Source organism: Carassius auratus, unplaced genomic scaffold, assembly GCF_003368295.1.
Source record: "Carassius auratus strain Wakin unplaced genomic scaffold, ASM336829v1 scaf_tig00002643, whole genome shotgun sequence".
Lineage (NCBI taxonomy): Eukaryota > Metazoa > Chordata > Actinopteri > Cypriniformes > Cyprinidae > Carassius > Carassius auratus.
Genome location: NW_020523469.1, coordinates 1 through 72,089, shown reverse-complemented (window position 1 = coordinate 72,089; position 72,089 = coordinate 1). Strand labels below are relative to the sequence as shown.

General features: G+C 38.2%; 2 protein-coding genes and 1 pseudogene across 2 annotated transcripts; 2 read left to right on the top strand and 1 right to left on the bottom strand.

The window, feature by feature from the left end:
• The first annotated feature begins 4,513 nt into the window (after positions 1–4,513).
• LOC113069987 (homeobox protein XHOX-3-like) lies at positions 4,514–7,077 on the top strand. Its single transcript, XM_026243131.1, has 3 exons — positions 4,514–4,940; positions 5,592–5,824; positions 6,134–7,077. The coding sequence occupies exons 1-3, from the start codon at positions 4,574–4,576 to the stop codon at positions 6,668–6,670; spliced, it is 1,137 nt and encodes a 378-aa protein (XP_026098916.1). The 5' UTR covers positions 4,514–4,573; the 3' UTR covers positions 6,671–7,077.
• Positions 7,078–33,577: 26,500 nt separating this feature from the next.
• Positions 33,578–54,077, bottom strand: LOC113069990 (3-hydroxyisobutyrate dehydrogenase, mitochondrial). Its single transcript, XM_026243133.1, has 8 exons — positions 53,964–54,077; positions 53,063–53,223; positions 52,828–52,937; positions 49,952–50,073; positions 39,761–39,894; positions 38,530–38,606; positions 34,409–34,565; positions 33,578–34,318 (listed from the first exon to the last, which is right to left on the bottom strand). Exons 1-8 carry the CDS (start codon positions 54,031–54,033, stop codon positions 34,160–34,162), a joined length of 990 nt encoding a protein of 329 aa, XP_026098918.1. The 5' UTR covers positions 54,034–54,077; the 3' UTR covers positions 33,578–34,159.
• Positions 54,078–54,851: 774 nt separating this feature from the next.
• Positions 54,852–68,839, top strand: LOC113069986 (tax1-binding protein 1 homolog A-like; annotated as a pseudogene).
• The last annotated feature ends 3,250 nt before the right edge of the window (positions 68,840–72,089 follow it).

Below are 72,089 nucleotides of genomic sequence, written 5' to 3'. Positions count from 1 at the left end.
CCAGGTGAATTTTGATGGGGAAATATATATATATATATATATATATATATATATATATATATATATATATATACTCTCACATTTTAATACTGTTGTCAGTAATGAAGCCCTTTGAAGAAGGAAGGCCTTGAAAATAAGGTAGGCTATCTCTCCCTCTCATTTTTGATCAGCTGTTTAAATAGACACTTCCTTAAAACTCATTCTATTCGTCTTTTATTTATCCAAATACATTAATAAAACACAAAATTTAACATCTGAGTTAAATACAAATTCGAAGCATTCGTTAAATACAAAGTTCATAACATTATGAGCTGCATTTAAGACAGTGGAATCCTTAAAATGAATTGAATAAATGATTAATTAAAATGAATTTCACGCGCATAACTGGGCAAGTGAGATTTCCGAGATTGGTTTAAATTTGCGCTGCCTCTCAAATTAAAAAGCATATTATGATAAATGGTTGCTAAACTGCAACTATTCTGACTTCCGGCTCTTTTAAGTAAGATAAGCGTCCTGTAGTTGGCCACTGGATCACTGCAGACGAGTAAGGTGTTTTTTTTAACAGAATGTACTTTTTGTGCAATAGTTCTGCTTAGAGCATTAAATTACTATACGTTTTTGCTAACACTGGCCACATACAAAATCGCCCTCTGAAACTTATAAAATAGGAAAGTGGAGTTGAAGTGGAGTCGACAAGTGTCACACTTTAAAAACTGGGTCAAAACAACCCAATAGATGGGTTTGTCCATATTTCACCCAGCTTTGGGTTGTATTTAACCGAGGATGTTTTTTAGAGTGAGCATGGTCAAGTTCAAGTTGGGCACAGCGTTTAAACCTCTAGCGGAAGTTTGGCACTGTAGGCGGATTTGGTGCAATCAACGCGCGACGTGTCCTAAAATTCCCCTCTGATCTGCACTCTCACCCGAATTATGGAAACTGCAACATCTTGTGTTATTTAATCCTACTAAACCTGACAAGGAAAAGGACTTGTCAATAAGAAACCACAATCATGTTTATTTAAGTGATTCCATTATACAAAGAAATTATTCCATAAATCAACCCAGCTCAACCAAAGAAAGCAAACACGCATGTTGCATGGTGATGCATCGTGGCCAGGGAGTCATGACACTGGAAGTGAAATCATTTGTATCTTCAACAACATGATGCTTGTCTACACCACAAAATGCATGACTTACTGATTAGGCCCACAGGTGACAGTACATCCTGTTCACTTGTGTAGCTGTAAGTGAATGCAAATGACAAAACATGAATATTGCTATTCATGTGGGACAAATATAAATTGGCATACACTACAAAGTAAAATGGTAAACGTACATAAATTTACTAAGATACTATTCGCAAAAGAGAATGAAAAATACATTATTGTTTAAAGTACAAGGACGCCTGCAAGGACCGCCCATAAAAAGGTTTATTGGCGGTAAAGGAATGTATACAATACAAGACAAGGAATGTGAATCAGGGACGATGTTTGTGAGCTATAGTGAGCCCAAACATATTGATGCAGTAAAGGAAAATAAAATAGCTTTATTAACAATTTTACGTATAGGCTTAGGTTCACCTTTTTTCTTTTATTACCTTGAGGATTGGAGGACAAGTTGTGCCCACACTCTGAACATTACAGAAAAAGCTTCATTTTCTGACAAATTCTACAAAACACAGGGATACAGTGAATGCTTAAACTGATATGCTGCACATCTGACGACCTTTGTTGTGAGAAAATAGTGAAACACAAGCACTTATGTGTAATATTATGTGTCTGTCTGCCACAATAAATGAGTCTGTCTCCATTAATCATGCTCATTACAATGCAATTATTCTTTTTAAGTTTGTCTTTCTATAAGAATCTACTTAGTATTACCTGTGCATTGAACATTTCTTATTTACATTATTCTTTAATTACTTGTGCAATTAATATTTCTTAGTTAAATCATTATTTCTAACCCTATATGAGCTACAGGAAAGCAGCCGCAGTTTACTCTGCACTGTTTCTCATTTTATTTTACATTTTATGCACTAATCATATTTTATTCGTTAACATTTATGATATCTCACAGGTTCTCGTCAGAGTAACACAAATGTACAGTTTTTCCTTGTCAATAAAGAACACCAAAATTGACCATTGAGAGAGAGAGAGAAAGAGAGAGAGAGAGAGAGAGAGAGAGAGAGAGAGAGAGAGAGAGAGTTCTTATTTTTTCCAACAGGCGAGGGCGCACGAGGACAGCTTTGACGATTGTGTCACAAGGCCACACAAATAGAACGTCTGACGTCACTCTCTAACATGCGTGTCCCATCCTCTCCGGGGTGCGTTTCCCCAAAGCATCATTAGCTAACTATGGTAGTTAGTTACATTGAAATCTATTGGATTTCCTATACGCTAAACAAACAGGGGTGAGCATGGATGACTGATGAGAAATTAGAAGATGGGGATGTTAATCTGCATATAAAATAATAATCACCGTTCTCAACAAAGCCATTGAAACGAAAAGCTTCAATATTCCGAATAAGTTCTAACCCCACTAATCAAGTCTTACACTGACTGCTTGCTCTCTGGCCACTTGCTCGCTGCAGAAAAAAAAAAAACGGGTGCATTTTAATTAACTATTTTAATTAACATAATTAAAACAAGAAATAATGTATTTTAATGAAAACATCAGGGAATATTTTTGTAAAACGTCTCTTGATTTTCAGAGAGAGTGTGGTTTGCGTGCAATAAAGATAAAGAAGTCGAAGTAATTACATCCCAGTGGCTTATGATCCTACTCCTGTCTCTGTGGTGCATCATTGGTGTTGTTAAGTGCGGTTATAAGGAATAGCCACACAGTTGTAGCGCGCTTTATTACGCCACCAAAAACGATGAAAGCGATTTGGGTTGAGAAGTAATATCAAGTTAAAACCTCCCAAAGCTATATTCTTTAACGCCATTGAACTTCATCACAGCTTGTAGTGAATTTTTACTGCCTGAACTCCGACATCAAAGCGGAGGAGGGAGCGGCCTCCTCCCTGAAAGCAAGCAGTGCGCTAGATTATCTTTGCATACGTTACAATACTCGTCTCCTGGAGCCCGAAACTCATAATTCTTACTATCATTAAAGTGTTGGTTTTGTCAATGACCAAGAATCAGAAGAGGATTTTGAACTTTGTCCATTTCAGTCTGCTACCAAGCTTTTAACTATGTAAGACATGAAGATAAAACTCAATGTAATCAACTATGAAATAAAACAAGACAATGATACATAAACTAAATGTACGTTTTTATAAAGAAAATGGTTTGAAGAATAGCATAAATACATAAAAACAACTCATTTTCACTTTGTAATGAATGGTAGGATCTGAAGACCAGAATGTTATCTGTTCCTTATTAATTATCGAATTGTGTTTCATTTGATATGGACATAAATTAAATAAATATTCTATTAAGTGTTTAATAAATGTGATTATAGACTAATCATTTGAATCCTGGAAAGTTCAGTTCAGATTGAAACATATTTCAGAAAATGAATCTGGACAGCTGCCTCCCGCCAGTAGGCGGTGAGGATATATGCATTGTTGGCGCGGCTCAAACAAATCTAATTAAATGTCAAATAGCCTGTTATTCTTACTCTTGGTCATGAGGACCTGACCTTTTTGCACTTTACTTGACACCACTTTGGAAGATCGAGTTAGGGCGGGAGACAGAGCGAAGGGAAGAGAGCGTGACTGAGTCTGTGCGCTGGAAGAAGAAACGATGGAACTTGTACACTTCAAATTACGCTGCTGGCGGAGAGACAGCCCTCCTCATCTGATCCCTCATATTCCCATTCAGTCTGACGTCTTCCAACGCGCACTGACTGTGTTGATCGGAGAAGAACATGTGCTAATATATTCCGAAAGACTGCCATATCCAAGAGGGCTCAGGACAGGGAGATAATAGATAGGGTTTGGCCATATCTGCATTCTATCACATTACTGAAACCCTTGACTGTCCGTTATGGACATTTGTTTTTTTTTTCAGCCATCAAAAAAGCGCTCAATCACTTTTTCACTCATGTGAGAAGATTAATTAGCTAACCAAATCATCTGAGTTCAGTAAAGCAAAAATGGTTATCAAATTGCCCCAATATCCGTAAAAAAACTGTAAATGCACTATATATAGTCAAATACTTGACTATCTGACTTACAATCAAAAAAGTGAGACTATCTTGTAACTTAAACGTGTAAAACGACAAGCACACACAAAGTTTAAGTTGGTGCATCTTTCATGCCTTTTGTATTTAGCTGTTGGTGATGTTTTGTGCTATAGGCTTGAATTCACCTTTAGGTTCTGCTAGACTCTCCCCGGTCTGTTTATTCACACTAAATCGACGTGTGGCGTCACTGCGCCCTCTGTTATGACGACTGCCCTATTAAGAATGACAGCGCGTGAGGAGAGAGAGGGCAATGGTGATCCCTCCCAGAGTTCGCGTAGCACTCCAGGCGCTCGCATCGCACAGCTTCTCATCTGCTTTTGCCGCTCCAAACTGTTTTACCAAGCTCCGGAAGATCAGGTAGCCTACTTTGCTCTCGTCTAACGGTTATGGACAGCGCCAAAGACATGCTGATGCGCGCCGAGGGTAGTCAGGTTGGCACACTGTCTGCCAAAAATGGCTCTAATTTGACTGAGGCTACTGGAGACCCCATGCGCAAGCTACCGGACAAACCGATTAACCAGAACAGACTAAGCCCCGTGCCTTATTCTCAAATCCTAGTGGAGGATGCGACAATAGGACAACGTAGCGCAAAGTACGGAGATGTGACACTTGCTAGCAAGCCATCTGCGCCGGAGAGAACCCTGTCAGACATCCCTAACAAAGATGCCAGCAGCTCAGATGCGGAATCAGACCTATATGAGGAAATAGATGTCAGTTGTACCCCAGAGAGCATGGATTACCCGAACGGACAAGGTAAAAACTGCAGCTCATTGTATTCTTGTTTATTTGTATTTATTTATTCTCCATTTCTTCCCCTGTTTCTAAACTGAGTGAATTGATTGAGTATACAATATATATATTGTGGGGAGAATTGCTGCTGGCTTGCTATTACAAAAACAATGTTTATGAATGTCCATTGTCTGTTCATACCTTTATGTTTTATTTTTTTTTAGAATTAAACGTATTTAGAATTAAACGCCTTATTTGGAGTAAAGAATGAAGAATATGGCTATTTTTAAGAATGCATAAATCAACAAAGGAATGATTCTAATAAATTCCCTCGGACGTGCAAATTCAGTTGAATGTATTATCAGTGCAGGTTATTAATTTAGTTTATATTTTTGGAAATAACCATAATATGTTCAGAGATTGAGACGGCATGTTTTGTTAGCTTTTCTTCACTGGACACTGATTTTTTATTTTATTTTTTATTTTATTTTTTTGGCTGTTTGTCCGAAATATCAGTAATAGGCCTATTAATATATAGCATATATATATATATATAGATATATATAGTTACATATATATCGCAAGCAATGCAGTATGAACGCTATATTAATATATCGGTAATCCGGTGACCTTGCAATGTATGTCCTAAAATGAGTAATGTTTATTTTCTGTAAGGACTGGCAATGGGCTCGCCGACCCACGGTAAAGAAATCGGTGTGGACAACAAGATGAGCTCAGGCCACGGTGCTCTCAACTATGGTTCTGACCAGATGCGAAGGTACAGAACAGCATTCACAAGGGAGCAGATAGCACGACTGGAGAAAGAGTTTTACCGGGAGAATTACGTCTCTAGACCACGTAGGTGCGAGTTGGCAGCTGCCTTAAATTTACCGGAAACAACAATAAAGGTATGTAAGCTACATCCCCAATCTATTTATTTTGATAAAGGTGACCTGGTAGATTACCAACGAGTTATGAGTGTAAAAAATAACCCTGCCAAGATTGCACCATCAATATGAGCAGGCTCATCAATCGATTTAAAAAAAGTACAATAAAACAATTCTACAAAATATGTCTGACCTCTTATTATTTGATTAATTATGGGACCATTTCTCTTGGTTTATTGCTAATAGAAACGGGCTTTGCCTACATGTAGCTATATAGGCCTCAGCCATTGCAATATTACTTTATGACTACTTTGCCACTTTTGGTTACAGGTTTGGTTTCAGAACCGTCGCATGAAGGACAAGAGACAGAGGCTGGCAATGACTTGGCCTCATCCTGCCGACCCCGCCTTTTACACCTATATGATGAGCCATGCTGCAGCTACGGGAAGCCTGCCCTATCCGTTTCAGTCTCACCTTCCTCTACCTTACTATTCTCCACTCAGCGGTGTGACTGCAGGTTCAGCCTCTGCCACAGGAGGTCCATTCTCCAATCCTCTGCGCTCGCTGGACAGTTTTCGGGTGCTTTCGCATCCATACCCGCGTCCTGAGCTGCTGTGCGCCTTCAGACACCCATCCCTGTACCCCAGCCCGGGTCATGGGCTTGGTCCCGGGGGAAGTCCATGCTCCTGCCTTGCCTGTCACGCTGCCAGTCAGTCAAATGGGCTCTCACATAGATCCAACAACGCAGACTTCTCGTGTTCGCCCACGACCAGGACTGAGGCCTTCCTCACGTTCTCGCCAGCAGTCATCAGCAAATCATCTTCAGCGTCTTTGGACCAGAGGGAGGAAGTGCCACTAACCAGATAGGACGGCAGCAAGAAGCCACTTTTCTTTTGGTAACATCCGGATCCGCTTTGGGAACTTTGGCAATATTTAATAAGTCATGACATGAACTACTCAAAGCAGCTTGCGCATCTCGAAAGCAAGCTGCTTTAGTTAAGGTTTCGAAACTATGGATGTTTTCCAGTTAAGAAGCTATATGTTGTGCAGACGGAGTCTATTTATACACTGTCAGGCCACGGACTTTTAAATAATCATTGGAGAAATTAGATACTGATAACAGAGATAGGCTATCATATCAACGCAAATACATTTTAAGTAGGCTACACCCTATCAAGAAAATGTGACATAGGAGACAAGGATGACTGGATAGCGCAAAAATCTATCATAATTTATACTCTTTCATAGCCATACAAATTGACCCACATGCAGCTTCTTCCACATTAAAACGATGTTTTTCATCTAGTTTTTTTTAACAAGGGGATTTGTTAACCGAGCACGGCTGGCTCATATTCCTCCTCCACGAACACCCGGTCCCGGTAGCACATCGAAATGTGCAGATGCGAGGGGAAATTAAGGAGTGATGTATTCGGAAGGGAGAAATTTTGAATGTTGAATTAATGATAATACTGCACGCTCAGAGACTTGTCTGCCAAACCGGTAACAAGGCGCCAGGGGAGCGGATTAAGAAGCTCCATGCGAGGCTTGCTGGCTTGACGGGAGAACACGCGCTAGAGATCCATTGGACAATCACATGCGGCAAATTGGGGCAAGCCAGAGATGTCTGTCTTACCCGCATACCGTCAGCTGAATACCCCCAATCCCGTACCGTCTCTTCATGGCCTTGCTGTTGTCCTCACCTTCACTCTGAAACAATACAATAAACATACATACAAGTAAAATGATAAATCAAGCATAAATTGCCCTAATATTTATGGACGTCATCACATGTGGCATTATTTATTGACCGCAATGTTTTTACATTTACGTATTTTTAGTTTAATTTCTTTTTTAATATTTAATTTTTAAATGTACAGTTTACTTATTCCTATTCTGCTCAGTTAGGTTGATTTCAGGTTTTGGAAAATGCGCGAAAAATGGGTCAGTAGCTAGTGTCCTGATTAAATTGAATTTCATAATAAACTATTTTAAATAAAAGTGTACAGTGACTAATATTCATTCTTGAGACGATAAGGGTAGGTTGGGCTACTTGATGAAAAACTGTAGGCTATTAATCTGTTAACTGTCTTTGTGTCTTTATATGATTGCTGGAAGACAAATAAGCGGTAAATTAGTCTGATTTGAAGAATCTGAGAACGAAAATTTATAAAAGCACACACGGCTTCGACAATAAAAGCACGACAACAGCAATTTTCAACATGCCAGCATGTATTGCTTTAAATTTACAGTGCTTTGTCACCTTTATATCTTACATGGCCTCTATTATCTTCTTCTGAAACACTGAACTTGGACATAACTGGACCTCTTTATCTGAACGAACTGTTAAGTAGTCCCCAGTCACCTAGCATAAGCCATATTTCTGCGCTGTTAATAGAAAGATTGGAATGAAATGTCTCGTGGAGATATTGGAATGCAAAAAGATCGATGATGCCTCCACCTCACCAATCAACTCATGTTAATTAGCTGGCCTGTCCGCGTAATTGTGGCAGCTGGAGCGGCAAATTGAAACTTTCTGGACATAATAGAGAAGGTTGGATATTGTGTCTAAACATCAAATGTCGAACTGCCAAAGCACAAACTACAATATTAAAATTAGATAAAAACTGACTCCATTCCAGCAAATAGAATTACACAACGAAAAACAAGTAGACAACCTAAAATAAAATAAAATTGTACGAATATATGTTTTTGCAATTAGAGACATTTGTTGGGGGCAAAATGACAGAAAATAATAATAAACATTTTTTTCTTAACCAAGAATATGCTTTATCATGTTCAGTCATTTTAAACTAGCCTATATATATATATATATATATATATATATATAAAGAGATTTTTGATTCATTGAAACGAGATGTTTTGATTTTAATTGCTCTTTTTATCTTCTATTTTACAAACAAAATGTCAACAATTGCTAGTGATTGCTGCCCAAACAATTCACCTCCTCCCACGCATACGAGCCCACGCCAGAAGGTCCCGGTTGCGCACGTGATTGATGGCCTTATTAGAAGCAGTTCTTGTAAGTGTGACCAAGTTGATTAAAATGCATATGTTAGGAATAATATGCCATTTAAACCGGAGCAGTTAACTCAAATACGGATTTATGTCTGGTTGTTACATTAAATTACCTAAGGCGCAAATAGGCTAAGAAATGGCCAACGACTGAATTGACAATTTGTAAATAAAAGAAAGAAAATCTAAATAGCACACGGGGCTGAATTTACCACCGTATAAGTATATTTAGCTTAATGTATCTGCGTATAACCAACGCAGTTTACCTGCACAAAATAAGCAAGTGGGTTAAAAAGAAATCCATGTCGGTTCAAGCTTTCAGTGTCTAGCAGCCGAATGAGAATCAGATTGATTCATCTGTTCTTTGATGTACCCTGTGCACATTTAGGTCCTTCATCTAGAAAGCCAAAAAAAATGATGTAAACATTATCATACACCCAGCAGTCAAACAAAAACAGCGGTAAAGATCTGAAATGACAGTATTGTGATTCCTTGTTTCTGGAGCAACAGTACTCCACAGACGGGGGCGGTGCCGCGCATCTGTCCGTTAGAGCGCATCTCAAGGCGGCGACTGTTTAAAAGCCTGTTTACCTTCTAATTTACAGCAGGCAGAGCGAGGCGTGAATGGAGCGCTCACTGCCTAATGATGATGAATGGGGAATTAATGCGCAAGTGTACGGGACAATCTTAGCCTTCATCTGCTTAAATAGGCATCCAATAGCATTAAGAATGTAGAGGTCACATTAAATCAATCGGCTGTGTGAAAGTCATGTTGCTCTGGCGTCTATCAGCTTTATTTACGGTGCATCGGAGACAGTGAGTCCAGGTTGAAGAAACAAAGTAGGCTGTCATCAGGCAGGCCAACGAAAAAAAAAAGCCCTTTGTAATTTATTCAAGAAGGAACACGCATAATGAGTAGCCTACCGTTTTATTTCCTATAGAACTGATCTGCTGTTGGCTTATACTATTTTAGAGCATGTCTTCATTTAGGCCTATAGCATTTCTTTTAGCACAGACAATTCTCAGCATCCTTAAAAGGAAACCAGTCTAAACCAGCTAACTGTTTGTCAGACTTTCAGCATTACTGTCAACAGTGAGCAATATTTTTTAAAGCTAAAAACTAAATGGAAAGTTTTATTTATTTGCAGAAGATCCCAGTGAATGCATAATGTTAAATTGTAGGTGTTTTGGGGATTTTTCGAGTTTAGAGCAAAATCATATTGGTGTCAGGTATACAGTCAAATTATATGTTTAGTGCTGTGTTAGAGCACTGTTGTTCAGTGTTTTGTTCAAAGCTGTCAGCATACACTTAAGGATGTATTGTCAATTTCACCAGAGCCATAAATAATTTCTAGCTATAAACTCCTGGTAGAGCTATTCTCCTCTCTCTTCCCAATCCTTGCTCTCTTTCTGTCTTGTTCTAGATCTACCGTGGCCCTCTTCAGTAGCTGCAGCAGTAATAGTAGCTCTGTTTAGCTCTTCATTGCCTATACTGATGGATTCACATATCAGAAGAGCGTCCGGTCGATGCTCCCACATTCTTCATTTACCAGTGAGAGAGAGAGAGAGAGAGACAGAGGCCAAGCAATGTGTTTAACCTGGGCAATGCTCAGAGCTGAGATGAGCCAAAATCTCCTGCTTAGGTTACAACATGGACCGTAGGATCATTGCTTAGGAGGTTGTTATTAAAATCCACAAAAACTAATCATGAGCATATCTTAACAATTTTGTCTCAGGAGGTAGAAGATACAAATTTGGTGCTACCTCTGTGACACTAGCGATAGTTGATTGATTCCACCTACATTTATGCATTATGTAGACTCTTTTACTTAAAGTGCTTTACAATCAGTGTTGTGGGTAACGCATTACAACTAACGTGAGTCATGTAATCAGATTACTTTTTTCAAGTAAACAAAGTAACAATTACTTTTTAATTTACAAGAAAGTATCTGTAGCAATATAAACCTTCCTAATTACGGGAAGAAGGAGGCGGGAACCGGCGGACAATCAAATATAAACTTTAATTAAAAAATAAAGACAAAATAGCACGTCAGCCCCTCACGGACGACTGACGCGCACAAATAAAAACCAAACACAAGTCCTGAAACCCAGTCCTGGTCCTCTCTCGTCCGTCACTGTCGTCGCTCCGGTTTTATATCCCTCCATCTCCTCCGTGGGACTTGAGACCAGTGGGTCAGGCAGGTGTAGCTCATCTCCAATCACTCCACCGGCCTCGCTCCTGTTCCCACGTCTCTCGGTCCCGCCCCACTCGTCACAGTATCTGAGTTACTTTTTTAAATAAGTATTGCAAGTTATTTTGTTAATATCCAATTTTAATAACCAATGTCTTTTGCTGCTGAGATGCTCCAGTTAAATCACACTAATAAGCAAAAGTGACTTTTGTCAAAAATATAACTTTAAAAAAGGGAATAACGCTCCCTTTTCCATTCCTACTTTTACTTTCCTCAACATTTTTCACATTGCATTTAAGGTATACATTTATTATTTCTTGTATTTCCAGAGAATCATATTTTAGCTCTATTCTGAACTACTGGAAGGCTATAATGCCTCTAAGTCTAAATAATAGAGGTTAGCCTCTAAATCTCACACTGTATATTAATTAAAATTGAGCCTTGTTCCACTCACTTCCAAAGAGATCATGTTTTGTGTTGACTATTAGATTATCATTTGGCTGTACACTCTATTACAAGTTCTTTTTTTCACCCTATGACTACTGTATTGAGGAAATCTGCTTTTAGTCCAAATACACTTCACATGGGGAAAATGATTAAGATGCTTTAAAACTGTTATTAAACTGTTATTAAAAAGTTATGAACACTTATTAAGTTATTAATAATTAAGAAAGGCAGAAATAGTAAAATGTTTCCATTAAAATAAACCCATTTTATTCAAGGCACTATCTAAGGTCATATTTAAAACAACCATGAAAATCATTTGGTGCCATCAACAATATAAAATCAGTCGTCAAGGTCATGGTTGTCTGTTTTTTCTGATAGTAACTCCACCCCTTTATTATGTCTCTGCACTAGTCTAGTAATGCAAACAAATTACATGGGGTGACCCTGAATGTCTACTGCAACAACAGTATATTTCAAACATTCATCTGACTTGAGATAGACCTGCCTTGTGTTCTCTTTTCAATATGTAATTTACCAAATATAAAAATTATCATCCATTTTTTATTTGGTATTGTTTCTAAACTATCCATTGTTGTATTAGAAACTTGACAATTTAGTTTATTGTATGATTATAATTTATTCATAAAATTACTTCTATTTGTTAAATTCTCCATAATGGGTTTGGAAAGATTAAACCTACAACAACTGTATTGTAATCACACAATATGTATGCGTATGCGTATGTGTTTTAATTGATGACATGTACATTAATGTACATTAAAAATAATTTAATTTAAAATAATTCAATTTAAAATAATTCAATTTATTTTCTATTTTCTCATGCAGCTGTAAGAGAAAAGCTCAGCTGAGTGTGCCCAAATCATGCAATATTGTTTAAAATAATTTAATAAGCACTTTGTTTTATGGGAGTGAGTTATTGTTTTATGATGACTCACAGAGCCAATGGCTTTGCAGTGCTCTCCAGCTCACTCCACACCTCGTTTTATTTTACAGCACTATTCTTTATTACTCGGCAACTATGCCAACCCGAGCTGCACGGCAACCATGCCAAACCCTGAGCTTTCCCATCTTTTCTCAGTCCTTTATCAGAAAAGATATCTATAGAGTTGTGAAATATCAAAACAACTTAAGAATATAAACATATACATTACAAAAATGTACAGTTCAAGAACGTCCTCAAACACAAATACTGATTGACAGTTGCAATAAAGAGAAATATTCCACCTTTTAGAACTTTTAGAACTAAACTTGTAGAAAGGATGAGATGATGAGAGGCGAATGTTGCTAGTGAATGTTATACAAGTGTGTACGGAAGTACCGTATGCCTGTGAAGCTATAGCCCTGGGAACATGTGATGCGTTTTCATTACAGCTCTCTGGCCCTTTTACTTGTGTCCGATATGCTCCAACCCCCAACCCCCAGAAGGCAACAGGACAAGGCGCACACTGACAGGAGAATCATTGGCGCATGACAGAGGTGTCCTGGTTTTCCCCCACGCTAGCTGCCGTTAAAGATTCTAGACAAGAGCTGTGAGCAGTTGCTAAGCTGCTTGCTCAAGCTTTCATTAGACTGTAAGCTTTACCTCTGATATACTCTTTGTTCTCGTCACCATATTCAGATGGGGCCATGCAAGACTTTCACAGATATCAGCAAGAACTGAAATGACAAGAAGAGGATTTTTACTGAATTGTAATTCAAAGAAATTCACCACAGGTAATGCATTCTAGTCCACCCTGGTCCATACAGTTAATTATATAAAATATGAAATACAAATTTCCATAGGTGGCATTTCAAGTTTTTAACTATTTATGTAGACAGATAAACAAACAGAGACAGATTTCTTCAAACCTCAAGGTATATAAAAGGTAAATAAAGGTAAATTTTTATATTTAAAAATTACAGCAATTTTATGCACATTTAATTCATTTCAATTCTACTTTTTAAATTGGAATACTGTTTGCAAAATTAAAGAAAATTCAGGAATTTAGCAGCATTCATTCAATAGCAGCATGACATTAACTTTTATTTCTTTACGTATAAATACTATTTTACTTATGGAAATGACAAGACTTACATGTCATGTATTTATGCATGTTATTTCAGTGACCGTGACAGAATATTAACTCTTCCATCACTGACTGAAAGAGTTAAACCCACAAAATTAGTCAGGAAAAAACACAAGAAAGGCCTCTGACTCATGTGCTTTCTGCAGCTAAGGCTCTTATGGAATAAGAACAGATTTTTGAAAAGGGGGAAGAATAGCAAAGGAGAGATGAAAAACAAGGGATGGAAGCACGGAGGGTGGATCTGAGTTTCCAGCTTTAATAGACAACTTTAAAGATCACTCAGTGTCTGTGTTTGAGATACTCACTTTGAGTGTGGGAGTCAAGCAGATTAAATAATGCACGTACAAACTTACACACACACACACACACACACACACATAAACGCACTGGCGTCTCTGTGTTGTGACTCATTCAGAGGAAATGCACGGCTTTAAGCTCAGCCAGATAAAGTATGTTAAAGATAGAAGGGCTTTTCTTGGTTTTTATGGTGATGTTCTGTTTGTGCTAGTTGTCTGTAGCTATGCTGAACAAGCTCTTAACTCTGAACAGGTTAATGGAACTTTTATGGGTCTCTCTTACAATCAGTTGATCTCTTGTGTTTCTCTCGGTCTATTTTACTCTCTGTCCATTCTGTCTCTCTTTCGCCTACTGGAAAATGTTATTCATTAAACTTCCAGATCATCCCCTTTTTAAATAATACATACAGGGTCAATTTTACAGATAAGTACATAAACAACATAAAAAAATTCATAAAAGGCAGTTATTAATACTTCGAAAAATAAGGTATAAGGGTATTAATAGCTGACCTCCACTTTGATGAATTTAGCAGATTTTTAAAGTGTCAGTTGCATCAGATTTATCAGTGACGTCTGAAAAATAACATAAAAATAGCCCCCATCTCTCTTTCTCTTATCAATTTGATCTATTTTCATTCCCTGTTCTCTGAATGCCTTGTCCAACACACACATCCATACACACAGACTGGGTGATAAAGGTGGGTGAGAGATAGCCCTGTAAAAGTCTTATCTCATCACAGTCACTTTTATTCATGTCCATCATCAGAGTGTCAATAGTAATCATGGACCCATCAGAAACAGTGTGATGGAGCACCAACCATGAAATGACACACACAAACACATTCAAGGTAAAACACTCAAATTCAAAGAACACATTCTCTTCTGGACCACATTAAATATGTATTAAAATGCTGCTCGTGCATTTGAAAATGATATTTGAATGCAATAAGCCTAAAACGAAAACGTAACATTTGAACACATACACACCTTTCCACTTTTCACTTTATAAAAGCAATCAATATGGGCTCCGCTTTAGGTGTGTCTTCCTTTCCTCCACCTTCTCATTCCCTCGCATCCTTCTTTTCTCCTCTCTTCTTGCAATTTATGCTCACTGATAAGTAGTAACTCCTGCACAGTAGAAATGATGATGATGATGTGAAATAAAATACAGCTGTGCAGTCTCCCTTCTCTCTATGCAGCAGACTAGACATGAGTCTTAAAAAATAATCAATATTGATTTTAAGTGAGTGAGAGGGTGTGGAAGGGGGAATAATAGTGGTAAGAGATGGAGAAGGAATGGATGCATGGGGATGTAGAGGGAAAAAAAGAGCTGGGGTGGTTAAGGCAGGAGGGGGGAGAGAAAGAGAGAGTTGAATGGATTCCTCTCAATCTGAAGCTTGACAGAATCAATGAGCTTCAGAGGATAGATAGAGCCTCAAGGTGCTCCAATAAACGGGTGTTTGTATCAGTGCTGGCATGTCTGCTTACAATATGCAACTTTGGGCGTATAATCATACCAGGGGTACAGTGATGGGGGGGGGGCTATTTTTACTGTTGGGGCCTGAGTCAATAAGCTGTACAGGGGGCCCAGAAACCATAGCAGCCCCCTGATCTTAACCGCTGTAGCACATGAAATCTATACTGTAGGATCAAAGCACAAAAAAAAAAAAAAAAAAAAAAAATTACTTATGTTTGTGTGCACACACAAAACCTAATCCACATTTTATGTAAGTTTATGTATGGTCAGCGAGTGTTCAAAAGTAAAACTTAAGGCACTCTTTGCTTTCCTTGTGAAGAGCTACATGTGCTTAGTACTTTTGTGCATGTGCTCAGTTACATGTGCTCAGGTTTGTAATGCAACTTTCTCTTTCTCTGACTTCTTTGTCTGAGTAACTTTTAGTTACTTACAACTTGCTAACTTTTTTAAATATTTAGCCAATGAAAGGAATTAAAATAGCCAACAGCCTACACTAAAGGTGCAGACAAAAATCTTTTTTTCCCTTGCATTTTTTAAAAAGTGTATAATAAATTCGCGATTACACATATCTGCGAGAAACGCTGTATTGCGTATGCCAGGTCAGTAGTTGGGGCTGTCACCTTATTAGTAAACAGTACTTATTAGTAAACAGGGATGTGATGATTATATGATGTATATGATATGTCTCTGCTGTTGGTTGTAATATTGGTGAAGTAAATCCACACATTGCTGAAGAAGCGTTAGCAAACTCTTGAACTGCAACAACAGTAGGCCTACCATATACTACCATTGTCGTGTATGTTTGTTCACGCTTGCCTTTAAAATCAGCATGTACTGTGCATGTCTACAACCTAACACATACTACACATGCGCATGATGTCACCATTTTCAAAGATTCCTGTATTGGGTGTTTACACAGAAATTATAACGGTGCTGTTTTCAAAAACTTGCACTTTGAAACCAGGTTTCAAAAATATGCGTTTTCAGTCCACAAAATGCTGTTGTCATGTAAACGAACAGTCAAAACTTCTAAAAAAGTTTCCAGTTTTGGGCTGAAAACTTTGTTGCTGAAAACTTTGTTGTGTAGACACTTTGTTGTATGGCCCTTTAAATAGCCTGTGCATACAGTAGCATTTCATCTTTTATAAAATGAGATTTTGGCCAAATGTATTCCACAGGAAAAGCTGAGGGCCCATATAGCTACAACAAACTTGTTAATGAAAACATAATGATGCGGCCGTTTTAATGACAGACAAAATGTACATTTGCACACATTCACTGGTCAGAAACCCTTAAATGCTTTTGAGTTTGATGCAAAGCGACTGAGGGATACTCATCACCTTGGTAAAATATATTTCCAAGTAATGTCTTTGATTTATGACACTTAATTTATTAACATTTTTAATCATATTATATGGTCGCATGTCACATTAATGTTAACACTGTTAATATGCACATATTTGCTAGCTAGCTAATTTTTGAATCTAGTAGCCTATTTATACTCTTTGCTCATCTTCAAATGTATAAACATAGTAAAACATGGTTTTACTACAGTAATGTTGTAGTAACTAAAAAAAAATTACAGAATCAAATCACTGTGAAATCTTTCTTTTTTATCATGCAGAATGTAATTATATTTATATATTCAGACTTTTCACCACAACTGTATTTTTCACAATATTTTCTTAAAAGGGGTCATATGAGGCGATTTCAAGATTTCCTTTCTCTTTGGAGTGTTACAAACTGTTCGTGAATAGATAAGATCCCTTAAGTTGCAAAGACTAAAGTCTCAAACCCAAAGAAATATTCTTTATAAAAGTTAAGACTTGTCCACGCCCCCTAAAACATTTCTATGTCATTGTGTGGGAAGATTTGCATAATGCCTCCCAAATGTTCACACAAAAAAAGAAAAACGCATTACTTTGATTCTCGCTGTAGTATTGTTGTCTCCACAGCTGGCCTGTCATGGACACACTGTGTGTTTCAGTGTGAAAGCGAAAGTACTTAGTTTGGCCTTCCAAAAGAGGACTAAACTAGAAATCAGTGGTTATTTACCATACTGTTCCAGAACAGTTTAAACCAAATATTTGTGTGTGTGCAATGCATTTTACAGAGGATTATTTCCTGAACATAGAAGAGTAACGTTAGCCTACAATGCAGACTGTTCTGATGCACAACCTGTAAGTACAGGTGCATCTCAATAAATTAGAATGTTGTGGAAAAATTCATTTATTTCATTAATTCAACTCAAATTGTGAAACTCGTGTATTAAATAAATTCAGTGCACATAGACTGAAGTAGTTTAAGTCTTTATTTCTTTAAATTGTGATGATTTTGGTATCATTTAACAAAACCCCACCAATTCACCCTCTCAACAAATATATGGTGACATGCCAATCAGCTAATTAGCTCAAAACGCCTGCAAAGGTTTCCTGAGCCTTCAAATGGTCTCTCAGTTTGGTTCACCAGGCTACACAACCATGGGGAAGACTGGTGATCTGACAGTTGTCCAGAAGACATTCATTGACACCCTTCACAAGGAGGGTAAGCCACAAACATTCATTGCCAAAGAAGCTGGCTGTTCACAGAGTGCTGTATCCAAGCATGTTAGCAGAAAGTTTAGTGGAAGGAAAAAGTGTGGAAGGAAAAGATGCACAACAAACCAAGAGAACTGCAGCCTTGTCAAACAAAATCGATTCAAGAATTTGAGTGAACTTCACAAGGAATGGACTGAGGCTGGGGTCAAGGCATACAGATGTTTCAAAGAATTTGGCTACAGCTGTAGTATTCCTCTTTTTAAGCAAATCCTGAACAACAGACAACATCAGAGGCATCTTACCTGGGCTAAGGAGAAGAAGAACTGGACTGTTGCCCAGTGGTCCAAAGTCCTCTTTTCAAAATGAGAGCAAGTTTAGTATTTCATTTGGAAACCAAGGTCCTAGAGTCTGGAGGGAGGGGGGAGAAGCTCATAGCCCAAGTTGCTTGAAGTCCAGGGTTAGATTCCACAGTCTGTGATGATTTGGGGTGCAATGTCATCTGATGGTGTTGGTCCAATGTGTTTCTTGAAAACCAAAGTCACTGCACCTGTTTACCAAGAAATGTTGGAGCAATTCATGCTTCCTTCTGCTGACCAGCTTTTTGAAGATGATGATTTCATTTTCCAGCAGGATTTGGCACCTGTCTGCACTGCCAAAAGCACCAAAAGTTGTTTAAATGACCATGGTGTTGACCTGACCTGAACCTCATAGAGAATTTATGGGGTATTGTCAAGAGGAAAATGAGAAACGAGACCAAAAAATGCAGATGATTTCAGTCTGTGTGCATTAAATGTATTTAATACACGAGTTTCACAATTTGAGTTGAATTACCGAAATAAATGAACTTTTCCATGACATTCTAATTGATTGAGATGCACCTGTATGTTTTAATATTTATAGAATTTGCTACTGATGATTCAAATGTGAGTTTTGAGCAGTGTAGAGTAGCACTTGTTGTTTGTCGTTTCTCTGATCATAAATGCAGACATGGTTTTATGTTTACATGGGGTGATGCCACACAACACGTAAAAAAACAGTACAAGTTATTATAATCAGCAATTATGTCCCCAATGGATGCAACAAATGCCTAGTTTGTAATGGGTTTTATTGGTTTTGTTTTGTCGTTTGACACAACATCACAGTATTATAAGGGGCGTAACATTTCAATCACGCGCTTGAGGCATTCGGCCAATTACAATGCAATGGATAGTTGACCAATCAGAGCACACTTTGCTTTTGAGTTTTGTAAAATCGATGCGTTTCCAAAAGGCTGGGCATAGAAGAGAAAGAATAATGTACAGTATGAGGAAAATAATGTATTTTTTACATTAAACCACATAAACACAGTTCATTACACCAAATACACAAAATAATGTGAGTTTTTGCCACGTCACATGACCCCTTTAAATTTTTCATTGCGGTCTTATTTTAGAGGAAGTGTAGTGAAACTTTTGAGACTATTATTGTGTCTTATTTAATTTGTCATTAAGATGTGACCAATAAAGGGGGGGGGGGTCTTTTTCAGTTTCAGCATATGCCCCTCAAAAGGTCTATGCATGACCCTGCCAATATCCATCCATTCTCTTTCTCCTCTGACAGCCACACAGGAACTCACTGGCCTTTTCTATTTCAATCAAACCAATTCTATCTATATTTACTCCATCTGCCCAGCCCAATGCTCTACTGAGCTGTATGTGTGTGTGTGCAGCAGCTTTAATGGCACAGGAGCTCGCTGATAAATGAAGATATAGCTCAGTGGATGAGAGCGCCAGATTAGTGATGACATCGCGACTATGCTATCCCATCATTCCCTGTCCAGTACCGTATCCCAGGACGCCCCAGCCAGTTCCACCCTATCGAGAGGGCATGATGGGGTGATGAATGATTGGAGCTGTGAGAGAAGGGAGAGAAAACGAGGGAAAGAATACACTGTGGCCACCTTTGTCCTCAGTATCTTTTCCATTATTCGAAACACGCACACTTGCTTTTGCTTTTGTGCGGTTGCAAACAAGCTCACGCATGCAGGGTTACAGGCTTTTCATTGGCTATCTTTGCTAAAAGAACAATGGCTAATCCCCAGGTTCATTATCCACAGTCTCCTCCCACCTCTAAATGAGTCAATTATGGGTGTTTATGTGTTTGTGCTGCTGTGATGAGGCTAAGTTGACCGAAAACCATTGCAAAGCTGAACAGCTAATCAATGGTGCTTTAGTGCTAAATCACTTTCTCTCTTGCACACATTTTTCTACCGTCTTATCTACACCAACTCCCGTTCTCAGTCTCTCTAACTCTTGCCTTACCTCGTTCAATTAACAGAGGCATGGATGAACTGCCAAGTCAATTGACCATGAAGCAAACATCTAGTGCAACAGCAGAGGTATCGGAAACAGTTGTTCTTTCATTACGACATGATGGCTTTAACTCTATAACCTGAATTCTGCTGTTAAAGTGGCATGCTAAGGTATATTGATTACATTGTTATATTGCCTAATTTATGAAACTTGATTGCCCTGGTTCATCCAACCCAATTATTGTTGCCAAACAAGCCCTGAAGCTGTGTTTAGAGGCTGTCAAATTAAATTTTTAAATATAAAGAAGAGAAAATGAAATGTTGTCAGGAAGCAAAACTGAGACCACTAGGGTACTACAAATGACACGGCAAAGTAAAATGTGAACTGAAAAATGATAGGATGATAGAATGATTATTTGGAAGAAGCAAGCATTTGTGAGAGCATCAGATATGTTTGCCTCTGAAGTACCTCATTAAAGTACACACAGCTGCACACAACTTAAAAAATTGGATACTTCCACACAAAAGCACTGGGAAATGTTAATAAACCTGTGCTGAGATGCACTAGAATTTGGGAAGTACTGGCGAACAGCACACTGCTGTTAGCTTAGCCTGTGCTAACATATATAAATTTACAAGAAACGCCCTGTGGATACAATGTGTCATCAGCCCGTACGCTACTGTCATCATTTACCAGGCCAATCGTCATGGGATCCGACTGGCGATGGATTCTGATCACCACGGGAACCAGCATGTGATGGATTCTGATTGGGTCGATGATCACTCTTCCAATAAGAGTAATTAATATAATAAAGACCCTCTGAGCACGTGCAGGAGTGGGTGATGAATACCGGTGCCCATCGCTCGTTACTCATACATGACATCACACAGAGAGAAAGCAAGACAAAGAGAGAGGAAAAGATTCACAGTGCACAAAACAAGCACAGGTACAGACCAAAAAATGGTCAAGACAGACAACACATTTGTGGTACAGAAAATGAACAACAACAAAAAATCTCCCTCTAAATTTGAGCACCAGTAAATGAAAGGGTATGAATAATTACTTTTGAAGCTTGCAGCTTTTAGCTTGATTTAAGGACTTAAAAATTATATTGTATAATACTATTTCATATAATTTTATTTTTTATTGTATCATATTGCATGTACACTTCTTTAGAGATATCACCTGTGTTTCTAAACACAAGACGCACAGTTTAGAACCTTGTGATGCAATGTCTGAGATTACAGATTGTCCTATTCAAGATAGTTGAAATTAATCAAGGGTCTTTGATTCACCAGCCTGAACACCCATCCCCACCTCCTACCCCTAGGGCACTTAAACATGCATCTCTCTCTCTGTAAAAGCCACAGTTCTATAGTTATTAGAGTATGATAATGAAGACAGTGGAATGAACTGAGGGCTCACCACAGAGGAATCTAAATGAATCTACATACATATACTCTCGCTGGGGAAAGGGCAATTAGTGTAGGCCTTTCTACCTGACCCCTTAACACACACACATACACAAGAAGACAGAGAGGGACCTCCTATTGCACAACATGAGTACATATGCAGATATGTCGTGGGATGTGACTAATTGTCTAATCTCGTGCCTCTCACACACTTAATCATTTTAAGCACTTTTAAAGAGCCGAGCAACATGAACTTAATGAGAGAAAACCTGGACTCCCAGTGGTGCAGAATGTCTCATCCTTTTACGTTCTGGTCTCTCTCTCTCTCTCTTTTTTTTTTTTTACCATTAATCAGCGACTCCATAATGCAATTGTTAATATGCAATTGTTTCCCATCTGTATGTTTCTGACAGGTTTCCCGTGGAAGTATTCTCCTTGTACATTCTTTAAAGGGTATCCAAGCTCTGTTGGTTTTGAAAAAGGAGACTCTATATTACTTCTTGACTGAGCAGGTGAGATGCAAGAATACACTTTCCACAATCAGCCACAATCAAAACGATATGCTATTAATAAGTATTAATAAATAATTAATATACTATACAATATTACAGTTTTTTTCAATCGCTAACAAGCGCTTAACCATACTTCAGATACTTTTTCTAAACTCTTAACACAGACTCACACCTACAAAACACAACTGGCCAAATGGATAATTTTCTTCTCAAAAACACATTTTGTTAAATATATACTAAGTCTTCATTTCAAAATAGAACACATCTTTCTCTGCACACACCAACTTTACCAAAACACTGGAAATCTGACTCAAAATTAAATTATTCTGTCAAAGAATAACACTTGTTTTCACTTCAAAAGGTACATGCAGTCAATCAAAGTACACCAGGTTTCAAAATACTGGCTATTGTTGACATTACAAAAACTGCATAGACTTTTCAGTCTCAGTTTTACAGGTATTTGCATGCAAAACATGCAATTCACTGTTTTACACTAAATTTCTTGGTTAGGAACTGTATGTCCAAATGTACAGTAATGTTCACATTCAAAAGCATTCCAGTAAAAAGCTATTTTTTTTCCTTTACTGTTTACTGCAGGAGGTACAGTAGAAACACGGTATGATAGAACAGAAAAGGTTTGACAGTATTGCTTACAGTGAACAAAATATCCATAAAACATAAGAGCATTCTGAACAAAAAAACAACAACAGCAAAAAAGCCCAGATAAAAAAGGGGGGTAAAATAAAAACAATCTCTCACTGCTCCTCTCACTGCATCTCTCACTGCTCCTGCTCCTCTCACTGCTCCTGCTCCTCTCACTGCTCCTGCTCCTCTCACTGCTCCTGCTCCTCTCACTGCTCCTGCTCCTCTCACTGCTTCTCTCACTGTTCCTGCTCCTCTCACTGCTCCTGCGCCTCTCACTGCTCCTGAGCCTCTCACTGCTCCTGCTCCTCTCACTGCATCTCTCACTGCTCCTGCTCCTCTCACTGCTCCTCTCACTGCTCCTGCTCCTCTCACTGCTTCTCTCACTGCTCCTGCTCCTCTCACTGCTCCTCTCACTGCTCCTGCTCCTCTCACTGCTCCTGCTCCTCTCACTGCTCCTCTCACTGCTCCTCTCACTGCACCTGCTCTTCTCACTGCTCCTGCTCCTCTCACTTCTCCTGCTCCTCTCACTGCTCCTGCTCCTCTCACTGCTCATCTCACTGCTCCTGCTCCTCTCACTGCTCCTGCTCCTCTCACTGCTCCTGCTCCTCTCACTGCTCCTCTCACTGCTCCTCTCACTGCTCCTGCTCCTCTCACTGCTCCTCTCACTGCTCCTGCTCCTCTCACTGCTCCTGCTCCTCTCACTGGGCCTGCTCTTCTCTCTGGGCCCCTTGCTCTTACTCTTCCTTGTCCATACATTACAGTGTTTGTCTTTTTCTGTTTCTGTTTCCAAAAATATCACTCTTCAAAGTCCTCCCTTTATTGTATAAGTGTCAATGTAATAGAAAAAAATAACCCCTGCCATTGAGTCTAAGCCAGATTGGAATCAGTTGTGGTTGGCCCAATTTACACAAAATAAATCAGCTAAGATATATTTTTTTTGAACTGATATCATTGCAGAAGCAGAGGTTTTTATACTGTATCTAAGATTTGGAACATTGTTTTTGCTATTGTGGGATGTTGTGTGTTAACATTTGTAAATGCTACAAAAACGATCCATAATTTTGTTGGGAGGTATAGCTTGTCTGTTCAGAAAATGTAAGCATTGTGGAAATGTGTTCAATGACTCCATACTGTGTGAAAACTGTCGGGTCTCGGGGCTAATCACCTGCCTTTTGTGTGTGTGTTTGGGTCTCTTGTCAGCTCACCGCGTCTACCTGTTCGAGTTTTCCCCGCCCTCCTTGTTTCAGTGTTGTGAACCCTAATTACTCACCACCTGTTTTCTATGTTCCTCTAATTTTATCCCCTTATCAGTCCCCGTGTTTCTCTGTCTATTGTCAGACTGTTGTTACTCGTACCAATAGCTCCGATCTTCTAGTTATTCTTGGCACTCACCTTTGTCGTGTCTTGTCCTCAGGCTCCAGTGTGTTTAGCTGTTTTCTCTGCCCCCTGTTCCCCAGCGCAGAGCTCTTGGAAGCTTCAGTGTCATCCCTCCGGTCTCAGTGGTCGTACAAATAACTGTGGAACGTTACTCATCGGTTTGATTCATCTGCTTCGACTATTCTCCCAGTCACTACGAGTAATCCTGTGAACGTGACTCATCTGATCTGCCTCCTCTGCTTTAAATAAAGCCTTGCGTAAACCCGCATCTGAATCCTGCCCATTTTCTCCTGACAGAACAGTCTGACCAGATCATGGATTCAGCGGGATCTGATCCACTCCGCTCGGCTCTCGTGCAGCAGGGAGTTTTGTTAGGACAGCATGCCACCCAGCTCAACACCACCGCGCAGGATGTGGACGCTCTCAGTGCCCGAGTCTCCGAGCTCCTCACACGGGTGGACGACCTTCAACGAGAGGCAACAAACCGGGGGTCCGTTCTTCACACCGGTATGGCCCACGAGTCCGAACCTCATGCCAACAATCCGCCGGTCTATGATGGCGATCCTAACGCCTGTCAAGCGTTTCTCTCCCAGTGCTCGCTGGTGTTTTCTCTGCAGCCCCGGCGTTACGCAAATGAGGAAGCCAAGGTAGCGTACGTCCTTACACTTCTTTCGGGCCGTGCCCGCGAATGGGGAATTGCCGTATGGAGATCGCGGGCTCCCTGTTGTGCTACCTTCACTGATTTTAGTCGAGAGATGGCAAAGTTATTTGATCGCTCAGCTCAGGGAGACGAGGCGGCGGCCCAGTTGTCGCGTTTGACTCAGGGGAGGAGCTCTGTCACGGATTACGCCATCCAGTTCCAGACTTTAGCGGCGGCGTGTGGCTGGAATGAGAGCGCGCTGCGCGCTCGTTTTCTTGAGGGGTTGGATTTTAAAATTTCTGATGAACTCGCGGCCATAGAGCTCCCGCGGGAATTGGATAATCTCATTAATCTCGCGCTCCGTTTTGAGGGCCGTCTCAGCCGCCGCCGCAAACAACGGCAAGCGCCCGCCCCGTGGCGCCACCTAGAGTCCTCTTCAGCCAGTTCAGCCAGTTCTGCCGGCCGACAGCCCTCGGAGGAGGAGCCCATGCAGTTGGGTCGTTTACGGCTTACACCACAACAGAAGCAGGAGCGTCTGTCATCGGGGGCGTGTCTATACTGCGGCAGGGGAGGACACTTCGCCCTTCACTGTCCGTTAAAAGCCAGGGTCCACCAGTGAGGCGGAGAGTCCTGGTGGGCACGGTTCTTAATTCAAGCTCTCCCGCAGCACGGACTCAGCTGCCGTTCCAACTCTCTTTCCAGAGTCGGTCTCACACTGGGCTCGCCCTTGTGGATTCAGGGGCTGAGGGGAACTTCCTCGATGCTGCTTCTGCTCAACGTTGGAAAATACCGCTTATTCCTCTGGTTAGTCCCGTATCAGCATGGTCTTTAGCTGGCCGTCCCCTCACCACCATCACTCACATCACCCCCAAGATAAGCCTTCATATTGCTGATAGCCATAGCGAGCTGATTGAACTGTTTATTATTGATTCCCCTAAGGCTCCTTTAATCCTGGGGCATCCGTGGTTACATAAACACAACCCACACATTGACTGGGTCAACAATGCCGTCTTAGCCTGGAGTCAGTCTTGTCACGTGTCATGTTTGGGTGCTGTTTTTCCTCCTGTCTCTGTGTCTTGTGTTCCTCAGGAGGATCCCTCTGACCTGTCCGGTGTCCCCGCGGAGTACCATGATCTTCGGGCGGTCTTCAGTAAGGCCCGGGCCACCTCGCTACCCCCGCATCGCCCCTACGACTGTGCCATTGATCTTCTCCCGGGCGCTTCTCCGCCTAAGGGTCGGTTATACTCCCTTTCGGGTCCTGAGAGAGAGGCCATGGACAAGTATATACGTGAGTCACTCCAAGCTGGGCTCATCCGCCATTCCTCCTCTCCCGCTGGTGCAGGTTTTTTCTTTGTTCAGAAGAAGGACGGCTCCCTGCGCCCCTGTATTGATTACAGAGGTTTGAATGACATTACTATTAAGAACAGGTACCCCCTACCTTTAATGTCTTCTGCTTTTGAATTATTACAGGGAGCTCGGGTCTTCACCAAGTTAGACCTGCGCAACGCCTACCACTTGGTGCGCATTCGGGAGGGGGATGAGTGGAAGACGGCATTTAACACCCCTTCAGGACACTACGAGTACTTGGTTCTTCCGTTTGGTCTTACCAATGCTCCAGCCGTTTTCCAGGGACTCGTCAATAGCGTGTTGGGTGACATGATCAATCAATTTGTCTTCGTGTATTTGGATGATATCTTGATTTTCTCCTCTTCTCTCCAATTACACACCCAGCATGTCAGACGGGTTCTCCAGCGGTTGTTAGAGAATCAGTTGTTTGTCAAGGCGGAGAAGTGCGAATTCCACGCTGAGTCTGTTACGTTCCTTGGCCACATTATTTCTACGGAGGGGATCAAGCCAGATCCCGCTAAGATTGAAGCTGTTGCCCAGTGGCCGGTTCCTGACTCCCGGAAGGCTCTGCAGCGATTCCTGGGTTTCGCCAACTTCTACCGGCGATTCATCAGAAATTTTGGTCAGATTGCTGCACCGCTCACAGCCCTAACTTCAACTAAGGTGTCCTTCAGATGGAACCGGGAAGCGCAGGTAGCCTTTGACATTTTAAAGTCCCGTTTTGTCTCTGCACCTGTTCTGTTGGTTCCAGATCCTGAGGCCCAGTTCATTGTTGAGGTTGATGCTTCGGACGTCGGGGTTGGCGCAGTTCTATCTCAGCGTTCCCTCCACGATGGGAAGCTCCACCCTTGTGCATTCTTCTCTCGTCGTCTCAGCCCTGCAGAACGTAACTATGACATCGGCAATAGAGAACTGTTGGCGGTACGATTGGCTTTGGGGGAGTGGCGTCACTGGTTGGAGGGGTCAGTGCAGCCCTTCTTGGTCTGGACGGATCACAAGAACCTGGAATACATCCGTTCAGCCAAGAGGCTGAGCTCGCGCCAGGCCCGTTGGGCACTCTTCTTTGCCAGGTTCAACTTCACCCTCTCGTACCGGCCGGGATCTAAGAACACCAAACCCGATGCCCTCTCTCGTCTGTTCGGTGCTCCGGGGGGGGAGGTTGCGGCCGAGGCCATCCTTCCTGAGGGGGTGGTGGTCGGGGCTCTTTCATGGGGTATCGAGCAGCGAGTTGAGGAGGCCGGTCGAGGGGTGCAAGTGCCAGGGGAGTGTCCGGCGGGCAGGTTGCCGGTGCCGGCTGCGCTGCGCTCTGAGGTCCTTGAGTGGGGTCACTCATCCAGGTTAGTCTGCCATCCAGGGATTCGGAGGACGTTGTCTGCCATCCGACAGCGTTTCTGGTGGCCTACTATGGCCGCAGATGTTAGACAGTTTGTGTTGGCCTGCCCCACATGTGCCCAAAGTAAGCCGGTCAATCGCCCTCCTGATGGTCTGCTAAACCCTCTCCCTATCCCTTCCCGCCCTTGGTCACACATTGCCCTTGATTTCGTCTCAGGGCTTCCTCCGTCGAAGGGTAACACTGTTGTTCTCACAGTGGTGGATCGCTTTTCCAAAGCGGTTCACTTCATCCCCCTGCCCAAGCTGCCCTCCGCCCGGGAGACCGCCCAACTGGTGGTGGACCACGTCTTCCGTCTCCATGGGTTTCCGGTGGATGTGGTTTCTGATAGGGGTCCCCAGTTTGTCTCCCGGTTCTGGAGGGAATTTTGTAGACAGATTGGGGCCTCTGCTAGTCTGTCTTCAGGTTTTCATCCCCAGACCAATGGGCAGTGTGAGCGGGCCAACCAGGATCTAGGAAGAATGCTCCGCTGTCTAGCGTCCAACAATCCGAGTTCCTGGTGCCAGCAGCTCTCCTGGGCAGAGTACGCTCATAACACGCTTCCGGTGGCCGCGTCAGGTATGTCCCCCTTTGAGTGTTCTGTTGGTTATAACCCACCTCTGTTCCCGTCACAGGAACCCGACGCAGCGGTTCCATCCGCCCTGGCTTTCGTCCAGCGCTGCCGTCGCACCTGGGAGAAAGTCAGGAGGATTCTGGTCCAAGCCTCTGGCCGAACCAAGACCGCAGCTGATCGTCGCCGGTCCTCTCCTCCTGCCTATGTGTGTGGTCAGCGGGTTTGGCTTTCTACCAAGGATCTGCCTCTCCGGGCGCCTTCTCGTAAGCTGGCACCCAGATTCATTGGGCCATTCCGCATCACCAAGGTGGTTAGTCCGGTGGCGATCAGGCTCAAGCTCCCTCCCACTTTTGGTCGGGTTCATCCGGTGTTTCATGTTTCCAGGGTCAAGCCGGTGTTCTCTTCCCCCCTTAATCCTGCTTGTAGTCGGCCCACCCCCCCGCCCCCTCGTCTTGTGGATGGATCTCCTACCTATACGGTTAAGAGATTACTCGATGAGCGGCGCCGCGGCAGGGGGTTTCAGTATCTTGTGGACTGGGAGGGGTATGGTCCAGAGGAGAGGTGCTGGGTGCCGTCCCGGGACATTCTGGACCGCTCGTTGATTGAGGACTTCCGGCGGCATCGAGGTAGGCCCCTTCCTAGAGCGTCAGGTGACGCTCCTGGGAGGGGGGGTACTGTCGGGTCTCGGGGCTAATCACCTGCCTTTTGTGTGTGTGTTTGGGTCTCTTGTCAGCTCACCGCGTCTACCTGTTCGAGTTTTCCCCGCCCTCCTTGTTTCAGTGTTGTGAACCCTAATTACTCACCACCTGTTTTCTATGTTCCTCTAATTTTATCCCCTTATCAGTCCCCGTGTTTCTCTGTCTATTGTCAGACTGTTGTTACTCGTACCAATAGCTCCGATCTTCTAGTTATTCTTGGCACTCACCTTTGTCGTGTCTTGTCCTCAGGCTCCAGTGTGTTTAGCTGTTTTCTCTGCCCCCTGTTCCCCAGCGCAGAGCTCTTGGAAGCTTCAGTGTCATCCCTCCGGTCTCAGTGGTCGTACAAATAACTGTGGAACGTTACTCATCGGTTTGATTCATCTGCTTCGACTATTCTCCCAGTCACTACGAGTAATCCTGTGAACGTGACTCATCTGATCTGCCTCCTCTGCTTTAAATAAAGCCTTGCGTAAACCCGCATCTGAATCCTGCCCATTTTCTCCTGACAAAAACGACATGAAATGTGTGAATGGTATGGCCACAATAGACAGATGCTGTGCTAATTGTGTTTAGAGTTTTGAAAATGTGACAACTGCTTAGACAAATGCTTGTTAGCGACTGAAAAAAACTGTAATACTCTTTGGCAAGCGTGATTTGACCAAGTACAACATGTTCCTGGATCAACATCCTTGTTTGAACCTGGAACAAAATACAAATTAACCAATCAGAATTGAGATATAACTTTTCAGGAAATATCTGTTTCAGGTTTACAATCGGGGTTAGGTGCTTCTACACCCTTGTTAATCAGCTATCATTTCCCACTGATTTTAGGAATAAATTATGGGTAGGGTAAGGTTTAAGGGGTAGGGATTGGGTTAAGTCTATATTTTTGGACAATAATGTTGATCCAGGATCATCAGATGTTGATCCAGGAACATGTCTTACTTGGCAAAATCACAGCGACCAATAATCTTTATAGTCTGGATTTTAAACGCACAGACTCCCAAAAAGGGTATTCTCAAACAGTCATAACCTTTATATAAAAGCATCAGCATTTGGACTTTCTCTCATCTATCCTGAAACTCACACTATACTTGCAACTGTAAATTACATGTTTAGTCAGTTCAGAAGTTTGGTTTTGTTATATAGTTTTATTTTTTGTTATATAATCTGTATTTATTTTATGAAAACTACAGTAAAACAGCATTTTTGTGAAATATTTTTACAATAAAAAACTTATTATGTATTATTTATTATTATTATGTATTCTATTTTAATAGATTAATGTATTACTGTGATGCCAAAGCAGAATTTCAGCATAATTACTCCAGTCTTCAGTGTCACACAATCCTTCAGAAATCATTTTAATATGCTGAATTGATGCTATAAGAAACCTTTATTATTATTATTGCTGAAGAGTTGGCTTAACATTTAAGTGGAAACTGTAAAAATTTTTTTGCTGATTGCTGATTAGAACATTTAAAAACGGTATTTATTCAAATTAGAAATCTTTTGTATAGCATAAAAAATGTTTTACTGTATTTTTCAATGCATTCTTAAAAAGGATAGTTCACCCGAAAATGAAAATTACCCCATGATTTACTCGCAATCAACCTAATCTAGGTGTATATTACTTTCTTCTTTCAGACAAATACAATCAAAGTCATATTAAAAAATGTCCTTGCTCTTATGCTAAGCCTACATCATCTCAATAGCAGAAGCTAGAGATTACAGTTTATGAAGTTTTCTTATACAAATGCATCCCTTCCCTTAAGGAGGGCTTTATTAACCCTTGGAGCCATGTGAAGTACTTTTTATGATGGATGGACAAACTTTATTTTGCTTCCAAATCTAGATCACCATGCTAATATAAAAATTATTATAATATTTATTTATTTAACTCTGATTGTATTCGTCTGAAAGAAAAAAAGGCACTTACAACTTAGGATGGCTTAAGTAAATCATGGGGTAATTTTCATTTTTGGGTGAACGATCCCTTTAATGCATCTTTGTTAAAAAAAAAACTACAACTTTTGAGCATCACCCATGTTGAGTGTGATTCATATTTGGGTTTTAATTCGTCCTCGTTTACAAGGGGAATGCTGGGTGTTGCGGTTTTCTCATTAACAAGACATGAAAGGAGCTGTAAAGAGAGCAGCGGTGAAACCGACCCACACTGACGTCTGTGCGTTCACACACACGGACAAGCACTTTTTAGACGGGCCTGGTCTCACATCCACTGCAGAGGTTATGACTATCTTAAGCATCTCAACCACCAAGACAATCAAGAAGTCATCCAGTGCTTTTAGACATGCAGACATAAAAGATCTGTTGTCATAAACTACTGTATAAACATTTGGGGTCAGTAAGTTGTTTTTATTTAAAGAAATGAATAGGTTTTTCACCGAGGTCAGACTGGACAGCACATCGGCTAGGCAGCTAATGACATCCATTCATGGCACAATTGTACTGCTGCTACCTAAATTAAATTAAATGAGATTTATGTATTTAGCAGACGCTTTTATCCAAAGCGAAATTACATTGCATTCAAGCTAACAATTTTCTCCAAGCATGTGTTCCTTGGGCTTCGAACCCCCAACCTTGTGCTTGCTAACGCAATGCTCTACCACTTGAGCAACAGGAACACAAAAACCAAAGGTCTCTTTCCCAGTTTCACTCTCAAACTCACCATCTAGAATAGCTATAATGCCTGCATTTTCAGTTTAACATGCGCATACCCAGCTACAGTCTTTAAGCTCTAAGTTAATAACCGGCGGTCTCAGTTAAACAATTAGTGCACTTACAGTGTGTAGGACAGTCTGAGGCTACAGCCACATAACTGCACATCACGAGCATTGGTCATAAAATTAAGTCCTACAATTAAAAGTTGAGGATAAGAGTGGTTTTAACGACCTCTGCACTCGTTCAGACTGGGTTGGCCTGTCTGAGACTGTCTACAGACACAAACAGCGCTGCCAGAATAATAAAAACACAAGAACGAAAGACCAAAAACACCATTAAAGAAAAGAGCCCACGGGTGATGCCTTGTTTTTTTGGCTTTCTGATTGTGATGATGGAAATAAGAGCATCATTTGTAAAGCACGAGTGCGTGTGAGCATGTGGACAGAACAATGGAAAAAATCAGGCAGGCCGCAGACACCAGAGGACCCACATCAGGAAAGGAAGTAAGGGGACAAATTCATCCGAGCACTGAAACATTACTTAAACCTTTCTTCTCTTTTTGTAAACATCGCATGCTGTAACAGTTGTATTTCTTGCATGCATGACTTTAAATCTTTAATTTTCTTCTTATAACTAAGGAATGCTACCTTCTAAATCTGAAAATTATGTCATTAAATCCATTGTCCTTACCTAACCCAACCCAAACACACCGACCCTTCAGTTAAATAGATCAAACGCAAACGCAGCCTTATTAAACATTCATATGGATTGGAGAAAGCTATATATGGCACTACATCAGAGACACTGCATGAAGGTAATGTTTGAATGTTAAAATAGTTTAAGATTAATTTGCGGAGACAAATATAAATAAGACACTTGTAGGACGATTTCTCTGAAAAAAATAAATAAATAAACACTGCAATGCTATCAAAACTTTTTTCTTTTTGTTTAAGTATCCTGACCAGCCCTACACAACCACATTAGTAAAACAAATGGTTTGCATTTGGTGCAGGACTATCTATTTCAGACCAGTGGCAGAAGACATTTAAAAAGTTTTATATTTGAAAATCTGTTTGGTGATGCAGATAATATGTAATTAGCTCACTTAACTTCTTTATTGAGGACATAATATGAACAAGAACATTTTGTATAGAGGACACACCATGATTCTTGAGCCTTGTGCGTGTGTATGTGCCTAGCACACAGATGGCATCGGTCTCTTCTTAGTGAGGGTCAACAGGTCCTCTGTAAAATAGAGACCATTAACACTGCTCATTCTCAATACAGCACCATTACAAATATACATATGTACATACACTACAGGGCGACTTTAAACCCTTTGTTTTGTGGATAAGAAATGAAAAACAAGAAAAATTGTGGTCAGAATAAAGACAGATACGCAAGTGTATAATCTATCTAGTGTAAAACAGAGGTACGTTTTAATGGAATAGTTCACCAATAATGGAAATTTGCTGAAAGTTTTCCCTCAGGCTATCCAAGATGTACATGGGTTTATTTTTAATTGGAACAGATTTGGAGAAATTAAGCATTACATCACTTGTTCACCAATGGATTCTCTGCAGCGAATGGGTGCCGTCAAAGTGAGAGTCCAAACAGCTGATAAAAACATCACACAAATGATCCACATGACTCCAGTCCATCAATTATTGGCTGTCCAATTATTGTGATGCGAAAAGCTGTGTGTTCATTGTTTAAATAAAGGAATCCATTATTAAGGCATTTTAACTTTAAAGAGTTTAAAACTTTAAAAGTGCATAATCAATAAAACGCTTCCTCCAGTGAAAAAGTCCATCACCTGTCTCACGTCAAAATCCACTGACATATTGGTTTAGAACTCTTTTGATCTGTGCATATTTCTCTCGATTCGGATTAAATGTCCTTTTTACTGGAGAAAGCAAAATAATGTTTGGAGAACATGCATTTTAGCCAGGAGCAGTGGTTTGAAGTTAAAACCTCTTAATGATGGTACTGTTTCTCACAACCACACAGCTTCTCACTTCACAAGATATTAATTGATGGACTGGAGTCATGTGGATTATATGTGGATTATTGTGATGTTTTTATCAGCTGTTAGGACTCTCATTCTAATTGCACCCATTTACTGCAGATGATCCATTGGTGAACAAGTGATGTAATGCTAAATTACTCAAAATCTGTTCCAATGAATAAACAAACTCATCTACTTCTTGGATGGCCTGAGGAAGACTACATTTTCAACATTTTTAATTTTTGGGCCACTTATTCCTTTAATGTAGCTTTTCAAGAAAAAATGGGGGACCCACTACTTTGTAAAATTGTTCACAGTTTCGATTCAGTTCAGGGAAAACTGAAACAGATGAGGTATGTTTATGCATCACTGCATTCTAACAGTGTCTGATCAGGACCTAAAATCAATTCTGGTTCAGAACCTGCTCGAAGTAGAATCAAATGGAATCTAATGACTGTAAACGATTGCAGTAAATGTGTGATGTAAGCAAGCTTGAGTAACAGTGTGAACCGGTCGTACAAAACTAAAAACACTTAAAAATGGCTCTGCGAAGTTTTGAATGTCAGCATCAGGCTACAACCTAACAGAGGTATCAGTCTCTTAATGCTACACTCATTAGCTTCAACATACCTGTAACATCCCTTTCAAATTAGACACATATGCATATCAATACTAAACCAGCCAATCATAATGTCTGTTTCTCACACAGATTATGGGCCAGTTCCACTTGACCTACTGTACCCCCTCTTCTCGTAAAAACTGGAAGATGGAGGAAAAGTCTTTGTTTGAGTAGCCGTGAGCGCACATTGTGCGGTAGATCTGGTGTGCCAAAGAACCAAGAGGAATTGGGGTCCGTGTACTGGTCGCAGTGTTCTGAGCAAAACCAAGATCCTGTGAACACAACATGTTTTATTCTCCTTCGCCTTAAAGTTGTTTAGACTTGGCGTAAATTAATACATATGATCAAAAGAAACCACATACTTTAGCCATTAGCATTGTGCCAAAGCCTCCCTGGTAGTTGTTTGCGGAGGGCACTCCTTCCATGACACCTGGGACAGGGTTATACTTGTCACTAGACCAACATCGTCCTGAGCTCATGTTCAGAATCTTTGCCAGCAGCTTTGGATCCAAACCCAGTCTGATCAAAAGAGAGAGATAGGTCAATGGACAGAGGTCAGAAACACCACTGACCTTTAAGCTTAGGACCAGATCATCCCTAAGTGGAAAACGGGCCTGGATAATACAGTATTGATATTTAACAGGAGCTGTAGTTCATCATTTTCCACTCTCACGCTTGTTGTCCCCCACACAAATGCAGGGGTAATAAAACTCTGACACAAGCAGCTGTCTTATTAATTCGCCCCACCAGTCTGTCCCCCATAGCAGAAAACAGGGTGACTTCAGTCTTGCATTTAAAGTAGATCTGAGTGAAATGGGCCTTGCTGCTTTACAAATGACTGTGCACCCAAATAACATTGTATAATAAAGACCAAAACTGACAAGACAGCAAACACAACACAAAGATTTTCTGAAGAAAGCTGCTGCCAAGTGAGTGGTTGCTAGGCATTATCTATGTGGTTGTTAGGTTGTAGTTAGGTGTCTGTTTACTTATTTAGTCAAAAAAGCTCACGGTCAAATCTCTACTATATGATGTAAGAAAAATACCTGTGCCAAGTAGAAACATACACTTCATATTCACGTTGCTTTCATAATGTTTTTTCTTATACCGTTTTTATTTTTGTATTTTTTTTTTCAAGAAAAGTTTTGATTTAATCACACTAAAAATGTAAATGAATATTACAAATATTTATGAATTTTAGTCTGAACTAGACTTGTCTATTTATTATCTTATTATCTATTATCTGATGACAATTTTTCTACTAAATAATCCATAATTGTGCGTAACTACTTTCTCAAGAGAACAGTTAAGGATTTTGCTTTTTTTAATGAGGCATTTTTATGCATATTTTTTCATGATGATATCAGGATGATTGTCTCAACCTTGACATTTTTTTACTTTATGCCCCCCCAAAACTATCAAAATAAATTTTAACTCCAAACACTAAACTAAACCGATGCTTAAAGTAGAAAAATGTTTAAATAGCATTTTTTTTATGTATGAATTGCATTTTTTCTGTATATTAGAATAAATGAATAACAAAAACAAAATATTTTTGCACATTACTGATCCAGACACTACTAATAAATAAATAAACCCTGTCAAATAGCATACTGTTTGCTTTGACGAACAAAAAAAATTGGCAGTTGACAAAAAGTTTGAAACGAAAGGAAAAAAAGAGAGAAATTTGAGGATGATGTGTAACTGGGCAAAGAACTGCTGTTTCTTGCTTTAACAAGAACATAAATATGACCACATCAAGAGCTCCTCGACACACACGCGTGTGCGTGTGGACTCAAGCCGGAGCAGCAGTGGTGGTGAGACAGTAAAGTGTGCTTTTTAGCTCTCTTAGGTTTATTAAATTATGATGAGTGTTTAAGTGCAGTTATACAGTAACTCCACCTGTCTCTCATTCAGGGGCCGTGCCTTCACGTACACATTCACTCACACCAAGACTTTTAGAAGTCTATGCTACAATTAAGAAACAAGGACACACAGCTGTGCATAAAATGTCAATTTCTTTCCCCTTTCTATTATTCCATCCGTCCGTCCCACACTGTCGGTTTTTACAGGCTGTTTTGGAAAATTAAATTTCAATAATATGTGTGTTTGTGAGCAACGCTGTCATTTAACAGTTGTGTTAGGGAAGTTTAATGTCTATAAACAGCCCACTGACTGACCCCGTATCAATCTCCCGTTCTCTCTCACTTTCCCCCTTTATGTCTGTGTCTCTCGGTCTCTTGGGAACAAACGATGACATATGTTCAACATTGTCCCCTCCTTCCCCCAGCTCTCTCTCTCTCTCTCTCTCTCTCACACACACACACACGTTCTGGGTCAGTGACTGAAAAGGTTAGCACCTCAACTGCAACCTGGCTTCTCTGCTATAGCACAAATCACTCTCTCAGCACAAGAAATTAGTGTGTATGTGTAACTGTTAACATGCTAAACTTAATTTTGTATAGCATTTTTTTTTGCTCCTATGGATATTATCCAAACCGTTTACACATCATATTTACATGAAAGAGACAGGTTCAAAGGATACTTGTTAAAATTTGGCGGATGAAATCAAGTGTGAAGTGTGTGCAGGTTAATACCATGGCAGCGAGAGAAAGGAAAACAGATGTGAGAGTCTAGTTAAACAGGATGAGTAAATTACAGTTAAAGAAAAAGGAAGGGAGGAAATAAACTAGAGGCGTTTGATGTTTGATCACTGCATTAGAAGGGGGGCCCGTTTTGTTAAATACTTATGTTTACACACTTATGCTTCTTGTTCTCATTTCTTCATCAAGCCCTGGTGCACTCAGGATTATAAACACACAGGCTTATAAGCAAACACACACAGGCCACAATTTTATTAATGTCTTTAAGAGGCAACAAACGAGTTTATTACTAAATGTCAATTATCTTTTTAAACATCTGTACACAGGCTGTGTGTGTGTGTGAGGGTGCTTGTGTGGTGAATGAACTTTCAAAGCCTCTCAGTTGTGTGTATGTGGCATCATTAAAAACATCGGGCTCATTCTCGGCTGTAGCTACTGCTCTTAAAGTGTAGACAGCAGCATATGCATGCATAAGTGAAGATAGATGGAGAGAGAAAGCGAAAGGGGAGATAACCGTCATTTGGGGACACTTCTTTTCCAAGCCGAACATCACATATGACCTGAGATACTCAGCACTCGTTGGGAAGAAAAATAAGGAAAGGGCCTTTTTCTACAAAGAGTATACAATATGGTGCCTCATTACTCTTTTAAAACATTAGAGATCACAAATCCTGTGTTATATATATATATATATATATATATATATATATATATATATATATATATATATGTGTGTGTGTGTGTGTGTGTGTGTGTCTCACTCTCTATGTAAACCCAATTTTGTACCTTATTCATGGACAATTTCTCTACAATTTCTCAAATGTAACAATTAAAACAAAATAAAACCATATAAAATGTCAAAATGTTGAGAATCTGAATTAAATATTGATTTTACTGCAGTTGACATTATTAAATTATTAACTAATTGTATCAACCAGGGAAGAAATAAGAAATGGAATTAGATTATTTTAATAATATTAATGGCAATATTGTTGTCATAGTTATTGAAAAATAGATGATACTGATTTTTTTTTTTTTAATGTGGATGTTCTCCATTTTGGAAACAGGGCAATATAATACAAAATTGGTCCTAAATATATATAGGCTCAATTTTGGACCCTATTCATAGAAAGTCCTAAAAATACAGTTAGGAACAGAAAGAACAAAAGATACAATAAGAAAGGTGGGAAAACCTACTGATAATTCCCTGTAGTGATCGACTAATTATTACTCCTGAGCACCCGTTTGCATTCTACTGAAAAAGAGAACATTACAATATTTTCAAACAAACATCCTCTTGACATTCTCTATGTGCAGTGTGCTGCAAGAGAGGACAGGCTGCAGTGCAGCATGGGAGATTTATGACAGCCAGGAACCCAAGGCATCTAAATGAGTCTGTATAAGTGCATATGAGATCCTTATATCCCTGAGAAGAGGGATGACACTGCTTCATGCACACTAGATTCAGAGACTGCATTCAAGTGAATATGAATACATATTTCAAATGTATAAGGAATACCTTGATGTGTTGACTCCAACATATTAAGCTGTAGCTATATGCAAGCAACACTGACAAGCAATATACTCTGATATAATTTCCCATTCTTCTCAGTTCTCACTATAACATATTATATAAAAACATTTACTACATTCATCAGTAATGATAAAAAGACAGGATACTCTCTACACTTTTCACAGGATGTTTTGAAATAAATAAAAGATAATGAAATAAGAACATTTCAGTCTGCTTCTTATACAAAGCAATTGTGTGGCAGGTTGGAACTAGAGCAGGAGACATATGGACTACTTTTTTCAAATTCTTTGAGCTAGAGAGCACCCTCATCCTCATACACACACACACACACACACACACACTTCACCTGATTCCGAGGTTCATGGTCTCTGCTGTACCAATCATGCCAATTGCTAACAGCATGTTGTTGCAGATTTTCGCTGCCTGAAAAAGAAAAGTGCAAAACATCAGTTCAGCCACAGAAGTAATTTAATTTAAAGGTTTTGTAGTAACCTTTTAATTCCAGTACATAAGGAATTTGTTAAGCACCACATAGTCCTTAGAGTGTTCCTTTAAATGGGTCATATCATGAATAATCAAATCTTTTTAGGATACTATAAATACATTCTGTAATTTTAAGAAATTAAGTGGGTTAAAATGATCATAATATGGTAACAAAGCTACAGCAACTTGGACATAACACAGATGTACACGTCAAACACATTTGCTGTCAACTGCCAGTGTCAAAGACACTTCAGAAACTTGACACAGGATAGATGATAATATAACAATAGAAAAGCAAAATGAGGGAAATTAAGTTTGCAAGCATTTTAAATGAGCTGAAAGTTTACTTTTTAAAAAGCTCTCATTTAGACTGATCTTGAATGAATGTGTTTAAACCATAGACTGTAAAAAAATATGGACGTAGTGTCCGTGACGTCACCCATAGACTTCTCAATAGCGGTTTTGAAGCCTAAAGTGTGCAGAGCGTGGCAGCGCGTCACCGCGCGACTCTCCCGGATAATCGAAAATGGGCAAAAAGGCGGGAGCTGATTGCTGAAGCCACGCCCACCTAGCACGACGGCATTGTCAGCAGCGGCAATCCACCTGTCACTCAAGTGGCCACACCCTTAATTATGCAGAACTTTAAGGCTTAATATAATCTAAACGGATGAGTTATAAAAAAATTTACCCCCCTCACAGTTGTCATGAAGGGCAAAATTAGCAATATAGACCAAAATAATTTTTTGAACCAGGCTGTAAACATGTTTTTTTCTGCTGTAAAGTTGGGCATTTTAACATGGGGAGTCTATGGGACTGACTCTCTTCTGCAGCCAGCCTCAAGCAGCCAGTCGATGAATTGCAGTTTTAGTCACTTCCTTATTGGCCTCACGAAAGAGAGCGGGAGGTTGCCGCTCAGTTTAAACAGAGCACGCTGAAAAAAAAAAAAAAACTTGGCCATTTCAGAACATGATATGATTCTCAAAAATGTTGTGGTGGTCATACCATGGTTTTCTATGAAGTTCCACTGATGTCACCATCTCTAGAATGTATAAATGATTATAGGCTAAAGGATATTCATGTTTGTGTGTATTTACCTGTCCACTCCCAACTTGGCCGCAGTACACTACATTTGCTCCCATACACGTGAGCAGCTCCTGGGCAGCATTAAATTCCTCCTCAACTCCGCCCACCATGAAGGTGAGTTTAGCCAGACTGGCTGCACCAACACCTGGACAAAACACAGTCACGCTTTGAGAAATCATAGTAACATGTGCACAGAATCACTAAATTGTCAGTTTTCAGTGTGTATATCTGTAAGTGCTGTGGTGGTACCATTATAATGATGGCCTCAAGAGACGGTTATGTCAAAGTACTAAACTAAACTAAAATAAACTTACTTCATTTTAGTTATGGCACATCAACATGGTAAAAAACAAAACAACAACATCATTAATGTCTTACTACATGTTCAAAGATCCAAAGATATTTTTATCATGCGATCACCATTTTCTTTCTACAGTTATTGTACAACTGAGAAGCATTATAAATGACTAAACCTTCTAATTTAACATAAACAGGTCAGGATTTAGTCAACAGTGTATGTGTGTGTGCGTGTGCGTGTGCGTTTTAGGGCAGAGGAGGGTATTAATAAGCTGTCTGGCACCAGCGGGACAACATTTGAGTGTTTGCCTTTAAAAGCCGATTGTCCAAATCATCCTTCACAACTCTCTGAGGACAAGGACCTATTGTCCCCCTCCCCACAAACACATACACTTGCGTACGACAGCTGTGCCTGAAGCGACACTCCTCCCCCTAAGTGAACACGCCCCCTGGGGTATGAGTGACAGCTCTATGGGGTAATTAACTTTACACTTTATCATGTTCAATTAAGCGCCACGCCTTAAAAGGACCAAGCGTGGCCAATCACGTTAAAGCGTGCCATGTTCTACATGGGAGGGGTGCTTTCAACACTGCTGACATAGATATGTGTGTCCGGGGATTTGCCCGATTAGAATGCAATTAAAGCAATAAAATTGGCCAGATAAAAAAAAAAAAAAAACTACATCTGCTGCACTGAAATCCCTAATATCCACATAACACACAAATCCAATGTATATCACACAATAGATACAATATGACATGAGAAAAAAAGCATGCAGTGCTTTGAGGTGAGTGATCTGTTTGTGTGCATGTCAACACTAATGAATAAGCTGTTTATACTGAGAAGCTAATAATGCTGAAGTTAATTATTAAAGACCAAGAGAAAAGAACTGATGCAAGATAGATCGCGTGAAACAGAGGTAAAGAGAGTGAGAGAGAGAAAGAAAAAAGAGAGACTTCCCCTTATTGATTTTAGCCGTACTTATCAGTCATCAATAATTCTCTCATTAGCTCCGAGTGTCTGTCATTTCCCAAATGCATGTGTGCTTGTTTTGTTTTTCTGTAAACAAGCATTAGTATGCAGTTTTACTTTCAAAATGTGCACGCTTTTTTAGATTCAACTGCTTTATTACATTTAATGAAGACATCCCATTAGCATATTTACAATGCTAAAAGTAATGCTAGAGCAATATGAAAATGCAGACAGTGGCCTAAAAAGAAAAATACAAGATTATACCAAAGGACGAACGTAATAATGTGGCTCATTTAAATACTTGAATCTAATTGGTCAACTGCAGCATTCTACGGTCAAATCTTTGTTTAATGTCCTATGGACTATGTAATTAAAACTATGTATTTGCCTAAGGTAATGTTAGTTTTCTATTAAGACTTGTAATAAAGTAATTCAAGTCAACTGACATCTATCATTGATGAATTTGTGTATTTATTCAGTTATTTAATAACACACAGAAAAGCTGGTCATTATGGCAAAATAAACTGAAATCCAAGACTTATCATATAGGCCTAATCTAATCTAATGAAATCTATATATATATTTTTTTTTGGTGAAAGATCTGTAAAATGCATTTAAAAAAGGTCAAAGGTGTTAAGATGACCTGAGTAGCTCTTCTTAGTAGCTAAAAACCCAAATCAGGTAAGCGAAACTGCTCAACAAACAAGTACAAAAATCAACTCTACATTAGATTGAAAGACAGTAAATATATAGGCTTATGAAGAAACCCACATGGACGTGAGCTCTGACGGAGACGTACGCAGTTATTTTTGGTGTCAGGTACCACAAACTCTCTTTCCAGCACTTTAAACAGTAAAAAAAAAAAAAAACAGTTAATGCTTTAAGCGCTTTTTACAACACCGAAATGTTTAATTAGTGGCAAAGTTACATTAAACTACATTTGTGGATATGAGAACATTTTCTCAGGCAAAGCGAGACGGTGGAGCTTAAACCACCTCATCGAGCGTGTAGATCGCAGAGCCTTTATTGTGTGTAAATAAAAACCCCATGCGAACCTCTTGAACCTCTAGAACTGCTGACAGTAATAAAGACTCTAAATGACGAAATCAGTTCTTTTTTCAGCCCTCCCAGACGCATACACAAACACACTTGTCCTTTTTGCAATCTATCAGCTAGCCTCCTGAGCTGATCAATAACTTTCTTTTTGACTGTAAAAAGACCAGCATTGATCACAAACATACAATAGGGATTCGAAAGCGACTGTCTCTCTAAACGCCTGTGCTGGCAGGACATTAAAGAGATCTCGAGAGGACATTCTAGGAACCGTTCTTATGGTGTTTCCAATACCAGAAACACTGCTGTAAAAACATTAGGTAAACCTCGATAAAATCAGAGGATGTCAATGATTCATTTAGTTTACGATCAAAGCTAAATTTGTCCATATTGGATAATCAGGCCAGTAAATGCATACAGAACTCATGCCACCTAAACTCCTTAAACTTGATGAGCCAGTTTAGTTTTTCTCATGCTGTACTGAACATCTACAGAAATCACCTATAAAAAAAATAACAATTCTGTCATAATTGACCTGCCCTCATGTTGTTGCAAAACAATATAACTTACTTTCTTCTGTGGAACACAAAAGAATATATTCTGAAGATGTCGTTATGTAATGAAAGTCAACGGGGTCCAAAACAACAACACTGTATAGATCAAGCAAACGAACAAAAAACTAACATGAACACATATGAAGTTTTTTAGGATTGTGATTTAAAAAAAGGTCAATAAGTCAATAAGACTATAAATAAAAAAATAATTACTATCCTTATTACTACTACCAAATAATATAAAACAAAATAAGAAATATGTAATATTGTAATAAAATGTATGTAATATTTATTGTAATGAATAATTTATTTTAGAATACAACTTTAAAATTACAATAATAATAATAATATTTATGACTTTAAATATTAGTATTGTTTTTAAACTGCAGAGAGGCCATAAATCTTCTGTTTTGTTGAGACACAGACAGTGACTCTGATTACAAGTTTGGGAAGATTATCGGCGCAATCGCGTGCTTAATGCACGTCTTAAATGACTTTGCAATTTGATAATCTCACTAAGCCATAATCGCATTTTCAGTTTTGTTTCAATACAGCCCTACTGACACTATGGTGTTTCACAGAAGAAAGAAAGTCATACATGCTATGAGTGAGTAAATGATGGCAAAGATTTCCCTTTTGGGTGAACTATGCCTTTAAGAAACTTTTTTTGGTTTTTGATGCAGTGGGAAAGTTCATACTAGTGTGACTGGAACAAACATATTTACTAGCTTCATGTGGCTAAACCTATAATTACAACCAAAAGGAGATACTTTCTCAGACAAATGAAAACACCAAGAAAACTTAATACACTTCTTTTTACATATATAAAGACATACACACATGAGAAATTCACACAGATCAATCATTTCTACGCCTGCAGTCCTAATGTGGCATACAGACAGGTTCACCGAGGCAAAAGAGTTTATGAGCCACCACACACAAACAAATGCAAGATTCTGCAGATTGCAGATCTGCAGATTCTCAGATGGGGCAGATTCTGGATCATAGCACTAATATATGAAAATAAAATTGTAAACTTTATATTCTAATCTCTGCGGACATATGCGGACAAAATTTTGGCAGAGATGTCCTTGGGTTATCCTGTGGGTGGCGTGCTAATGATTGACAAGCTCGGAGAACAGCATAAAATGCTGTATTATAATTGCCTTAATATAGCATTTATCACCTCCAAATGTTTATTTAGAAAGTTGTGAAGCAATTCGTGTGAGGAAAGACGATTGTATGTCTATTCTCAGAATAATAATAAAACAAACACAATATAACCATATAAAGGCAACATATATGAGCATTTTAAAGTAAAGGATGCTCAACAGAGCATTTTAAAGTAAAGAATTTATACTTTGTTAATTTGATCCACTACTCAAAGTATAAAAAAAAAAGATATGCCAACTAGTTACTGGCTTAGAACGCGCTGCAGTTCCCGTTTTCACCACAGATTTACATCGCACAATTGTGGGGCGCTGTTGAGCTCGGGAGGGCTAAGACACCGTCTGCCCCGCTTAGTATCATGTATACATGCCTGCTAAAGCCATGCACGGGATTTTACTATATACTGCTTACTTTACGACTTAAATCTGAAAAAATATTTGTTGCAGAATGCTGAACACATTTACAACTTATTATTGTTTCAGTTTATATAGAGGTTTATGTTGGCTATGAATATTCTGGTGGGGCTCTGCCCAAGCTGCCATATAGACGAAACGTGCCTGCCTTCACACGTTCACAAGAGAGTCTTGCACAAATTATCTTCATCATTCATGTGAAGCAGGACTTTAATCACCGCCATCGTCACCCTCCTCCTCGCCACACAACCGCAGGGTCCCTCGGAGTGTGGACAACAAGTGAAGAATGATCTGGAATCAATGATCTACCAGGCCAAGAGCCATCAGTACATCGGCTCCTAAGGATGCTGATTAGCGGCCCTTCACACATGCACACATGTTCATCGAATAGCACCATCATCAGCATTTCCAAATTTTCCATAATTGAGGACTTAAAAGCTGCTTAACAACACTTATCTTGTGGATGATTGGTACACATTTACACACACACTTTTGTGACCCACAGTGATTGTTTAAAGTGGGAGAGGGGGGTTTGAATGACAGTTCCTCGACAGGGGGCACACGTGCATACCAGATGACATCGGAAAATGATGGACAGCTTTTCATTCACTTCTTAGTGCAGCAATCATATACACATCACACTGTGCAGACATTAAAAAAATCAGGTCTTAAAACTTTAATTTAAAGTCTTAAAATTGCTTTCTATCATAATATCTGATAATTCTTTCCTGTTCAGACTCAACATTATAAAACCACACGCACACACACTGCTATAAAAGTCCTGGTTAGACAGCTGCTATGGGTCTGTTTCCATCTGGAGTCCAGGACAGACACCATCCACCCCCTTCACACACGTCTCACAGTCCCTGGCCTTCCCAGCAAGTATCTTGTTATGCTAATTCCTCTGTCACTCACCTATCTATCAGGCAGTCTCTTCCTCCCCCTCCTGCTCCGGCCGACAGAGGGCAGAGATATTAATGAGCATGCTCACAGCGTCCAAAAACAGCACGGGGAAAGCTGATCTACATTAGGACATATCTGGGGATCCACCTCTCCATGAGTAATCTTGTTTCTGGTCAATCTAAAGTCCACATTTTCTATTGTTAAGGGGCATCTGCTGTCCCATCAAGTTATCCTACAGTGTTGAGTGAGTAATGTTAATGCTATCAGGTAACAACGTAACAGACTTAATTAACACTGGAGCTATGAAACATGAAAACTCAGATTCACACACATTATTATTTTCTTTTCTTTTTTTACATAAAAATGATATAGGGGACAGGGCATGCCATTTATGCTGAAACACACATAATACACCTATATATGGTTGGAAAATCCATTCCATTATAAACACATTTGAAATAATAATAATAATAATAATAATAAATATATATATTTATTTATTTATTTAAGCACAGACCCCTCCACCCCCCTAAATAATTAAAGTTTAAAATGTTTTGGTAATTAATTATAGAGAAATTTATTAAGAGAGTTCAGAGTGCCATCTGAAATCTTCTAAAATCCGATTATTTTTTTTCCTCAGGCTCCTATTATAATGTGCAGTCATTTCACTTTAAAGGCAATGAAAAGAACTATTCATTGCAATTAAAGTAAAATACTGAACCTACACATAAGAGCCTGAGAAAAAAAAAGCACCTAATTTTAAAAGAACATTAGAGATGGCAATTTTTCAGGCTTTTACATCTGACCTCTTCAAATAAATTTTGGAAGACCCTATAAAAACAACAACGATAATAATAATAATAATAATATTTTAAATATTCAAATGTTCCATATATATAATGCAAAAATAATAAATATAAAATAATAATCATATGAAATAATACATGTAGAAATCACACAGACACTGATTTTATTACACATATTATATAAATCAGTTTATGAATTATTCTTTGCATGGATTGGCAACTCATTTCTGAACATTTTGTCCATTGTTATAAATGTTTTTGTTTTTAAAAGTAAAATAAAGATAAAAAAAATTACAGCCCTTTTCATTATTATATATGCGACAGTAATAATTTGGAAAATTAATATGCATGTACATTTTCAGTATATTACAACAAACTTTTAGGCATGAGACAACATAGCTATGAAAATTGATTAACATTTAAAAGTCAAAACAGGTCTGACTAAAGCACTCATTTAATAATGCAATCTAAATATTATTTTTCAAGTCTGTTTGGTCATGTGAGGGACTTGACATTAACACGTCACTTTAAACTTCTAATGCATTTTGAAAGGACCATCTGAAAGCCTGAGATTGTCATTTTCTCCTTTATTAGCACTGATCTACTTATGGGCCTGATGGGTGAAGGCAGGGTGAAAGCTGTTCCATCGAGACGGCTCATGTATGCAGGCTGTTAGATCAGTGATAATAAATGAGAAGAGAGAAGAAAAGAAGATCATTTCACACATTCAGAAGAGGCCTAAAATTAGGTCAAGGAAAACAAAGGGGAGATTAAATGTAAAACGCAAATATGGCAAGTGACCACGTTAAAATAAATATACATTACGAGTTACGTACTTTAGTAAATACCGCACTGACTTGAGGTTAAGACTCCGTGAGAGCAATGCACCAAAACACAAACAAAACCAGACTTAACCCAGTCCCACCACACACAAAACTGTGACAAACGCTCTCTTGCACAGAAAGCCGAAGTTTTCCCACCGTGAGCTTCATAGTGAGAGTCAGCGACAGTGTGGCCGCAATCTCAGCGAAAACCGAGGAATGTGAGTAATTACTGTTAACTAGCCAAGCACTTGTTAGATGCAGCAATGGCCACACACCCCACGTTTCAGAGCATGTGACGTTAGCCGGGTTTGTTGTGGGTCCAACTCTGCAACAGCAGACAGTGAGGTTTGTGCCTTTGAGTTTATTACAAATCTATGCAAAAAAGACAAAAAGAACTAAAAAGAGAGAGAGGCCGAGAGTTTGTTTGTCATTTTAAGACTGTATTATTTGAGAAACACAGTCTGATGTGCCAAACCTTAGTGACGCACAGAGAGAGGAACATAAAACCAAGAGTATAAAATTATATCAAAAGAAAATCAGCATTAAAAAATACAACATGATCTCATTCACACACACATGCAAATTTTCATTTCCACAAAAGAGACTTTACATGAGAGGCTAGGAGATGGGAGATCACTGGGAACAGACACAAAGGCGTCATGATGGCTGGAGTGCCACCTTCTGGGCACTCTGCTTATTTAAGTAACAGTGCTGCTGTATTTTGTAATATGGTCTGATAAATGCTCCCCACAGACCTGATAAACATTTGGAGGCTGATTATTTGGGCTATGAGAAATTATCTCTTGCCCCGCACTAATGATAAATATAAACCTTCTCTTAATGTTCAGGTCATAATCTATTGTTTATGTGTACAACGCTTGGATTCAGGGAATGTTGAGTGCTTCGTTCTATTTTAGTGTTGTATTTTTGAAATGATATTACTTTATGTGGTGTATAATATAACTGACTTTGGATTTTTTTGCCAAATGAATAGGCCTAGGAGGGACAGATAATTTTTTTTTTTTTAAAGTAAATACAACAACAACAGTAATAATAATTAAAAAGTTTTAAAGCGATAGTTCACCCCAAAATGTAATGTGTTTTCATTTGTATATATTTCTGTGGAAAATAAAAAGATAAATCTTAATGTAGTGATTGGGTTTGTCTATGCAATTACAATAAGCAGGCAATAAAAAAAGATACAAAATTATTAAATGACTTAAATTTTGGCCATTTCTCTGCAAAAGGCTATTTTATGGCTTCCAAGCTCTTGGAATATAGTGCACTTATTTTTGTCACCTTTGAGCTTTTTAGTCCCAATTTGCTTTCATTATATTGAAAAGACTGGACAGATGATTAAATAAATCATATGAGGGTTCAGAGTTTGCCTGACTGAATAATGACAATAAAAATATATTTTATTCTTTTTGGATGAATTATTTCTTTAATCTTTTGCATTACGTTTTTGGGCACAAAAATATAAGTTTTTTTTACAAGTCTCCAAGTCATAAATTTGGCTTCTGTTCAAAAGGAAAGAAGGATATAATCTGACGAAAATGGTAAATCACCACCGCTAAGATGTTAAGGAAGGGTTAAATCTCAATCTAGTCCAAAGGCTTAAGCACATACACCCATTCACTTTTTTATAGCTTAGTCCACACACAGGCTCTTTAAAATCTTGTCTGCACTACAGACGCCAATCGGTAAACATACATCCAACAAAACTTTAATGCCTGAGGAGTTTCCCTACTCACACAACTTGTGCATCTTAAAAATGTGCTTGTCCAGGACAGTTTCTCGGCTCTTTATGGCCTTTTATCTACATGAAAGGCCCTGGCACTGGGAAAGCCAACATTAAAGCTCCATCAAAGTGAAAGCTACTGACAGCGCTGTCCTCCATAACGGCTCAGGCCATTAAAGGCCCTGTCACAGAGCCTTCCCAGAGAATCTGCATAATATAACGGGAGCGTGTTTGTGTTTCTGGAAAATTGTAGGTTTCTTTGTCTCAGTTAACTCTACAGAAAGAAATATTCTGCTACACTGACACCAAGGTAAAAAAAATCATTAATGTGCATTAAAAGGGACTATAATTGCCTTATAAATGATAACTTTAAAAAAAAAAAATTAAAGAAAATACAAAATTAAAACTTCCTGAGTTTGTGTTGCAATATATAACTTATCTGTAACAGAGCATCAGCCATAGGAACAAGCATCTATGGGTACAGGAAATTACAATGATAAAATAATAAAAAAGGTGACTGAGACACGTCAAGAACTCAATAAAAGCCTTAGTGAGAACACAGTTCTATCATTAAACAACACTTAACAATGTAATTGCATCTCCACTAGGGCTGCACGATGTGTCCTTTAAGCATCGATATTGCGATGTACGGATTCACCATAGTCACATCGCAGGATGTCTGATGTAGGCTGTCGTAGTTGATCCGTTATTCATTAACTGTATGGGCCAGGTGCTCCCCGGCCCTTGACGAATGTGATCCGCGGATTAATTGCACATCTTAACCATCATAGAGTGAAAGTTTATCATTTGCATGTGTTTTTAAGTCCTGTCAGTTTAACAGGGCAGAGAGAGAGAGAGAGAGGCTTAACAAAATCTTTATTAGACTATTTGTCCTTTTACCTCAATACAATTTTCTTACAAAAAATTCCATGTCATAAATCACATTTCTATTTCTACACATTTAAAACCAACATTTCATTTTCTCCAATTTGGCAAAGTACTTTCCCTACTGACCACGTTTCAGAAAACATTACAATGATAGCGAGAGAGAGCGTGAGAGAAAGAGCGAGAGAAAGAGAGAGAGAGAGAGAGAGCGAGAAAGCGAGAGAGAGAGAGAGAGAGAGTGAGTGAGCGAGCCCCGGCCGCACGCTCACCGTCTTCAAACAACACGAGCGCTGTCTTGCTCTCTCTCCCTCGCGCATATTCATCAATTGACACAATGGTGTCGATGTTTAAATCATTTAAAACGAGAACGTAAGTGTGCTCACCCCATTTTTGTTTGTAAGAAAATTTTTTATTAAATTTCATATCCCAATATATATCGCAGAAAAATAAAATATCGCACTATCATGCAGCCCTAATCTCCACAGTGAGCACTTACAAGAAATTTAAACAATGTGAATTGTCAATCAAACTGAGCGAATATATTGTCAATGGTAATAAGAGGTTGTTTTCAGGTTGGTCATACCTCCTGACACCGGAGCATCCATGAACACTGCACCCATCTTCTCAGCAGTAACAGCCATCTCTTTGGACACTTCAGGGTCGATGGTGCTGGAGTCAATCAGAAGGGTGCCTTTTTTTACCTTTCTTAAGAAAAGGGCAAAATCACAGAACAGAACATCATAACAAGAAGCCCAGAAATATTTTAATCAGCCTAACCGGTTGTGAAATCCAAATGATACATATTATATGTTTAATAATTACTACTTAAAGATAATTTAAAAAAATTATGAAAAGGATGCATTGGGATCAGCATTTATAGATATTCTAAACTCTACTGGGGTTAGACAACACATGTCAGGACCTACTCATTGTCATTCTTTAGATTAAATCCTATCCCATGGAATTGATGTCAATGGCATTGAAATTCTGCAGCAGAACATTGATATCTCAGATCATTATCTAGTCTCATGTATACTCCATACAGCTAAAGCTGCAAACCTCTTGTTACAAATATGGTAGTACTCTCTCTTTTCTAGCACTTTAGACACTGTTACTCCTTTAGGTGTAAAGAAGCTTAAGTCCAACACTGTGTAAAGAGAGCAGCCTAGAAAATGGAGAGCAGCTGGAAGAAAACAAAACTAGAGGTATTTCATATCGCATGGAGCAAAAGTACTTCGATGGCATTTTGATTTTATCTGATTAAGAATCATTCTTAATAGCGAAGCTGCTTTGATTACAGCCATTACTGGAGAAACCGCTAGTTCTACCCATAGGCAGTAAAAGAAATGGACACAGCAACCCCATTGGAACTCAATTGAGACAAGTGAAGCCCATTTTTAGCGTTTTTTAGCACTTCCGTTTCTGACGCGCAGACTCAAACGAAGCTTGACGACGCCAGCAACCTGTCTGACAGATGTAAATCTTCTAAGTGGCTGTGCGTGCAAACTGCCATCGTTAATCTTGCAGAGACTGTGAGCTTGAGTGGGGAGTTCTTTGTCGTGAGTGAGCAGGAGTAAGTATTCTGATTAATTATTTTGTATAGTATTTTAAAATGTAACGCCAGTACGCCATATTAAGTTAATTGCCTGCGAGCTTCTCCTCCTGTCTGTACGGTAATGCGACAGAGAGACGAGTGGTTATGAAGCAATCGTTAGCCTATTTTTTACAAAAACTGTTTATACGGGGCCATAATGTAACATAGAAGGTAATGGAGCCCTTTATACATTGTCGTGTATCTTTAGAAATAAATAATGGACAAACGGAGTCTTTAAACGCCTCAGATGTAAAGTTATTCGCTGTCAAAGTGTATATTAGCCTATAGTTTAAAGTTAAAGATATTAATATTAATTAGGTGAGACTGACATGATTATTTGACAATGATTTGCATGATGCACAGACATCTATTGTGGGCATTCTTGGCAGTTTTTACAAGGCTTTTTTAATAATGTTCATATCGATATCGGAAATATATCATATCGACTGAAATATATTGTGATATAAATTTTGCCATATCGTCCAGCCCTAGTTGGTATATTACTATATCAGTTAATGAAACTGGTTTTATGTACTACATTTAAATTTAAAAACCATAAGAAGTTTCTTCCATATTTTTTACAGTAATACTGTGGCAACCACAGCTGCCAGTTTTTTTTCCTGTAAATTTAACTGATTTTTTTAATTTATTTTTTATACAGTGTAGAAGATCAAAATCAACTGAAGGGAGAAGATCCTTTTCCTATTTAGCACCCAAACTCTGGAACAATCTATCTAGCATTGTTCGGGAGGAAGACACACTCTATCAGTTTAAAAGTAGATTAAAGACCCATATTTTTAACCTGGTATAAGTTAAATATATAATATATTTATTATAATATGTAATAAATATAATATAAACAACACACATAACAGATCCCCTGTGAAGACCTTGTCTGCCATCAGGTCCAAGACTACAAGAACCAGACAAGTCCTCTGCTCAATCTGACTTGTGTTGCAGCCTGGAATTGTGCCCGAGTGGGCAGTTAGCTTTTTTTTTAACATTAACAATAGATTTGTCATTATATAATAAACAAATATATTGAGTAAATATTTACATTTTTAATGAAATTTTGGAAAGAAGCCACTTATGATCACCAAGTTGCCATTTTATTTACAGAAATACAGTAAAAACAGTAATATTGTGAAATATTATATCAATTTAATAAACAATTTTCTATTTTAACTATCTTAAAATGTAATTTATTCATGTGTTGGGAAAGCTGAATTCTCAGCATTTTCCAGTCTTCAATGTCACATGATCCTTCAGAAATCATTTTAATATGCTGAATTGGTGCTAAATAACCATTTCTTCTTATTATCCCTATTGAAAACAGTTGTACTGCTTAAAATTTTTATAGAATAATAGATGTCATACATGTTTTGTAGTCTTTGAAAAATAATCTCACTTTTTGACCAATTGACCAATGTGTCATTGCTGAATAAAAGTATATGATCAATCAATCAAAAAAATTAAATAAATAAAATGACCCAAACTTTTTGAACTGCAGCATATATTATATAGCAGCTGTAGATATCTGTATCAGCATCAGTCATAAAAAGCCTACATAACTCTTACTCCAAAACTTTCACATGGGTTCTACAGACCAGACTGTCCCAGAATTAAGGTAGATTTAAAAGAATTACTAGATTAAGCCTAGACTTGTACTAATCATACAGTCAGTGGAAACTCTTTAATCTTGGACTATTTTTAATCATTATAAATAATCTAGACAAACGTTACGCCGATTTATATATCCAATTTAAACAAATCATGGTAATGTAGAACAACAGTTTCTCCAATGTTTTAAAATTCAGTCAGTATTGAATTAAACACCATTGAGAGTTTAAAGTAAAAAGACTTACTTAAGTATGCCATTGGGTCCTGTGTAAACCTCAATGACGTTGGGGCTGGACGGTAGCATGGTGATGATGCGGTCAGCTTTATCAGCCACTTCAGCAGGGCAATCCAGGATCTGGGAGGACAACCAAGGGCAATTATTTCCACAGGCTCATACACAGAACCGTAAAGTGTACACAAAGGAAAGAAGGTGACTGATTTTGCTTTGAGCACATTGTTTGAGAAATAGATATTTAATACCTGCGCTCCTGAGTCCTGAAACTCCTTGCAAGACTCTGGGAAGACATCTGTAGCAATGACAGGATATCCATGCTTCAGTAAATTTCTAGCCATAGGTGTCCCCATGTTACCCAGTCCAATAAAACCCACTGGGGTCTTGGAAGCCATTGATCTGCAGGATACTGAAAAACCACACACAGAAAGAAATAAAAAATTATAGTAAAATAAAATCCTCGTTATAGAAACAGAAAGCTATTATAGTCAGAGAGTGCAACAAAACTGGCAGTACAATTTTTTTTTTGGCTTTCATGTCTATAAAACCGTAATTATGTAAGGGAGAAGTGAAATATGTGAGCTTTCAGGTGCAAATCTGTAAAAATCAATGTTGGTTTAACATCAAATTCATGGAATAACACACTGCACACTATTAAGAAGTCTTTGCAAGACTTTGTAACCCTCAATATAATTTTTTTCATAAACACTTTCATGTCCATACACATCCAGATGTTTAGAGGAAAACTCTGATGTACACACAATAAACATTATTTGCCTAAAACGACTACTTGAGGTCTTTAATTTGACAACACATTTTTTTTTTAGCTTAAAGTTTGCGATTTAAAAAAAAAAAAAAACTTTGAACTACAGTGAAACCTGTTAGCTCCTAAACCCCAGCTGCATTGCACAACTTACATTTCTGATCCTCAAAAAGTAAACAGCGACTTGCTCATTGTGCACAATATCTGTTCATATGCTTTGACATATATGTCCAAGTATATTTAATGTGTTAACATATTTTGCAGACTGACAAAAAAAAAAAAAAAAAAAGCAAAAACAACATTTCCAAACTGCTCTTGGCAATAACATTAGCGGCGCTTTAACCTCTTTGGTCTGTCAGTGGATAATTAATAAGGAAACAACATACCCAAAGTGAGCTCCACATGCTTATTGTTTCTTTTAAAAAAAATTCGACACCCTCTGAACAAAGCGGCCATGCTTATTTCTCTTGACCTCGGTGCCTCAATACAGTACGAGTCAGGAACTCAGGGGGCGGGTCCTATGATTGACAGCACCATTCCTCCAATCACTGATAAGGATTTGCGTACCGTCAGTGAGATATCATGCAATTACTGCTGTGATTTCTTTGAATGGAATTAAGGTGATACTTCTTAAAAGATTAAAGAATGGCTAGACGTTGTAGGCGTTGAGTGAACTTATGACCATGTTGTCCAAATCCGAGAGTGACAGTTTGTGGAAAATCCCTTCGTTATCGTTTACTATATTACACCTACCTTACATGAATACTTCCAAAAACAAACGTTGAAAAAATACAATAATGAATAAAATATCCCTTTCTAGTACACTGGTTGCACAAATAGGACTTATTCGGCGTTGAATTTAAAATTCCTTATCCAGTAATCACGAAAGTAAAATAATTTGTAAAAAGGCCCCGATATCAGTGACATAAGTAAATTTTATATACATATTTGATACCGATCTAGATGTATTATACACTTTTGATATACTTTGCTAAGAAAATTTAACTATTCTAATTTCACTCTTAACATAATAAATGATCAAACGTTACCTAAACAATCAGATCTGCATACAGCAACCATATTATATTCTATAAACTAGTATTTTTTTGAACCGGTTCCTGTTCGAGAGAACCGATTCTCTGAAAAGAATCAGAATTCCCACTTCTATTATGCTGGTCTTATCCAGTAACCAATGGTAAGCCACGGATCTCGGTGAAAAGAGTAAATAAACCAATCACAGGGCGCAACCGACCGGAAGCAGCATGACGTTCCTAGATTCCCAAAACATGTTGACACCCGGTTCAGCTACATGACAGAGACGCGCTCAATCTGCGTTGTCTAGCAATCTAAATAACAAGAGTTACAGATCTTCAAGTAAACATGGATTACAGGTATAACGGACATATTGAGTGACGTCTTATAATATAGATATATATATATATATATATATAGTGTTAATCTTGGAAATATATGTTGGAATTGCATGCGGTCCATCTCGATGTGTTTAGGGGTGGGATTGCAGTGGGATGATTAAAACTCTTCAGTTTATCCTCTAAAGGCACCGGCAGTAATTTACGCCGTATAATAAATAGACGCATGCCACATCATCTAGTATACTTGTAGCTACGATTACAATCCGCAGCGACTTGTTAGTTAGCAACATGATGCAAGTGAAATATATCTAGAAAGTCGCTTTCGGTTTACGCAAACATGCTTTATTATGATTAAGAAGGAATATTATGTTTTAAACCGTCATATAATGAGTTCAAAGCGAATATGTCATTTGCTGTCATTGATGTTAAAGGCCTGGGCAGGGATGGCAAGCAGCATCAGCAGTGCCATGCATGCACACAGGCCTTCTCGGCATCGCCCCATCCTGCCTGAAATAGGGCAGGTCTTCTTCATGCAGATGTACATGGGCTTAAACCAATTGTATGTTAGCTCAGATATATTTAAGCATCTAAATAACAGTTTAATGCAGTAGAATGACCTATAGTTTATTTTGAATTATGCATTGCTTATTCACACCATTATAATTTTCAATGTAAACTCTTTTGTTTTGTTTCTTTCAAAGTGGCTGTATATATATTAACTTTTGTGAACATCTTAGGATTTAAAATGAATTAAGATAGACTTATGTACACTTTAAGGAATGCTTGATTCTGATTGGTTTATTTTTTAATAATTCCAGGGCCATATTGTATGATTGGCCTTTAATTCCGTAAAAGGAGTGTTTTTTTAGCTATGTTTTATAGGAATTCCTATGTAGCTATGTTGGTGTTATGGTTCTCCGAGGTCTCTGAAAATAATATAAAATCATTTTAAATCACTATTTTTAAGTGATTTTATTTATTTGGTAAGTAGCTGAGTAATAATACAGAATAATTTTTTAAATATCATTCACAGTGAGTCCCTGTTGGGGTTAATTTTGTACTAATGAGCATTTGACTGAACAATATCCCCTGCCTATATCATGAAACAGAAATTGGGTCAGTTAAACCTCATTATTTCTTTGTTATTTACATTCCTTCTTGTTTCAGGTAGACCAATCACAGGCTTTCCTTGAGCACTTATGATGTCATCAGCCTGTAATACAGGAGCATCTGCTGGTGGAGGAGGAAGTGTTGTCATGGAGACGTCCAACTTCGCCCATGTCATCTTCCAGAATGTTGGGAAGAGCTTCCTCCCGCAGACAGCGCTTGAATGTCATTACACACTCACCCCCTTCATCATCCCACATCCCAAAGACTGGGTTGGCATCTTTAAGGTTGGCGTACGTTAATAGTTCACCAAGATATGGTCTTTGCAGGGCCTACAATATTTAGGCTTGCATACACAGAAATGCTTTTTGAAAGAAAATTATCCCGATTTAATTTAATCTCACTTTCTTTTCTCTTGCTCTTCTTTCATCTTGAAATTTAATCTCGCACTTAATCAAGAGGAAATGAGCGCATGGAAACTTTTCATCTTGTTAAGATACGGTGACAGTTTATGACTGGTATAAAAGGCACTTCAAATCAACCAGATCTTTCCAGACAGCATTTAGAGTGGTAGGTTGCAGGGGAAAATGTGGATTGGAAAAAAGATGGTTAATCCACTCAATATCACTCTTGTTTTTGATGGTTAGTTTACGGGGAATAGAGTTGCGGTGTGTGTGTGTGTGTGTGTGTGTGTTTGATTGCATGTGCTGTTGTGCTGGATGCCATGAGTGTTTCCATGACAAATGATGCCTTCCTTATTCTTTTGCTTTAATATTTTCTCCTTTCATCCTTGCATCTGCAATAAGATGCAGTGTAATAACAGATATTAGCTGTTATGTGTAATGTATAACTGGATAATTGTAGTCACACTTGGATGTATTCAGACAGTATCTATGGACTTGTATTTAAATTATCGATGAGGTAATGTGGGAAATATTCTTCAGGCACTCACAAACACTCAGTACACACACCTTAGCCTGTGCTTTATATTACTTAGTGAACCACAGGCTCCCTCTGGTGTTGTTGAGGAAGTACTACTCCTTCAGCAGTGAGTTGCATAATAATTTAACAATTACTAACATTTTCTATGTGCAGGTGTTTGTTTGTTTGTTTTTTAACTCAACTAAAATAAAAAATTAAAATAAAGTAAATAAAGTGTTTATTTAGAGTGCAAAACTTAAATTCACCTTTTATATTAAAAGTTGCTAATTATTTTTGAATAATTGTACTTGTATATTGTATTTTTTTTATTATTTGTAAAGTCCTACAAATATTTAGTTGCAGCTTTTTTACATTTGTATTTGCAATGTCCCTTTTTATTTGAAGTGCAAAAATTAAGTTTTACATAATTGCATGTAATATTTATATGAAATGTTCGTAATTATATATAAATAATTTAATTATATTTTTGTAAAGACCTAAAAGTATTTACCTCCAGCTCCTTAATTTCTACTTGCAATGTCCTTTTTTTACTTAAAGTGCAAAATTTCAGTTTTAAATGGTTGCATTTAATATTTTGATGAAATGTTATTAATTGTATGTAAATAATTATATTTTATCTTTTTAATTTTTAAAGCTCTACAGACATTTAGCTTCAGAGTTTTAAATTGGACTTGCATTATCCCTTTTTATTTAATGTGCAAAATTTCAGTTTAAAATTAATATGATAATTTCATATTAAATGTTATTTATTATATTTAAATACTTGTATTTTATATTTTTATTTGTAAGGTTTTACATATATTTAGCTGTAGTTTTTTCTTCTATTTATTTGTACACACAGTACAAAAAAATACTGCATACACACCTGTGTAAAAAAAAAAAAAAAAAAAAAAAAACCTTTTTAGGTTGGCCAGGTGAACATACATAGTACTCTTTATCAAGGAGTATGTTGAGACATGTTGAAAACAGGCTACCTTTAAGCAATGCTAAAAAATGCTGTGTTATCATGCATATACACATCCATACAGTTTGTCCACAGACACACACACACACACACACACACATTCTGAAAAGGACTATATAATTAAGCTGTCACACACATGCCAGACATGTTCTTATGCACCTGATTTATAGTTACGTCAGCCCTCTTATTATTTAATTTATCATTTATCAGTCCTGTATGTGCAAGCATGGCTTGTTTGAAACACACTCGGATGCCTTCTCTCTTTCTCTTTCCTCTTGCTCTCCTCTTTTCTTCTCTTCTCTGTAATTAATAGGTGATTTCTTCACAGATGACTGCCTTCCAGATGAAAGCAGAATACTTTCCATAAAAAAAAGAGATTACAGATGTGATGTATTGTAATCAAAGTAAATGTCAGGTAGTGCTGTGAAAAATCACAATGACAAATTGCTGACTGTGTGTGTGTGTGTGTGGCTTGTTTGTAACTGTAAGATGTAACCACATGTGGCATGTTTATGATGGTGGATTACATTCTTTACTTCATTTCCATCATATTTCATTTACAATTGTGCAAAACCATACAGTTACTCATGTATGTGCACACACATATGTGTGGTTTTACACTTGCTTTTTTTTACTCTTGCAAAGGCAAAAATTATGAAATTCACCTGCACACACACACTTTTCAGAGTAACCACAACATTTTTAGCCGACTTTGAAGCAAGTGTAAAATTTGCACATTTTTCCCATTCCTTTTTTTCCGTTACGCCTCCTTTTCCAACCCTGCACATACACTGTGCCTAAGACGTGCAGAAGGTGTTTCCATTCCACAGAAGTGTTTCCATTCCTCTTTGAGCTCATTGTGATATTTATAACCTGTGAAATCAATATGAAACAAAGTATTCAAGACTTTAGATCTCCCTCAGGTTTAATGTATTGATAGTAAGTAAAGTTCCTTTTTTTCTCACTCACTTTCCATCTGCTTTGACTGGGTGTCCCTTAAACTTTTTTATATAGTCTCTGTGTTTATATAGTTTTGCTTGAATTGTTATGGTCAAAATGAACTAGTGTTTTTATATGGTTTACAGTAACCGTTTTCATAGGCCTTCATTGGTCTGGTCACAAAAGTTTTAGTTCTGACACAGTTGCTGTTGTGTGCGTGTGTATATGTGTGTGTGTGTGTGTGTGTTAGGTGGGCTGGAGCAGTGCAAGAGACTACTACACGTTCCTCTGGTCTCCCATGCCTGAAAACTACACTGAGGGATCCACTGTTCATCGAACCATCATCTTTCAGGGTATACACACACACACACACACACACATTTTTTGCTTTCATCCCTCATAATTTAATTGGACTGTGAATGTGGGTGTTATTAATATTTATTAGTAGTTAATTAGTTATTGTGCTAATATATATATATATATATATATATATATATATATATATATATATATATATATATATATATATATATATTGCACAACCAGACAATAAGTTATCACTGTTATTTAAGTTAAAATGGAAGGAGTCATACTTTTTTATTTCAGAACTTTTGAAAGTTCATGCAGAATTCATCTTTGATGTTTGTTTTGTCTTTTTTTTTTCGCTTTTTGCTTTGCTTTGTTTGCAGAAGACAGTTCTATTGTACATTTATTTAAGAGGGTGCATCTGATAAAGACAAAAGCGGTAATCAAATACATGCTGTTTCCTAGGTTATTATGTTCCCCGTAGTGATGGTGAGTTCTATCAGTTCTGCTACGTCACACACACGGGTGAAATCAGAGGTGCGAGCACGCCATTCCAGTTCCGCTCAGCCACGCCCACAGGGGAGGAGCTACTGACAGTGGAAGATGATGGGAACTCAGACATACTGGTTGTGACGACAAAGACCGGACTACTTGAGGTATGCTAATCACACATACAAGAGCGGAAATCTCTGCTTTGTTCCAAAACTTAGTAAGCTGCCTACGGATGCAGAATTTTAGGGTATCACAGTTGTGCTCCTGATGCAAAATACAGGCAACATAATCATGGTCTCTCTTAAACAAACTTGTTTTAGTCAAATTATAAAGTAGAGTTGCATATATTCTTTGCAAGAATGCATTGTGACAATTAATAATTGTCAATTAAAAATGCTGTATTTACAATCTGAATACAAATTATAAATACAAAAAATATAAACTGCTGCCTTTGTAAAGAATTCGTCACTCTTGAGCTTCCATTATGGTAAAATGCTGTCTTAGAAGGCAGCTGTCTATGTAGGAAGCAAGGCATCTCACCAGGTTTGGGAATAAAGCTTGTGTCTTTTTCCTTTTGGCTTATTATCTGTATGTGTGTGTGTGTGTGTGTGTGTGTGTGAGCAGCAGCGTGTAGAGGAAGTTCAACAGGAGTGCAAAGAACTGCAGAAAGCACTACACCTCCTCACACAGGAGAGAGATCAGCTACAGGAGAGACAAAGACAACAGTACCAGGTACACACTAATACACACTCGCACATAAAAGTGACCAATCAATGAAGCAGCAAAGATGACTTACACACACACACACACACACACACACACACACACACACACACACACACACACACACACACACACACACACACACACACACACACACACACACACACACACACACACACACACACACACACACACACACACCGTGTTTAAGCTGCATGCAACACAGCAGAGATCACAAGTTCAAGTTATCTGCACATCAAAGCGCTCTCCTGTGTGTCTATGTGCACATTCATGCTATAAGACTTTCTGTCTCCAAGTGTAAAACGCTTTTCTGTTTGACTGACGGTGAACTTACTCCCACAGAGCACTTTATCTTATCAGATAATGGCCGTGTGACTGTGCCTCTGTGTGCATTACTGACCTTCCCCATGAAGTCATGTGATTTCTCCATATGTAAATCTGACTGTGCTGAGGATGATTTACTTTGAGTGAAAGAACCGGGGTTTGAGAAAGAATGAAGAGAAAGAGACCGAGAAAGGTTTACTTGGGCCTGAAGCCATGTTGACCACAGAGGGTAGACGTGACGTCAAACGCGAGCAGGCAGCCAGGAGTTAATGTCCACCAAAACCACTCAACAGAAAGATGGAGACCTGCCCAGTCACTGAGTCAACAGCGGCCAGTCACGGGATTTTCTCTCTCCCGCTCTTTCTGTCTCTCTTTTCCTTCTTCAGTTTTGCCTGCTTTGTTTTGATGATATTCAAAGGTGCTCTTTTTTTAAATACCACACATAAAATGTCACTACTATCGGATACATATCACTGAAATTACTGTTTTTGTGACAGCCTCATGCTCTGTGAGAAGCTTGTCATTTAATGTCTAAGGGGTTTGCAAACATTCGATTGGCTGAGGTGTCATTGAAGGGCAGAGTTTGAAGAAACTGTGGGACAGTTTTTCATTTTGTTGGTTAATGTTAACAGCCCTAATTCATATTATTTCCCATTAATAACTCATTTATTCAAACTTTTTCATCGGCATTTTCAGAACATTCTTTTCTTTTGTCTTTCCCTTTTAATTTGACTTTACTGTCCTTTACAAAATATGGTAATGTGATGGTATCATGCTACATCATTTAGTAATACCATGGTACTTTGATGAAGGCTATTTACAATACTCTTCTCTAGTTTGGGGTCAGTAAGAACTTTATAAGTTCATGAAAGAAGTCTCTTATACTCAGCTGCGTTTATCTGATCAAAAATACATTGAAAACAGTAATATTGTAAAATATTATTAAAATGTTCTATTTTAATATATTTTACAATGTAATTTATTCCTGTCATGCAAAGCTGAATTTTTTTTTCAGCATCATTACTCCAGGCTTCAGTGTCACATGATCCTTCAGAAATCATTCTAACGTGCTGATTTGCTGCTCAATAAACATAAAAATGATCAACATTGAAAACAAGTATGCTGCTTAATATTATTATTATTTTGTAACATTTTAATGCATCCTTGCTGAATAAAACGATTTATTTCTTTAAATTGTTTTACCCCAAACATTTGAACGGTAGTGTAACGGTGTAATGGCAGTTGATCCTGTCTATCTTTTATTTATTTTCTTAAATAATTATTAATTTATCTACTTATTTCAACTGGTTTTGTCAACTTTTCTTGCCACAAAAATAGCCCTAGATGGCATAAATCAAGAAAAAAAAAACATGTAAGTCCCATCAATTAGTTATTAAATATGGTCAATGTCATGTCAAGTATCTACCACGTTTTACGATGTTAAATCTCTTCCACAAAATGAGATTTTCCCTCAACATCAGCATAGAATATGAAAAAAAGGATCTTGGCTCTGATGTGGTGTTGATGCACAACAAGCACATTAAACTCCGCAAGAGCCCAGAAAACAGCAGGATATGATTCAGTTGCTTTGCTGGTCTTTCAGCGCCCCCTGGTGTTTCCTCTGGAGACCCCACTGAAGTCTGTAAGTGTGAATTATGTGTGTCACAAAAGGACAGAGAACACCACAAATAAAACATAAACACTTTCATATTTCTGTCTCACACCCCAGTTACACAGACCCTTTCATATGCCATAAGTGTGCATGTGTCTGTTAAACTGTCAGAACTTACATATGAAAACCGACTTCCACTTTCTCGTGAGAACATGAGTATATATTTTGTGGCTGCTAATTTTACGACTGCACATTTTATTCGCCTGTGCTGCAATTCCGAAACATCATCGGCCGTAAAACCCCACGAGTCACCAGATTAGCCGGAGGACAAGGCGTGTATGCGTGCTTTCAGAACCAGATGTTACTGTGATTTACTGGTGATGACTGTTAAATATGAGACACCGCCGCAAAAGTGAAATCCAACCCCCCTCTTTTTCTGCAAGTTTGTTTGCTTGCTTGCTTTTTTGTATTTTGATGGGGATAGACTGGATCAGACTAATACCTGCATTACTGATAATATTCCGATATTGTTTATAAGATTAGTACAATTTTCTGAAATAACTATTTTGTAAAGTATGTGTTTGATTGTACATGTTTCTTAAATGATTGGTTAGATCACGTTTGACAGATGTGTGCTATTGGATAAAATGCTTGGAGTATTTTGATTGGCTGAAAGGTGGGATTGATAGCTTATGCTGTCCAATTGCAGGAGCTGCAGAAAGGCCTGCTGGAGGAGAAGGAGGAGGCTCAAGCTAGAGTGAGACAACTTGAACAGGACCTGCTAGAAATCAAGCAAAAAGCTGTTCTTAAAGACACCGAAGTGGACTGGTAAGGCCCATACACACCTCACCAGACCAGAATAGAAATCTATTAACTTTTAATTACATTTTATTTATTTGTAATAATTTTTTTCATGATAACAATGAGGTAAATTGAAAAAAAGGTTTATTTATAAATAAAATGTAAAAAGTACATTTCATAATATTAGCATTTGATCTGCCATCCTTTTGCTTTGTTGACAGCAGCACTTAAACTCTGCAGGTTTGTGTTAAAACTGATGTGTTGGATATGATCCATTGAACGTCTTGGAGTCAACAACATCTAATCATCCATACGCACATGATCAATGTTATGATTTTTTTTTTAAGTATTTCCTTTTTATTCCATAATCTTTCTCTTTGACATATTTATTTTCAGTTCTAAATTAGATTTGGATTGGAATGCATATGTATAGTAGAGGATTTATATGCTGTATTACGTTTTTTGCGTTGTCCAGTTTAAGAGACAGGCTACAGAAGGTGATTTCTGAGCGGGACAGTCTACAAACTCAACTGAAGAGTGAGAGAGATGAGAGGGAGCTTTACAAAGTAAGTGTGTGTTGTATCTACAGGTTTTCATATGTATCATATGTATTTAATCAGGTGTAATCATATTCATTGATCAGTTGTGTGATGTGCATCGATCTATGTTGTGTGCACACTTACAGTCTCACGTGCGCAGCGCCGAGCTGGAAAACACTAAACTCAGTGCAGAGCTGCAGATGCTGAAGGCGGTGGAGCTGAACAGGGAGGTCACCATCGCACAGTACCAGGATGAACTACACCGACTACGCACAGAGAGAGACACACAGCCCACCGATGCCGTAATAGACGTTGATTTAAAGAATATATACAAATACAATAAATACTACCAGTCTAAATTTTGGAATAATTGCAATTTTAATGTTTCTGAAAAAAGATTCTTATGCTCACCACTGGCTGCATTTATTTGATGAAAAATACAGTAAATAAAAATAACAGAAATATTGCTACAATTTAAAATAACTGTTTTCTGTTTTAATGCATTTTAAAATGTAATTTATTCCTGTGATGGCAAAGCTGAATTTTCAGCATTTTTCAGCATTTCCTTCAGAAATTTGGTGATTTGGTGCTCAAAAAAACATTTCTTATTATTATCAATGTTGGAAACAATTTTTGCTGCTTAATATTTTCTAGAAAACCATGAATCACTACCATATAAATGATTCGGGTAAGTAAGAAAATGAAATAAAACTTTAATGCAGCATGGACGCACTAAATTGATCAATAAGTGACAATAAAGACGTTTATGTTACAAAGGATTCATATTTCAAATATATGTTGTTCTTTTGAACTTTCTATTCCTCAAAGAATCAGAGTTCCACAAAATTATTAAGCAGCAGTTTTCAACATTGATAGTAATAAGAACCATTATGAAAAATTAAGCATGAATAATGATAATAATGTGCATTGAATAAGCATATTCAAATACTTTTTGAAGGATTACTGTATTATTGATCAAATAAATGCATCCTTGGTGAGTATTCAAAACATAAAAAAACAAAAAAAAACTATTCCAAACTCTTGACTGATTGTCTGTGTTCACATAACCCACGTTTCCTCGTCCTAATGCATTGTGCGCATCTCCAGGGCCTGAAAGAGCACTTGCGTCAAGCTGAGGAGCAGCTCCAGGCCACACGGCAGCAGGCCGCTATGTTGGGCTCTGAGTTACGTGATGCCTCCGGCGGGCGAGATCGCACCATGGCTGAGCTGTACCGTGCCCGTCAGGAGGCTGAAGACCTCAGAGCCCGTCTAACTGAAGCCCAGGAAGAATGCAGACATGCTCAAAATCAGCTGGACAGGATGAGAAGCCAGGCATCACAGGAAGTGGTAACCACCACTAACTGTCCCTTATGTTTATTTGATTGTATATATCTATTAATAACAATATGACCAACACATGGTTTAGACACAGTGTTTAGACAGTGTGAACTGTGAGATAACTCTCTTTCTCTTTCTTGCATTCATGCTTTATTCATGCTATTATTATATTTTTTTACATTTCAGGGCAGGGCTGGAGATGGAGGGGGTGTGGTTTCAGAGTTGGAGGCGGAGCTACAAAAGGAGGTTGAGGAATTAAAACTGCGTCTGAATATGGCTGCAGAGCACTACAAAGAGAAATACAGAGAGTGCCAACGTTTGCAAAGACAAGTCACCAAACTGACCCAGCAACTGGGGGAGAGTAGTAACCGAAATGATGGCTTTACACAGGTGGTAAACTTTTCAAAAATGTTACAATAAAGCTTTTACTCTTACAATGATACATTTAATTTTGTACATAAGATGTTAAGCAGTCTTACATTTTGTCTTTATGTATGTTAGTTGAGGTTTATAAGTGAAGTCTGTTGTGAAAACACCCTCCTATATTGTTCTTTTGTGTGAAATCTTAAAATATTGCATATGTTTTAGGACTGTAATAGGAATGACGCTTCTACAGAGACCACACAGGAGTTACACACACCAGATGCAGAGACTCCACCCACAGGTATTGACAAGGAGAATAAGGAATTACATATAGTCAAATGATGTCCTATAAAACCAAACATAAAGTAAAAGTAAATAAAATATATAAATAAATAAATAAAATTAGTACTAAAAGTTTTGGGGTAAGGTTTTTTTTTTTTTTTTTTTTTTTTTTTAGAAATGAATGCTACAAATAAATGCTTTTTATCCAAAAAAAAAAAAAAAAAAATGCATCACTTGAGCACCAAATCAGCATTTTAGAATGATTTCTGAAGGATCATGTGACACTAAAGACTTTTCTTAATGGAGTAATATATTAAATAGTAAATCATTATTTTAAATTATAATAATATTTCACAATATTACACTTTTTATTGTATAAAGTAAATTAAGTCACTGTATGTATATGTGTGTACATATATATATATATATATATATATGCATTTACACACGCATGCACAAACACAAACATATATGTATATGTTATATATAATATATATAATAACATATATTTGTTATTGGTCTCATTCTAAATGTCCAAAGCTGTACATTTAGACATCAAATATTTAATGGCTGTGATTGTGTCATGTCACACAGCAGTTTCGTGACTAATGTTTTTATATGCTCTATAATACTGTGACCAACTACTTTATGCATTATTCATTAACTTCTCACATTTGAAAGATCAATATACTGTCGAGATCAAACCTGCGACACAAAGAGATGCCGGGAGACTGGGAGATGAAGGTAGACCTGGACAGGATGGGAAGGAAGAGAAAAAAGAGGATGAGGAGGAGGACGACGAAGAGGAGGAAGATGATGAAGAAGAGTGCAGCGTGTCAGTTGAAGCTGAGCTTGCCTGCATGGAGGTGAAATGGAGTGAGCAGTGCACCATCAATGAAAACCTGAAGCTCCTGCTAGCCAGTGAGGAGCAGTGGTTTAAAGTAAGTAAACACACACACACACACACACACAAAGGTGCATGCATGATTCAGGTTCCTTCAGCTTGACAGGCAAACGCCAGCCACGGATACTCACACATTCATTTGCATAAGATATCAGCGCACACAAGCGTGCAAACACAGTTGAACTTCCACGGGTTGATTTTTAGATCCGGTTCACTGAGGTATCACATTTCCGTCAGTCTTGGGAGCGTGTGTGAACACAGCAGTCATTAAGGACAAAGCTGGCCAAGTGGAAAGGAGGTCGTAAAGGGCTCTTGATGTCTGAGTATTTAGACAAAGATGGAGACACCATCAAAAGGAAAGTCTCTTATTTACAGCGTGTTTAAACGCATGCACACGCTCTCACCAGATGCTTTATGACTGTTTGCTGGAGAGCTGGTTAAGACTTTAGTAAACCCATTTCAACTGAACTTCAAACCCAAACAGACATTTACACAACGATAACTCAGAAAGAGGGAAAGAGAAGGAGATCAGCAGATACTAAACTGATGCAATGCTTTTATTCAACAAGGACGCATTAAAAATGTTAAAAAGTGAGAGTAAATAGATTTATACGATTTATCTTTTAAATAAATGCGTTCCTTTTGAACTTTCTATTTATAAAAGGATCCTGAAAAAAAATGCTCCCAATTTCCACAAAAATATTAAGCGGTTTTAAACATTGATACTAATAATAAATGTTTCTTGAGCACCAAATCAGCATATTAGAATGACTTCTGAAGGATCATGTGACACTGAACACTAGAGTAATGGCTTTTGCTTGCCTTTAGAGGAATAAATTATACTTTCAAAATATATTCATATATTATTTAAAATATATATATATATATTTTACAATTGTAAAAATAGTTGTTAATATGTCTGATTTGAACCGTTAACTTTTGAGTGTGACTTCTATGAAATCGATTCTAGCTTGAACCAGTCATTTCAAAAGTAATGGAAATTTGTCAGATTTGGTGATCAGAAAATCCTGAGAAGCACCTCAACATTTCAAGTCCAGAATCAGGATTTAAACCTGTACAGCCGCTCCTCGTCTGTTTTTAAATATTATAGGAATTGCAACTTTGTGTTGGATGTGGCTTTAGTGGTTTACCACTTTCAAGGGGTGTTCTTAGAGCAAGGTATAAAATACACATCTAGATGGCACTCATAAGAAGTTTTATTAATTCCTTGACAGACTCAGATGGCAGAGAAGGACAGAGAGGTGTCCGCTCTGAGGGAGAGTCTTGTGGTGGTGACCAGGGAAAAAGAGAGACTGGAAAAGGTAAGAGCAATTCTTGCTATATACTCTAGTATTTTGTTCTTTGTTTGCTATTCAAAGATCCAAAAAGCTGCAGTATCTTTAAAGCTGGTATTATTAGCTTGATCTTCTAAATGTTAATGAGAACCTTTAAATATTAAAACCTTAATTGATTCTTAGTAGGTTAGACGCTGAAATCAGGCAGAGTGTGAATGTTTGAGCCCCAAGAGTCACGGCTAAATGCCACATTCAGCTCCCTGATTACCCATCAGCACTTGTGTTAAATGTTAAATGTGTGAATAATACCTCTAATCATGGCTCATGGATATGAGGTCAAAGGAGAGGGAAAGAAAAACAAGAAAAAGAGTTAAAAAAAAAAAATGAGGAGAGTTTTACACTGTGTCAGTGCTATTTAAAGACTGGTAATATTTAATCTTTATTACAATAGTACTCAAGATTTCAGTTTCTTTGGTTGAAGATAATTAACCAATATTTTATTCAGGTTCTTGTAGTGTCTAATTACACTGGGTCTCGTTTGTAATATTGATTATGAAATTAATTGCCAGTGCTGGTAATTTAAGCATCAAGGCAGGTTTGTCCTTTATCTTTACAATTCCAGTGACAATGTTTGTATTAGCTAGTTCTACTCCTATAAGCAATAAATAAGTGTTTCCTGTCAGGTATGTTAAGAACTCACTTTGTGATGATATGACGATATAAATCATTTTGTTGACTGTTTGTTTTTCTTGCAGGAGTTGCTGCAGTGTATGAACAGTGTGGAGGCAGCAGGGAGTCAAAGGTCAGAGGTCAGAGAGCCAATGATGCTGCGTTACCCACTGCCCTATGCACAAGACCAACCTCCACTTCAACTGGTACCCCAACAACCTGCTGAACTGCAGTACGGAAACCCCTTATTCAGAGCAAGAGACCCGGGGTGGGTGCTTGCACTTTTATTTATTCATTTATTTCAAATCCATTTTTAAAAATAACTACCGGTACTAGATCATTAGAAAAATGTTAGATTGTCGATAATGACCCATTTATGGTTGAATTTATTTGATAACTAAAGTAAGTAATATTTACTTTAAAAAAAGCTTGAAAGTGTTTTCTTAATTATGAATGATGTAATAAATATCAAGAACTATATATATGTGTGTATGTATGTATGTATGTATGTATGATATATATATATATATATATATATATTATATATATATATATATATATATATATATATATATTGTATATGTATATGTAATATAACTTCATTTCATAAGTGTAGTATATTGTTTTGCTATTGTGTCTAAATTGGGTAGATTATCGAGCACCATTTCAGTGACATTGGCACCTAACTACTGAAAGTTTTGGGATGTGACAGTCCCTACTCAGAACTTCCTGAATTGTTGTTGCTTAGATGGAGCAGATGGGGCATTATCCCCAGAACAGACCCTGCCGGCCCCCCTCCTTTGGCTCCACCGCTGTGGGGTGGTCCTGTGGTCTGCTGTCAGCCTTCACGCAGTCTCAGCCCCCCTGATGGCCCTGGAGAATCCCACTGAGGAGAGCCCTAATGTAAGACACGTACTGTACACATAGACTAGAGCAGTGGAAATATTTTGAAAGCACCACAACAAATATCTGCGGTGAATGTTTTCCTTGGCAGCCTACATGAGGTTACAGGTAGATGTACAATCAGACATAGTCCCTGGTTTAATGTAACTTCAGACTGGTAGTATATGGAAGAGTGCATTTTAATCCTGGACAGTGGTCCAGTTTTCACAGCTGTTGCTTATCTGCCAGTACCATGTTTAAAACACATCCCTGTCTGATCAATGTTATAGTGACATTTTAGAAAGATGTTCTTTCAATGTACAGGCTTTAAAATTAGTGATTTCCCCAAATTTTTTTCGTCACAGAAACTATTGATAAAATTGATCATGTTACTCTTCATCACAACACCAAAACAGAAATGTGTTTTTTACTTGATATTACACTGCATTTCAGTAATTTCACAACACATCTTGCATGTTTATGGTTCTCTGAGGCTTAGTTAATGGTTCACATGTAGGTAAACAAAATATTCCATCTTTTTAAGTACGTGTTTTTCGTTTCGACTTTTTATTGAAATTTTATTCCAAATACAAATCTGTATTGTAATTTCCCTTTTAATTTATACATTTTAGATTTTTTTTATCATTTATGATTAAATTAATTATTAGCTTTTCATAAACTCACAAACTACCAGGGTTTTGCAAACCACAGTCTGAAAAAAATAAATAAATAAAAATAAAACACATTAGCCTAGATATTATTTAGCATTATCTTGAAAAATGATTAAAATATATATTACAGTGATTCACAAAAATTATTTATACTGAATAAGACAACCTTTATTCCTTTTCTTTAATGAGATGTCTAATCTTCTTTGAGTTTGCAAGATTTTACAGTTGTATGTACAAGTAATTTTTTTCAAGTGTGAAAAGGATTGTGATATAAGATGATTGAACAATAAACGCTTAAAAGGATTACTTCACTGAAAATGAAAAATTCAGTCATTAACTATTTACCCCCACATTTTTTTTTTCAATACATTGGTAAGGTTTAGGGTCATAATGGATTATTTCGTTATACGTTTATGGGACATTTGAATTTTTTTTTAAGGCTTGAAAACTTAAAGTTACCCTTCATTGTATTGGCAGGACCAGAGAGCGACAAAGCACATTAATACAAAAAAAGTCCATACAAGTTTGTAATCACGAGGGTGAGGGGTTGTCCTTCTTTAAAAAAGGCTGCAAAAGGACCATAATTAGTCCTAAACGGACACAAACCTATATAATAAGGACGTCTTTAAACCACTATGTACTTTAAAAATATTTTATACAACACCTTATTGTGTACATACAATGTTATACATCGTACTTATATTTAAAAAATATCTTTCTGTAATTACATCTGTAATTAATTTCAGTAGTTACATTAATAATTACACCGTCAGTCCAGACCACCAAACCTGTCCCTAAACTTGACCATATTTCACGCCCAACAGCAACAAAAGTGGATTTGCAATACAACATGAACCCAATTAGTGCATCGCGGCAAACAATTATTTTTAATGCAAGTGCTTTATAGTTAAAGTCAGCTAATATAAATGGGAACCCATTAAACTAGTTCATATGACTTGTCAGCTTTATTTGTGTCTTGATGAAGCTTCTTGTAAGATGGGTGTTATTGTGTCAGTCTTTAAACTGATACTGTATGTGGCATTACCTTTTTGCCACTCTTCAGCAACCTTCACTTTCTTTTTCCTCTCTTCAGCCTTTCCTCTTAAAGTCCACTTTGTAGCTCTTCGATTCAAACCTCTTTCATTCACTCTTTTTTTTGTCTTCTTTTCCTTCACTGCCGCTCTGTATTCCCCGCACCATCAGACCTCAGTTCATAGGTGAATACTGAGGTGGTTCATTTGCATGAAACTGCAATTAAGGCTGTTCTCTTTGAGCTCGTTAGCGAATAAGAGTGACGAGGCTAGAGGCTTCGTTAGAGAGAGATGTTGACGAGGGCTGTGCTAATTGGCTGGGGGTGCCGGCCTGTTGATATTTGAGGGTGCAGATCGACACTGACCCCTTTCTCCTCCTTTCTCGTTTGCTGCGTTAAAAGCCCATTAACGCTTTGCAGAAGGCCGGCTGGTGTGCAGACAGGCGTGGCTTTTCATCGAAATTATGGGTGTGGTGTGTGTATGTGTGTGTGAGATCTTAGCTATTATGTCTCAATAGAGAAGTGGCAGCCAAATGTGTCAGCTGAAGAACATTGTAATTGTTATGTCTCAGTCAAGAAGAAATTATGTGGCGGTGTTTCATTTGGTTTTTTATGTCTTTCTTAGGGAGGTGATGGTGAGGCCCTGCAAGTCTGCGATCATCAGAGCCTGGAATCTAAACCAGAGCCATACCAGCTTCTGCTTTGACACCAGGTAAATGTTAGGAGATATAATGCCTACTATACTACTACCTACTGTGTTTGGCATTATGATTCTCTGTGCACTGTTAATATGCACTGAATGCTTAGAAGTACTTATTTGCCAAAAGCTGTGGTTTATTGCAATACTATGTGAACAACTTTATCCACAATGCAATGCTCTGGACCTGACTTTCAATTACCAAAGTGACAAATGACTTCGACAAGTGTGTTTATAA

Coding starts and splice junctions, on each gene's coding strand:
- LOC113069987 (XM_026243131.1), top strand. CDS start 4,574: ATGGACAGCGCCAAAGACATGCTGATGCGCGCCGAGGGTAGTCAGGTT. Junction 4,941..5,591: donor GGATTACCCGAACGGACAAG/GTAAAAACTGCA, acceptor ATTTTCTGTAAG/GACTGGCAATGGGCTCGCCG. Junction 5,825..6,133: donor TACCGGAAACAACAATAAAG/GTATGTAAGCTA, acceptor TTTTGGTTACAG/GTTTGGTTTCAGAACCGTCG.
- LOC113069990 (XM_026243133.1), bottom strand. CDS start 54,033: ATGGCCGCTTTGTTCAGAGGGTGTCGAATTTTTTTTAAAAGAAACAAT. Junction 34,566..38,529: donor ACCATGAACCTCGGAATCAG/GTGAAGTGTGTG, acceptor TCTTTTGATCAG/ACTGGGTTTGGATCCAAAGC. Junction 34,319..34,408: donor GCACAATGCTAATGGCTAAA/GTATGTGGTTTC, acceptor TTGTGTTCACAG/GATCTTGGTTTTGCTCAGAA.